General features: G+C 39.0%; 1 protein-coding gene across 1 annotated transcript; it reads right to left on the bottom strand.

Moving 5' to 3' along the window:
* Positions 1 to 9,253: 9,253 nt before the first annotated feature.
* LOC117308731 (uncharacterized) lies at positions 9,254 to 44,405 on the bottom strand. Its single transcript, XM_073794253.1, has 11 exons — positions 44,272 to 44,405; positions 44,070 to 44,194; positions 40,242 to 40,345; positions 36,862 to 37,509; positions 36,596 to 36,703; positions 26,610 to 26,733; positions 20,451 to 20,559; positions 16,230 to 16,569; positions 14,253 to 15,123; positions 13,116 to 13,203; positions 9,254 to 9,334 (listed from the first exon to the last, which is right to left on the bottom strand). Exons 1-6 carry the CDS (start codon positions 44,403 to 44,405, stop codon positions 26,620 to 26,622), a joined length of 1,233 nt encoding a protein of 410 aa, XP_073650354.1. The 3' UTR covers positions 9,254 to 9,334; positions 13,116 to 13,203; positions 14,253 to 15,123; positions 16,230 to 16,569; positions 20,451 to 20,559; positions 26,610 to 26,619.
* Between the last annotated feature and the right edge of the window lie 27,684 nt (positions 44,406 to 72,089).

A 72,089-nucleotide genomic window follows, 5' to 3' on the forward strand; every position in this document is an offset into this window, starting at 1 on the left:
AATTGCCAAGATATGGAAGCAACCTAAGTGTCCATCAACAGATGAATGGATAAAAAGATGTCACACACACACACACACACACACACACACACACACACACACACACAATGGAACACTACTCAGCCGTAAAAAAGAATGTAATTTTGCCATTCGCAGCAACATGGATGGACTTTATGCTAAGTGAAATAACTCAGAGAAAGATAAATACTGTGTGATATCACTTATATGTGGAATCTAAAAAATACAACAAAATAGTGAATATAATAAAAAAGAAGCAGATTCACAAATATAGAGAACAAACTAGTGCTTACCAATGGGGAGAGGGAAGAGGGGAGGGCAATATAGGGGTAGGGAATTAAGGGGCACAAACTGTTAGGTATAAAATAAGCTACAAGGATATATTGTACAACATAGGGAATAGAGTCAATATTTTATAATATATTATAAAACTATAATAACTATAAAGGAAGTATAACCCTTAAAATTTGTGAATCACTATATTGTACACCTGTAACATGTAATACTGTACAGCAACTATACTTCAATAAAAAAGAGGGAAAAAAACCCCAAATATAAATTTGCACTCAAAAGGAAAAAAAAAAAAAGGGGAATAAAATATTTAAGTACTCACATAACAAAACATCTGGAGGAAACAGCTCCTTGATAACCTCAAAGACCAACATTTTTTACATCTTCCTGCCCTATCATCCTTGGAATACTGGCTTTATGGTTGGAACATGATGCCTGTTGCTCTAGGTATCATTTCACCATTTAAGACAAGAAGAAGCAAGAAAGGAGTTGACATCTACATACGTGCTCAACAGACATCATAGGTATCAAACTGCTTGACAAATATTTATTGAACCATCGTGTGTGGCAATGTGTCAGGCTGTGGAATTTAATGATTAATTAAAAAAATGTATATTCCGGGCCCTTTAGCAAATCCTACAGACTCTCCTTCCTAGGGTTTCCTTTTCCATAATGCTCATGCCTGACTCTTCACAAAGGAGAATCTTTCTCCAACTCCTGCACACTCGCTGTAGTTCCTCTGCCCTGAGTCCACCTGATACATTCTGGGAGTTGCCCTATTTATTTATACTTACAATATCATATGTTTAGGATAATATTTTATCTAACGGTGTTTTGCGACAGAATTCTCTAATATAAAACCTTTTTTAAAGATATAATTTTTATTGATGGTAGCCAAGGTATTTATTCTCTCTCTTTCCCTCTTTCTCTCTTCTTCTCTCTTTTAAACCTAATACGCTATTATGTTAGGCGCTATGATACCGCCATTTTGTTTTTGTTTTTGTTTTTGCGGTACGCGGGCCTCTCACTACTGTGGCCTCTCTCGTTGCGGAGCCCAGGCTCTGGACGCGCAGGCTCAGCGGCCACGGCTCACGGGCCCAGCTGCTCCGCGGCATGTGGGATCTTCCCGGACTGGGGCACGAACCCGTGTTCCCTGCATCGGCAGGCGGACTCTCAACCACTGCGCCACCAGGGACGCCCAAGAGACCGCCATTTTTAAAGAGCATTCTCTTTGTGGTAAAGGTCTGATTTCCGTCTGAGTAGTGGGAAATGTATTGACTTTGACAACCAAGAGAGAAACTCTATTTTTAAAAATAACTTTCAATAATACTGACAATTTCTCATGATCTATCTTACAACTTTGGAAGGGACAGTTCCTTCTGTACATTTTGGGACCCAATTCTTTTTTTTTTTTTTGGCCACACCATGTGGCTTGTGGGTTCTTAGTTCCCCAACCAGGGATTGAACCTGGGCCCTTGGCAGTGAAAGCGCCAAGTCCTAACCACTGGACCACCCAGGAATTCCCTGGGAACCAATGAACCAATTCGTAAAAACTCATGGAATAACTCTTTAAATAAATGGGAAAAAAAACACAGTGTGTTAAAACTGCAATATATAAAGAAAAAAAGTACAATATAATTAACTCACAGGTTATTTAATAGCTTTGTATTACTAACTTTCATACCCCTGAAAATATGTTGGTCCTTTTCATCCTCTGATCCCTTCAGCTTCATCTGCTTTCTATATTATGGAATCTCCTCTTACCAGGTTTGTCTTTTCAGAGGAGCAGCCTGTCCTCGGCTTGCCTATATATTATACAAATAATGGAGAGGATTTTCCCTCTATGATGTTTTTCTGAGATGGTTTTCTCTTTGAAAAATGTTTTCAGTTTCAAAAACAAACTCCACAGATGTACAAAAAAAACCCCCAAAAGCCAACTAGACACAGAGTTTAGCTGCTTCAACAGAATGTGCAAAAGACAGGAAGCAGCAGCCAGATTCTCAGGCTCTGATTGTCCCAAATCACACAAGTCATCAACTGAGTAATCAGAAAAGGAAAACAAGCCATTTTTAGTTGAAAGAAGATTTGAATCCATAATATGCACTGTAAGCCCACAATGGATGGTTTATAACCAAACAGCCGATTTTTGTGACTTAATTTGAGTTTCCCGGTACAACATATCTTGAAAATTGCACAAAAATATCATACAGAATATATTATGCAAAATGCTCAAATACTGAGATGCAAGATTTTCTTGCCTCTTGGGAGCAGTCTTAACAGTCATCCGTACCAGGTGCAAACTATTCCAGGCAGAGGGTTGGGCTGGAAAGAATATATTTTTTCATCAGTTCTAGAAATCTATCTTTCTGAGGGATTAGGAGGAGAAATTTCTAGAACTGTGTAGGTGTTTCTGAGTCATTGGAAGAGGAATCTAGAATTGTTCATTTAGTTTGTGGGATCATATAAACTCAGGCTTGACTTATTGCTGTCATTTAGTGTTCCTGGTGATCAGTTTTCTTGATGTAAAATGGGGGTATGTTCAGGGCTCAGTTGTACATAATAGGAAACATTTGGGTAAACTAAGATGAATGAGATAGATTGTGAAGAAGAGCTGACTCTCTCTGGGTCTCCAGGAGAGACTCCCAGAATAACTGAGATCCACCTTCTAAAGAAAGGGCTGCCTCTGCAACTGTCAGGAAGCTGGGGAATCAGGAAGGCATTGTTGGTACACCTTGTTCCAGAATCACACTACCTTAGCTATGGACCGGTGTTAGAAGTGTTCACCAGCATTAGAGCTCCAGAGACAGACCATGCCTACTAAATCCACTCCAGCAAAACCATGTTATTGGCATCCCCACCTTTCCTTCCTTTTATTTACTAAATGAACACAACACATATTTGCTGAGTCTTATTACAACAAATGAGTAAAATATATAGTACATTAGAAGGTGACAACTGCCATGGAGAAAAATAGTGTACAGGATGGGAGTAGAGGGTATTGAGGGGGTGAAGGAAGTCTCCCTGAGAAAATGATATTTATGTGAAGATCTGAAGGAAACCAGAGGATGAGCCCTGTGAGTCCCTAGGGAAGAAGTGTCTGGGAGAGGGAACAGAAAGTACAAAGGCTCTGAGACAAGAGGTTCCCTGGAAGTTCCAAGGAACAGAAAGGAGATCCGCTTGGCTGAAGTGGAGTCAGTTAGGGGATGAGCCCTCTATCAGAGATTACACTTATTCCAAAGTACAAATTTCTTAAGAGGTTTCTTAAGTAATTTATTCCTTGGTTTGCTATATAGACCATGTATATATTTTGAACTAGGATATTCAAAGACTTGAATAGAATTTAAACTAATACATGCTTCTTGAAATGAAAGAACAGATCTATTAATACTAATATATTTGAAGCTACTGCTTTCAAATAATATTCTGTGCTATTAAAGATGTCATATCTAGTTTGGCATTGTTTCTTTATATTTTTTAGATTTTTATCATCATAAAAAATTGAAAGACACGTATCTGTCTTTGATGCAACATGTTTGTGTGAAGCGTTAGTGAGTTACATGATTGAATTCTACATTTTGGAAGATTCTTACAATAGGTTTCATCTTTATTATAGTACAACTATTACATCCAAAAGAAAATCTGTATAAGTTGTCAGATGCATCACTGAAACACATCTTAAGGATGGAGAATAATGAGCAGGCTGGCTTTGACAAATACTTCTTTTCAATGGGAGGCTAAAAGTGAACAAAATAAACTCATTTCTGTGGGAGATAGCAACTTACATTTACCTTCCTTTGACAAAATACTTCACCCTCACAAATAATTTGCATATTCTAAGAATACTGGTTTTTGTCTGAGACACAACTGATCTTATTGTAAAAACCATTGCACTGCCATTATAATCAGGTGTTACCCTAGGGATTTAGAGGAACACATGGAAGGTGGGCTGAGGAGAAAACTACACAAAAGACGTCTAAGAGACAGAAGGTGCTAGAGCACGGTTTCTCAAACTTGGCATAATTATCATTGTGCCATTTGTGGCAGCTGTCTGGTATCCAGGATATTTAGCAGCATCTCTGGCCTCTGTCTACTAGTAACATCTCCCTCCTCCTCCTTATGTGACAACCCAAAAAGTCTCCAGATTGCGGACCACTGACTTAGAATCAGAAGAGTGAAACAACTTAAAAAACTGATCTGAGCTTGAAATCTGGAAGAGACAGCTCCACCTACGGATCTGGGAACAAAAGGACTCACTGGGGCTTCCCTGGTGGCTCAGTGGTTGAGAGTCCTCCTGCCGATAAAGGGGACGCGGGTTCGTGCCCCGGTCCAGGAGGATCCCACATGCCGCGGAGCGGCTGGGCCCGTGAGTCATGGCCGCTGAGCCTGCGCATCCGGAGCCTGTGCTCCACAACGGGAGAAGCCACGGCAGTGAGAGGCCCGCATACCGCAAAAAAAAAAAAAAAAAAAAAAGGACTCACTGAACGGAGACACAAAGAATTTAAAATTAAATCTTAGAGGAAATTTTAGTATGATTTGCAACTCCAGTTAAATAATTATTGGTAATAATCATTAGTTTAACATGTGTACAAGTTTTTGTGTAGACATGTTTTTAACTCTTTTGAGTAAATACCAGGGGAGTAGGATTTCTGGATCATATGGTAGAATGTGTTTAGTTTTGTAAGAAGTTGCCAAACTGTCTTCCAAAGTGGGTGTACCATTTTCATTCCTATCAGCAATGAAAGTTCCTGTTGCTCCACATCTTAACCAGCATTTGGTGAGGTCAATGTTGTAGATTTTGGCCATTCTAATAGGCGTGTAGTGGTGTCTCACTGGTGTTTTAATTTGCATCTTCCTGATGACATATGATGTGGACCATTTTTTCATATGCTTATTTGCCATCTCTATATCTTCTTTGGTGAGGTATCTGTTAAGGTCTTTGGCTCATTTTCTAATTGAGTTTATTGTTTATTGTTGAGTTTAAAGTTCTTTGTATATTTTGGATAAAAGCCCTTTATCAGATACGTATTTAGCAAGCATTTTCTCCTAGTCTTTTTTATTTTCTTAATAATATCTTTTGCAGAGCAGAAATTTTTAATTTTAATGAAGTCCAGCTTATTGATTATTTCTTTCATGGATTGTGCTTGTTGCTTTATCTAAAAAGTCATCACCAGGACTTCCCTGGTGGTCCAGTGGTGAAGAATCTGCCTTAGAATGCAAGGGACACGGGTTCGATCCCTGATCGGGGAACTAAGATCCCACATGCCACGGGGCAACTAAGCCCGCACGCCACAACTATTGAGCTCGTGCACCTCAACTAGAACCCACGTGCCACAAACTACAGAGCCCACGCGCTCTGGAACCCGAGCGCCACAACTACAGAGCCCATGTGCTCTGGCATCTGCGCGCCACAGACAGAGAAGAGAAAACCCACATGCCACAACTAGAGAGAAGCCCGCGCACTGCAAAGAAAGATCCCACATGCCTCAATGAAGATCTGGTGTGCCACAACTAAGACCCGACGCAGCCAAAAATTTTAAAACTAACTAAATAAATAAAATAATAAATAAATCTTTAAAAAGTCATCACCAAAACTAAGGTCATTTAATTTTCTTCTATGTTATCTTCCAGGAGTTTCGTGTTTTGCATTTAAGTCTGTGATCCATTTTGAGTTAATTTCTGTGCAGAGTGTGAAGTCTAACTTTTTTTTTTTTTTTTGGCATGTGGATACAGTATCCAGTTGTTCCAGCACCATTTGTTGAATGGTGAAAATTGACAGCAGAGAGGCTTAGTAATATCCAAGATCACTAGGAAAGGGTAGAATTTATATTTATTTATTTATATATATACTTATTTATTTATTTAAAAATTTTAATTTGTTTATTCACTTGGCTGCGCCAGGTCTTAGTTGCAGCACGTGGGATCTTCGTTAACACATGCAGGATCTTCGTTGCGGCATGTGGGCTCTTAGTTGTGGCATAGGGTATCTAGTTCCCTGACCAGGGATCGAACCTGGGTCCCCTGCATTGGGAGTGTGGAGTCTTAACTGCTGGACCGTCAGGGAAGTCCCAGAAGTTATATTTAAACACTGAAAGTCTAGCTTTGAAGACCGTAGTTTTTTTTTTTTTTGGCTGTGGTGGGTCTTCATTGCTGCAGGTGGGCTTTCTCTAGTTGCGGTGAGCCAGAGCTACTCTTCATTGCAGTGCGTGGGCTTCTCATTGCGGTGGCTTCTCTCGTTGTGGAGCACGGGCTCTAGGCACACAGGCTTCAGTAGTTGTGGCTCATGGGCTCTAGAGCGCAGGCTCAGTAGTTGTGGCGCATGGGTTTAGTTGCTCCACAGCATGTGGGATCTTCCTGGACCAGGGATTGAACCTGTGTCCCCTGCACTGGCAGGCGGATTCTTAACCACTGCAGCACCAGGGAAGTCACATGTAGACTGTACTTTTAACTGCTGGGCTAATGTTGGTAATTCTTGCCAATAATTATAATAATGATATGGATAATCACTGCTATTTCTTAAGCATTTGCTACATTAAAGGCATTTTGATAGGTGGTGAGTGAAACTAGACATGGTACCATTTAGTTTCTAGAAATAAATATTATATTTCCATATATATTATTTATTATGCTATAGGTAATATTTTTTATCCCATTTCAATGATGGAGAAACTAAGACTTAGGGAGGTTTAGTATCTGCTAGTGAGTGGCAGACGCACTCTTTGAACAGAGGTCTGACTCCCTAGCCCATGGGTTCAACTGTCAGCTAATAACTTACTTAACTTTTGGAAATTTAGTTTTGCCAGTGGTCTCTGCTGCATCCTGCAGGTCCTTCCTACGAAAGGGAAATAAAACAACTCTTTGCCTGAGTCCAAAGATAGGATCAAAATCCCCATGTCTCCTTTAAATTGTTCAACCCATCCCAGATTGCATTTATTACTCTTATTTTAAATACAGGCCACAGAGACCAAGTAGTCTGCTTCATGAAATATGGAATAGCAGGAGGAGACGTTTGTTTTCTAATGGGGAAGTGGAGGATGCCAGCAATAACTTCCCATGTTTCCATTAAGATGTACTATTGGTGCTTGCATTCATAGAGTTGAATCCATAAATTTATAGAAAATTATACTCATTTTCTTCATCTCAGAAATCAGAAGTTTCCAAGTAGGAAAGCAAATTGACTTTCACGTAATTTTCTTAGCTCATTTCAGTTGAGGAGCCTTTTACTATCTGAAGTTTTCTGAGTGTAGCTCAGAGGCAAATGAATCTTTCACTTTAAATAGCATGAAACATCTGAGAGTTAGTTCTTATCTGTTAAATTAATAGTTCATGGAATTCCATGCACTGTAGAGTTTGTCCTAAATTCACGGTAGAATGAAAGTCCTTCTCTCTAATGGAAAAACTTTCACTGCTGTGCTGAGATTGGTTTTGCCCAAGATTGCATTTTGCACATTGATTTAATTAGGTGATTCTCATTCTGTTTTACTTTAAGATGATGTCTCTATGGGATGAAGTGAATGTTTTTTAACAGAGATATGATGCAGACAAGAATTAGTTATTAGCTAATATCAGAGATTGTTGATCCAGTCATTAGACTGCCAGGCTGAAGTGACCGAGATTAAGAGATACTTTTCAAGAGCACTCTTCAGATGGTAAAAATTGAACAATGTTCCACATGAGTTCTTCCCTTTATATTACAATTTCACATTTTAGAATTCAAAACAAATGGTAAATGTGAAATTCTCTATTAAAAACTTTCTATAATATATACTCTGTTAAAAATTTTCTGTGAAAAATTTATTTCACTAAAAACTTGCAAGCCCAAACACACAACTCCAACATACAAAACTGTTCCCTTTTGTTCTGAACATAGCACTGTTCTCCAGATGGGGCCCAACCTTCACAGAAGAAACCTTATTGATCCCCTCTCTCATTATAAATCTTTAATAATGATACGGAAGACCCAAACATAGTGAAAAATAAGAACTGACTGAATGTTAATTGCATTTGAAAGTAGGTTGTGTTCATATTAGTTTTTTGGACCACTTTTAACCCACACTAAGCTTACTGGCAATAAAAGCCCTTCTGATTGTAAAAAATTTATTATTATACCTGCTGCTGCTAAGTCACATCTTCCTATATTTGTGCAATTGTTTCTTACGTTTATCCTTAGTTAATTTCTTATTGGTGTATTTTTGGTTCATCTTAGTACATGGAGATATTTTTTTTAGTTTTGATTTTGTCAACAGTGTTATCTGGAAGTTTTGGGGGTATAACTTTATCCAAGTCATTAACAATAAACAATGAAGCATATAAATATTAACCAGCCAGCACCAAGGACAGAGTCAATATATAGTCAGAGCAGTTGGATTGATTCTGTTATCATGTGTATATTTACGTGGACTCAACTTTAGCATTGATGTACACTTTTCTAACAAAAGACTAACTCATACCCCAGAAGGCCAAGGGACTGATTTGTAACGGAAGATTTAACTGCTGTGACTAATGTTATCATCATATCCACCAGCTGAAATTCTTCCTATTGTCAAGATATCTGGGACTCCAACTCAATAATCAGAATGATTCTCATTCTAAGAATGATCTTGCAGAGCTAAATCAAGCTGAACTCACCTAAGAATTATTTCATCTTTTTGTATTCACCCATATAGATTATCAAGAAATCTTGATTTACCAATTGGTTGTGTATCATACGTCAATTTGGGATTTTTTTGGTTTGAATTTGTAACCTATTTTCCCCTAGTAATGATATTACCATGGTGGTTAAATTCCCAGCTATTCCAATAAAACTTGTTTGAGCTGTAATGTGGATAAAACAATGTACTTTTAGCAAAAACAGATAGAAAATGGTAGCTGTCTTAAAACTAATAATTAAACAAAATAAACACAATGAATGAAAACTTGCTCATAAAATATTCACAAAAATTCTCCTACCTTCAATTTCTCTTGTGGTAAGCTGGTCCCAGTCTGCTTTCAACAGTTTTGCTCCATCCTCACGGCATACTGGGTATACCTACGAAGTGGAATTTATTACACTGCACTGTAATTATCAACTTATTTTGCACTCTTCCTTACTAGGAGAATCTTCTGTAAACTCTGACTTGCTAATGGAGGTTTTCAGACATTAAAAAAAAAGGTTTTGGAGGATTTAATTATGAGCATGATGCAAGCAAAAAGGCCTCTAGAAGGCCAGTTCAAAGATTCACTCTTGGCAAGAACACTTATAGGAAAAGAGGATGGTTGTCTAATATTTGTTGAACTATATAAAATAATGTTTCATAACAACCACCAAGTGAGAGTCAGCTGGGAGGGTAGATGACTGGTTTCTCAGTATTAAACCCGTTAAGCCCTAAAATTGCTTATGCATTTTATCAGGAGGGCTAATTTCTTCCCAGAGGAAGGGTTGGAATAATGTAACAGAATAGGGTTCTGTACCATACCGGGTTTTGGACAATTTGTTTTTTACAGACATAATGGGGTCTTGTATATATAAACAACCCTGATTAAAAAAAAATATGTGGTTTGGTTCAGTCTTGTTAATGAACCCAAATTTAGCTCCCCATTCTTAGAGATCACAGGTATGTATTTATGAGGATATTACAGAGAGAGAATTTGCGTGTGTGTGGATGCTACACCCTTTCTATATATGGAATCAAAATCAGGAAGACTGTGCCCTCAAGCACTGTGATCATTTACCACAAAGCAGGTGTTACGGAGCATGTTGAAACAAAACAGAAAGAATGCAAGTGTTAATAGCATTACATGTCAAGCCAGTAAGGACTAGTTCAAAAATATGAAGACCTGAAAGACCTGCACCATATTAAAACTGTGGGGAAATCAATTTTGCCTTAAGAAAACAATACCACAGCAATGTATCCTGAACCACAGAAGAAGGCAATTAATAGGAAGGTTTATCCAATATGACTGGGTTTTAATTCTATGAATCTGATTTGTTTTGGAAGAAGATCTCTTTTGGAATATTTATTTATTCTTTTAAAAATATATTTAATGACATTTAAATCATTTTAACTCCCTATTTTATATGAGACCTTAATTTGTGCCAACCTACAGTTTGATTAAGTAAGATTTTTCAGGAAGGTAGACCCCAAGGTTGACAAGATATTACTATGCAGGGCCAGGATCACGCTTAATTTGTTTTTACTTAGTAGGCAGTTGGAAAGTTTTTGTTGGGTGAACTTACTGGATAAAGGATAAAATGTGTTCTGCAGGTCTGTTTGATCTATTAGGGGCTAACCAGTGTGTGCTACTGTGCCGAGTCCTTTGATGAATGAGTGAATGAATAAGTGAATGAGTAAATGAATGAATAGAATTATCTGTTGGTCACCATCTGAGAGATGAGGATTCTGAGGTCACAAAGGTGGTTGCATCACTATTACCGTATTTGTCTTATCTTTAGTTACCACTCAATACTTTTTTGCTGATTTAAATCGAGCATTCCTTATTCCTGTTTCAGGTGCCGTAACATTTTACATTTCCTGTTCTCTTTTTAATATATCATTTTAACTAAAATATTTTATTGATACTTTCTATATTACTCCCCCTTTTCTATTTTTTAATGGCTTAACTACAGCTGCTAAGAAGATCAGAGGAATATATTGATGTTAAAGCAAGGTGATGCGATTAAAGTTGTGCTTTATGATTTTTATATTTTTCTACAGCTAGACTACAATACTTTTTATATAAAAATTTGTAAAACTATCTTACACCTGAAGTTTAGCTGCTTTTCAGTTCCTAAGTTTTCTCATACCCGAAGCTAAATACCTCATCTCCAAACCCTAAGCCCACGCTTAGCTTGCAAGAGATATACTAGAATTGTAGAGCTGTAGAAGGGATTCAAACAGAATAAGACGGGACTAGATTTTATGATTCCACAACATTTATTATAGAGCCTGCATTCTTTTAAGGTTCATAACTGGCTAAATCCTAGGAAGAACAAGATAAATAAAATGCCAGTATTGTCTCCATGGAGCTTATATGTAGGCAAGTAGATATATCGTCTAAAATACATGTAGTGAGTGCTAGATGAGGGAAGTTCCTGGAGTTCTATGGAGTCAAGTGGATGGTGTGACACATTTCATCTCCCAAGAGGATCAGAGCATGCTTTCAAAAATAGGCAATTGGATCCTCTTAAACTGAGTCTTGAAGGGTTGAGAGCTGTGAGGTACACAAGGGGGGAGGGTTCAGTCCAGATTAAGGGAAAGGAACCTGTACAAACATGTAGCCAGAGTCACAGATGGCTATGGTCGTAATGTGGTCAGTTTAGACCTCATGGCTCTCGTAATTTCTGGCTTGAGTTGTTACCACTGAATGAAAGTGACTCTCTCAGAGGAAATGTCAACTGTCAAAATGTCTGAGACTCTGTGGCCCAATGGAAGAACTTAATGCTTGTGCCTCTGTTCTCAAGCCATTGGAATCCCCGTCACAAAAGATTGTGAAGTGAGGCAGACAGTAGTTTTAAATGTAGGTTCTAGAGTCAAAATGCCTGGCTTCACATTTACAGCCCACCAACTGGTACATCTTTGAACATGAGCAGATTTCCTGACTTCTCTCTGCTTCAGTTTCCTCATCTATAAAAGGAGGGGAGTAATAGTGACTACCTTATAGGGTGCTTGTGAGCACTGAAAAGTGCAGTTTAAGAAAGATCATCGTGGCTGCACTTCCAAGCCCTGTCCTCCAATAAAGTTTTTGTCAGTAATCCCATCTCTTAGTGGCTGCCAAGCTCAAGAGTTGGAAGCAAGTAGTGTCATTTACTGGACTCTTAAAACCTCACTACAAGGCTGCCGCGTGGGGTAGAAAAGATCTGATAGTTTGCTTTCCCGGTTAGACTTTTTTCTTCTTGGAAAATGACAGATGAACTGATAGGAACATTCTAATTGGCTTGATAGTTGTATTTCTTATTGCAAATTAACAGGTGACTCTTGGTTTATCAAGTCAGACAGCAAAAATGTGGCTCGTATTTTATGGAATCAGTTTGAGGATCAAATAAATTTCCTTTTGTACAGCATCTCTCTCTAAACATGATACATAAACGTATTAATTGTGAGTCTTTCTTCCACTGCCAGCATGATAAAAGGCTCTATTTTATATTTTAAACCAGAATGGGAACATTTCTACTTAAATAGAAAAGCTAAAAGCCAAAGATATTCTTCCAGGAGTTATTTTAATTACTAAGCACCTTTCAGTAGATATTTATGGTTCTTGGACTGTGGAATCAAATTTTGTCTTTCTAATAACTACTTGAGATTATGAATCCCAGTAGAAATAATTTGTTATATTAATTAAGAGACACTGTAGTGACATGTTGAATGGTAATAGGAATCAGACAGTATTATTAAGGATGAGGTGGATATATAAAATAATGCTTTTCATGACTAAAATTTATCTTGATTCACTTGCTAAAAATAACTCTTGATATATTTCATTTCTCTGATACTTTTATTATAATTCTCTATGAATATCATTTAGCCTAGGTAGGATATTTCATTAAGTATAAATTGTACTATGTCAAGGCAGGAAATAATAAAGTTATGTGTAAGCATTAACACATCTGAGAGTAAATGAAATAAAATTAATCTAACCAAGATGCCAAGCATAAAAATAAATTACATGGGTTGAAAAAAAATGTGAATGTCAAATAAAGAAGAGGAATTGCATTCTACAACTAGCAAGGTGGATGAATAGAGTTGAGATCCAGATAAAGAAAGTCTTAAACTCATAACTATTACTGGACTTAACTTCAAAACGAGCAAATTTCAATTTAGACTTTTTCTTACCCTGAGCTGCAGCAGTATGTCTCCACTTCATGATGAATACTGTCAAGAATGACAATGGAAGATGAATTAAACCATCAGGGCGCTCCTCCTAGGATAGGATGCCATGTGAGGGAAAAGAAGACAAATTCAGTCTAAAATTAATGCACATCACCAGCATCCTCAAAACACTGACTCATAATCAGGCTGAAGTAAACTGTGTGCTATATATTTTTTCAATTTTCAATTGTCAGTAAACATGGGGTTTTTCCAACAGAAAACTAATGTCTCTCCAAGCAGGCTAAGGTAGTAATAGTAAATTGTCAAAAGATACATTCAATGAAAGCAAAAAAATTACACTGGGCTATTTTTATTTAATTTTTTTCATTCAATTTTAAATTATAATTTATTTCAAATATTTTGCAAAATTTTCTAAGGGGAAGTTATTTGATTATAGAAAAACATTTAAAATAAGAGAAATCAAAAGCAGAAAAGTAGCCTGTGAAATGTTTACTACTTAGAGAAAAGCACTGTTATTCCACACCCTCTTAAACTTTTATTGTTTTTTAACTTAATTGTGCCTATATTGAATATACATTCAAAATGTATATTGTATTCTGTATTCAATATATATGTATATATGCATATTGTCATCTATATTTTTATTCACTTAGTATAACATAAGCATGCTTGCATGTTATAACACACTCTTGATAAAGATAATTCTTAACAAGTTCACAGTATTCTGACAAGTGTATACAGTCCCAAAAGATATAAAAATTTTTCTCAACTTGATACACATAAACAAATAGCTTTCCAAGGATTGTACTAATTTACACCATGATGACACCATCATATTGTGTGAGAGTGCTTATTTCACTCTTCTTTCTAACATTAGTCTATTTCTGGACTGTTTGCTCCATTTCTTAGGTCTCTTTATCAATTCCTACGCAAGTACCACAGTTTAAATAACAAAGCTTTAGAGTGTGTTTTGATATTGGACAGGCAAATGTCCCCAAAGATTCCTCCTTTTTCATCAGGTCTATAAAAAGTTTATTAGGCCTCACCCCATATTAACATTGCAATTACTTCTAAAAGCAATAAAGATAATCTTGCAATTTTGGTTGTGTCTTATTGCTTCAAGCCCTATCAATGACTTACCTTTTGTCTAGGGCAGTGGTGCTCAACTAGGGTCGATCCTGTCCCCCAGGGGAAATCTGGTAATATCTGGAGGCATTCTGGTTGTTGCAACTGGAGGGGGTGGAGTGCTGCTACTGACATCTAGTGGTTCAAGTCTAGGGATGCTGCTGAACATTCTTTACTGCAGTGCAGAGGATGACCTCCCCAAACGACAGAGAATTTCCCCCAATTTCCAAAATGTCAATAGTGTGGGGTTTCAGAAACCTTTGTAAATGGGATAAATTGAAAATCCCTTTGCTTGGCACAGCAGCCTCTCTTTCATCTAAGTTAACAGTCTTCAAACTGGGGAACATTTATTGATGGTCAGAGTCCAGATCCTCAAGCTGATCTTCTGGATAACGTGCCCAAGTTCAAAATAATACTTCTACATTAGAGGCAGGGGGAGGGGGAGGAGTGGGAAGGGGGAAGAGAGAGGCATATTTTTCTTTTTTTTTTTTTAAAGATTTAATTTTATTTATTTTTGGCTGCGTTGGGTCTTTGTTGTTGCACGCGGGCTTTCTCTAGTTGTGGCGAGCAGGGGCTACTCTTCGTTGCGGTGCGCGGGCTTCTCATTGCGATGGCTTCTCTTGTTGTGGAGCACGGGCTCTAGGTGAGCAGGCTTCAGTAGGTGTGGCACGCGGGCTCAGTAGTCGTGGCTCACAGGCTCTAGAGCGCAGGCTCAGTAGTTGTGGCATACGGGCTTAGTTGCTCCGCGGCATGTGGGATCTTCCCTAACCAGGGCTCGAACCCATGTCCCCTGCATTTGCAGACAGATTCTTATCCGCTGAGCCACCAGGGAAGTCGGAGAGGCATATTTTCCATCCATTCCAAATCATACTATGTTGCAATGCCCCTAGGGTAAAAAGAGAAAACAAACTAGGAAGCCTGCTTTAAAGATTAATCAAGATAATCAAGACAGTGCATAAACCCACATGGCTACAACCATGTGGCTTCAGCCTTTTTTTTTTAATGGAATACAGTTGTATATTTAATAAAAGCTAAACTTATCTCAATGCTTGTTTTAATTTTTTCTAGACATTTCACAGGTTTATGATTCCATTTGAACTCGAAAACTGGTTTAGTTAAAAATACCCCAATCCACTGGGCATATTTTAATTGGATTACATCGACTTTATGGATTAAATTAGGGAGTGCTGATGGCCATGCATTTGTCTTCTTTTATATCCCTTAGTAAAGTATCAGAGCTTTCTCCCCCTTTCTTACTAAGTTACTTGAATCAGATCTTTTCCCCCTTGATATTTTAAAATGATTAGTCTCTAAACATGTAGTTGACCTAATATAGAAGCCCCTCCCTGTGACTCGTGATTACCCATACGCGTTTGCCTTGTGGGCTGGTTAGGTCTCACTCATCTTTGTATTCCCAAGTACCGGGCAGGGTGCCTTGGACATTGCAGGGAGGCCACAAATGTCTACTGAATGAAGAACTAGTTACAGGATTGAGGCATTGAAAGGCAGGGTGTGTGAGTTCTAGTACCAAGTACTCCACATGGTGCCTTCTCCTTCCCCTTCTTTTTTTTTTTTAAAAAAACAAGTATATAGATTATTTCATTATTATTATGGGGACATAGATGTAGAGATTAAAGCAATTCCTGCCATCGTTTATGTTTTCTCTTACAACAGTGATAAACATTGCTTGAGCAGTTACATGCTTGGCATTATGCTAAGTGTTTTGCCCACATTTAATTAATCACATTCAATTTTTCCCAAAGCCTGTGATGGAGGTAGTATTGCTCACTTTTATAAAAAATAGATGTTAGCTCTTAGAGAAGTTTCAGGTTCACAGCAAATGGAGCAGAAGGTACAGAGACGTGCCATATACGCTTTACCCCCCGCCCCCACATACACACAGCCTTCTGCACTATCACTGTCCCCTACTAGAGGAGTACATCTGTTACAATGGATCAACCTACATTGACACATTACTATAAGCTTACACACCTTAACATTTTCATTACTAGCTTCGTGACTTTCAAGAACTGTATAATGCGTCTTGTCTTTCTAGTTATAAAAGGCAAATAATCTTTCGTTTCTGAGGATCCGCTTCTCTTAGTCCCAGGAACAGTAATGCTGCTATAGGCAAGGCTTGGTGTGAGACTTTTCTAGAATTATCCTAGGAAGCTGGTGGAAGGGCACCAGGTGGGACTGGTTGTACTTGAATACTGGGAGGGTGACAGGCAACTGGAAATACCAGGCTCCCAAAATACATTCTTGAAGTCGAATAGAAGAGTTGACTCCCATCAAAAGAGAAGAACAAACCAAAGACTGGCCTTTTCTTCCCCTAAAAGAACAAAATGAAGGAAAAAAAAAAAAGAAAAAATCATTAAATCGCTGAAGCAATGAGGGCTTTATTGAGAAAACATTTGTGATCATGTGACATTCAAAGGTGATATACTGACCAGAAATTGCATTTCTAGAAATTTGTCCTAAGTAATGAAGTAGAGTTGGGTATAAAGACATGCAAATAATACAAACATCTGTAGCATGCTCACAGTGTGCCAGCTATTCTGCTACGCAGTTAATGTACTTACTGAGATTGGTGATATAGTCCTCATTTTACGAGGGAAACTGAGGCTCAGAGCAGCAGCTTGCCCCAAGATGTGAATCTAGGGAGGCAGAGTCTAGATCAACGCAAAATCTGTCTGATGACCTTGCCTATGCCCAGTTTTTTCACAAAGAGCAGTCTTTTGGGCTCCACCTTTGTGTGTGTGTGTGTGTGTGTGTGTGTGTGTGTGTGTGTGTGTGTTTCAAAGTAATTTTGTGCCAAGCAACAATATCAGGGAAATCATGGTTTGAATATCAGTTATATTTCCCCACAACCAGTTTGAACACATTCCATCTACAATCTTCTCGGAGAGGCCAGCTCTTCGTTTTATGTATGGTCACCAGCACTTGCCTGAAAGGCTAACGTGACAACGGCAAGCAGGCAGGACTGTGAGTGTAGAGTCCAACAGGCTTCAAGGTCTGTCATGGATGGAGGGACTAGTGACCAAAGGGAACCTTGACCTGAAATACTTTACTGATGGCATTGGATTCCTGGCTGTGTCCTATTCCTACACTTCTGGCATCCAAGAGCAGTGCGTCTTCTAACTTACTCCTTATCAGTCACTTATGGGAAACATCACTCGTTAGACCAATGAAAAAAATTTTTAATGTCACTAATGCTAATTAACACACTCTCTGGTGTAGATCTCAATAAGACTACCTTAAGTACCAGATAATCTACTCTAAAAATGCTGATCTGTTTTAGGACATTTCAAGTGCTATTTAACTGTCCCTAGGATGTGGATTAGGGATAACCTGCATTAGGCCTTCATGTACAAGCCTACACACAGATGCACACACGCACACACACCCCAAAATGCTTATATTGATGCAACTTAACATAAATTATCATGCAGACCACAGAACAGCCTCAGCAAATAGGAACTACCATGATTTTCATTCCAGTGTTACTTACAATAATAAAAAATTATTTAAATGTTGACTAAGAATGGCTTGCTTCAAAAAAAAAATCCTGACACATTCTTGGATTTCTCAATGGCAGCACTTTAATATTTTGGGCTGTAGAATTCTTTGCTGTGGGAGATTGTCTTGTGCTTTGTAGGATGTTTAGCAGCACCCCAGCTTCTAACTCACTAGATGCCAGTAGTACTTCATTTCTCCCAGTTGTGCCAATCAAAAATGACATTGCAAAATGTCCACTGGGGGCAAAATTGCACTTTTAAAAACGTTTCTTTTTTTTTAATTGAGGTATAATTAACATATAACATTGTATTCATTTCGGATGTACGAAATGATTTGATATCTGTATATATTGCAAAATGATCACCACAGTAAGTCTAGTTACAGTTTTTTTCTTGTGAAGAGAACTTCTGTATATGTATATGTGTGTATATATGTATATACACACACACGTGTGCACACAATGCAATATTATTCAGTCATAAGAAAGAATGAAATTCTGCCATTTTCAACAACATGGATGGACCTAGAGGATATTATGCTACTGATACAAGTCAGACAAAGAAATATAAATAGTCTATGTCATCACTTACATGTGGAATTAAAAAAAATAAAACAGGGGGCTTCCCTGGTGGCGCAGTTGTTGAGAATCTGCCTGCCAATGCAGGGGACACGGGTTCGATCCCTGGTCTGGGAAGATCCCACATGTCGCGGAGCAACTAGGCCTGTGAGCCATGGCCGCTGAGCCTGCGCGTCTGGAGCCTGTGCTCCGCAACAAGAGAGGCCGCGATAATGAGAAGCCCGCGCACCGCGATGAAGAGCGGCCCCTGCTTGCCACAACTAGAGAACGCCCTCGCACAGAAACGAAGACCCAACACAGCAAAAATAAATAAATTAATAAACTCCTACCCCCAACATCTTCTTTAAAAAAAATAAATAAATAAAACAAATGAATGAATGTAACAAAACAGAAACAGACTCACAGATACAGAGAACAAACTAGTACTTATTAGTGGGGAGAGGGGAGAGGAGAGGGACAAGAGAGGGGTAGGGCAGTGGTCCCCAACCGTTTTGGCACCAGGGACCAGTTTCGTGGTAGACAATTTTTCCACAGGCCAGGGTGGGAGGATGGTTCAGGCGGGAATGCGAGCGGTGGGGAGCGGCAGATGACGCTTCACTCACTCACCGCTCACCTCCTGCTGTGCGGCCCAGTCCCTAACAGGCTGCAGACCGCTATTGGTCCATGGCCTAGGGGTTGGGGACCCCTGGGGTAGGGGACTAGGATGCAAACTACTACGCATAAAATAAACAAGCAACCAAGATATATTATACAGCACCGGAAAATATAGACATGATTTTGTAGTAACTTTAAATGAAGTATAATCTATAAAAATGTTGAATCACTATGTTGTACACCTGAAACTAATATACTATTGTACGTCAACTGTACTTCAATTAAAAAAAGATCTACTCTCTTAGGAACTTTCAAATACACAATATTATTACTATATTCACCATGCTGTACCTTGACTTCTTTTTTAATAACATTTTCTTCCTAATTATTTGATCACTGAAACCTGTACTGAAGAATCTTCCCCATTATTCTAGCTTAGATGAATATTTACTGCTTCAGCTTAAAGCCTTGAATCACTGAAATAAAACCTTGATGAAACTCCTTCTAGAAAAATAAGGTAGCCAGATACCTTGAAACATTTTTTGCTCACTTAGAATTAACTAGAAAACTCAAAAATCCTTGTTGAAGATCTTTTGAAAATATATCAGCCAATTTCCCTCTCCTTGGTGAAGTACATTAACAGGCAGAACAGATAAAAACAGCTTTAGTATCTTTGAAGATGGGGAGTCCCCGAGCCTGTGGAAACTCAGGTTTCTGATCGTGCATGATCAAGACACAATATGGACGTTTAGGAAAGTAAGACATTTCTGACCACTGGGAGATACTTTTATCTTGCTACTTGCCGGTTTGAGGCTTATTCAAAGTAGCAAAATCAAAATCCAAACAAGATCCATTATACATAGAATGGATAAACAACAAGGTCCTATTGTATAGCACAGGGAACTATATTGAACATCTTGGAATAAACCATAATGGGAAATAATATGAAAATGAATATATATATGTATAACTGAATCACTCTGCTGTACACCAGAAACTAACACAACATTGTAAATCAACTATACTTCAGTAAAAAATAAATAAATAAAGTGGCCAACACAGTTGGTTTCTGATTATTAATTAAAGCATTTTCTGCATACTGCTTATTTATGTTACTCTCCTGGTTTGGTAGAGAAGAGCCTTCATGACTGGCTTCTGCCTACTCTTCTGGCCTTGACGTTTCTTCACTATTCTTCTAAGTTCCCGACCCTCATTCAGTTTGCATTCGTTTTCCTCCCTCCTTGTATTTTCCTAGAACCCAGTGACCTACCATCAGAGATTTCTCACAGTGCTATTGGTGGAAACTCACCAACTTCATAAGCTGCCTCTTTCTGGAAGTAGATGGGGTTTTAATGATGAATAGGTATCACTACTGAGCAGTAAACATCACCCAAAGCTCACACTGTTTTTCATGTATTTTTCTGATAAAAAATGACCATATGATATTTGACTCTAAGCTTCAAGTTCCAACTTATGGAACATCCAGTTCTACTTTCCAGTCCCCATTCCAACAACACACTCACCAAGAAGGTATTTCTCAATAATAAACATCAAACAAATACAGCTTTCACATGTATACTAGGTCCTTGTCCAATATTCTCTTCATCCAAGTCTTCTTTCTTTGGAGTCAGTCTATAAGAAAACAAAAGTTAGGTATACAATTTTCACCAAAGGTGCTTTAAAATAGACAACCACAGATGGAAGAGCTAGACTCAATACTAGCAATTTCATTATAATACATTTGAGCAACCTTAGAATCAGTGAGGTGTTCTCAGGTTGGTTTCTGCCTCGAAAACAAACCTGTATCAGCTGCACGGAAAGTTATGTGAGGTCTGCTACATGAGAGGCTCAGACCGTCTTTGTCCATCACTTGTTCCCTTCTTTCCTATCCCCCATCCCTTCTTCCTGGCTAGGTGTGAGAAATCTGGAGCCATGCTGGTATGCGTGATGGGAATGGGAAGGTCATTTGGGGATTGAGGAAGGAGAATTAGCCCAGCATACCCAAGTGTATTGAAATGTGTATTCTATAGAAATAAAAAAAAATCAAATCAAAATGCTCCTCAAGTGTGTGTGCTAGTCCTTTGTTGGAAATTATCTTTTAAAAGATGTTAGGTTAAAATTTAACAAAGTGAATAATTGTTCAATCTATATTCAACCAGCATGCATTTACTAATGCATTTTTCTAGTAAAACAGTTTAAGCATTCAAAAACTTAAGGCAAATTACTTTACCATCCTAAGCCTCAGTTTTCCTTTCACTAAAAGGAAAATTTTCGTTTTTTTGTTAAATTACGTTTCACTAAAAGGAACATAATTGCCTGCCTCATAAGGGTTATTGTGAGATTAAATGATAGGTAATGCATGTGAAGAGTCTAGCACAGAGCCTGACACAGCAAAACTTCAATACATGGTAATGATACTGCTGAAAAAGAAGAGAAGCAGCAGCAGGAGGGAGAGTTTGAGCCTGGATGGTGGTAAAAGATCATGGTGGTACCATTAAGAAAAATTGAAAACCCAGAAAGAGGACTTGGTTGATTTAGAATAAGGATGATAAAAGCATATGATAATGATGATCTGGCGTATGAAATGGTAAAAGCAAGTTTTTAAGGTTGCATGTTAGGTGCCTAACACTGCCCTATTAGCCTTGGGAGAGGTTGTAGTGTCTTTTTGTGGACAGCAGGGGGCTCCCAGGTACTGGAAAGCAGCGAGCAAGGCTCCTACTGTTTTCTGTACTTTGCTCAGTTAACTTTCTTATTGCTGGCAAAAGCGAGCTAGCCTCGTTTGATGCCATGGTTTAAAAGTTGTGTATTACAAAAAGTTGTGTATTCACCTCCATATATCAGAACTTTTATGTTTACTTTTCCATTATACCTTCCAGTCCCTTCTCTTTTATGAAACTGCAACAGAAACAACCCATAGGAATCTTTCCTTCTTAACTCAACATATTTGTGTAAATAGCCATTTTATTATTAATCACACATGGACTTTTAAAGTAAAATTTCATTATTTTCTGAATGGAAAAAGAAAGCATTGTCATTAAGAAAAACATACTGAATGAAAGAAAAATCATTAATTACCTCATTGTGCAAAATATCAATAATGCTCACTGACACCCCACAATCATTGTACTCAAAATTATGTGTTACTCCTTCAATGTGTCTTGGCATGTTTTCTTTCAGTATTTTCTCAATAGGAGGTAATAGTAGTAGTAATAATAATAATAATTAAAGCGGAAATCAAGGCAAATAGGTGACTTTGAATTTTTTTTTAAAGTTTGTATTCCTAGAATCATAAATGTACAATTTTCTCTACTAGGTATTTGAAATCCACTCAAATCCCATGGAGATGGGGTACATGTCAGTCTTTAGCTTAACATTCATCCATCCTTCCCACAGCATTTATGGAACAGTGGGCTGGATCCCATAAATAAGACAAGGTGTTTGCATCAGAAACTCAGGGACTAAAGGAGATAACAAAGAAATAAAGTCTACCATAAAAAGCACTAAGAGTTGGAGTTATAGACACAGCAGTGGGAACACACAATGGAGAGAGGTTCTATTCCTGCCTAGGGAATTTGGGGAAGACTCACTAGAATTGCTGGCAGGGTGAGAAGGAAATTCCATGCATAGGAACTGCACATGTGAAGTCATGGAGCAGTGAAAGTGCCCGAGAAATACTCAGGAGCAGCAAATATTGTTTGTAGAAAAGTAACAAGGAACGGAGAAGTCAAATCCAAGTGAGTAAAGAGCACGTCTATAGATCTGTAATACACTTCTCCCTTCCCCGCACTGTCCTTCTTCCCACTATAGGGTAACAGAGCTTTGTGTCATTAAGTTACTAATTCTGCAATTTCTAGACATAGTATTTCTACCAGTGTATTTTTTTAGTTAGTAATTAGTTTCTTTCTTCAAAGAATCACATCTCAGAAGTCACTTTCTTTCCTCTAATTCTGATTTTTTTTTTAAAGATTTTTCCGTAATTAAAAAAGGAGTTCTTTGAAAAGTGGATATCTGTGTAATCTTTACCCTAAAATTGCAAACAAGAAGCATCCACTCCAGGTACTACTCACTTTTCATCATCTTGGTTCACACCTAGCACTTACTGTCCTGAGCAATGTGAGTGTACCTGTAGTCAAAGAAATTCATAATTCAACCAAGAAGCCAGGTATCTATGAAAACTTGTCTCTAATCATTAATTTAAAAGAGAGATGTTGTTGTTATTGTTTTATTAATGGAGTCGTTTCAGGGATGTACATTAATTCCCAGGATTATTAGTTTTTGGAAATTCCTTTGTTCTTCATTGAATGTGGATTTGAAAGGATGGAAGAAAATAAACAGTTAGTGGGGACAATCTAATGCAAAAAAGGCAAGAGTAACAAGAAAAACGTCCACACTAGCATCTGGCACTATTAATACACAGATAAATACTCCAAAATACTTCTTGAATGAATGTTGAATGAATGAAAGTTGGTGCTCTGCCCCTCACTTCCACATACATTAAACTCAGTGTGTGTTGGTGCACGTGACTTTAGATGCTAGGCTGTTTCAATATTATATAGAAACTAATATAGTCTCGATAGTCCACTTGATAGCCTTGGTGTTTTTTTTTTAGAACAACAAACTGTAACTTGAAGTACAACTTGTTTCTTCTTATCTTCATGTCCATCTAAAATATCTGGCTCTTCTCCTCTAGTATATGCATAATCTTTTCTCAAGTGTTTTTCTATTCTGTGCCTGCCAGCATTTGTTGTTTGTAGATTTTCTGATGATGCCCATTCTAACTGGTGTGAGGTGGTACCTCATTGTAGTTTTGATTTTCATTTCTCTAATAATTAGTGATGTTGAGCAGCTTTTCATGTGCTTCTTGGCCATCTGTATGTCTTCTTTGGAGAAATGTCTATTTAGATCTTCTGCCCACTTTTGGACTGGGTTGTTTGTATTTTTAATATTGAGCTGCATGAGCTGTTTATGTATTTTGGAGATTAATCCTTTGTCCATTGATTTGTTTGCAAATACTTTCTCCCATTCTGAGGGTTGTCTATTTGTCTTGTTTATAGTTTCCTTTGCTGTGCAAAAGCTTTTAAGTTTCATTAGGTCCCACTTGTTTATTTTTGTTTTTATTTCCATTACTCTAGGAGGCGGGTCAAGAAAGATCTCACTGTGATTTATATCAAAGAGTGTTCTTCCTATGTTTTCCTCTAAGAGTTTTATAGTGTCCGGTCTTACATTTAGGTCTCTAATCCATTTTGAGTTTATTTTTGTGTATGGTGTTAGGGAGTGTTCCAATTTCATTCTTTTACATGTAGGTGTCCAGTTTTCCCAGCATCACTTATTGAAGAGACTGTCTTTTCTCCATTGTATATCCTTGCCTCCTTTGTCATAGATTAGTTGATCATAGGTGCGTGGGTTTATCTCTGGGCTTTTTATCCTGTTCCATTGATCTATTTCTGTTTTTGTGCCAGTACCATATTGTCTTGATTATTGTAGCTTTGTAGTATAGTCTGAAGTCAGGGAGTCTGATTCCTCCAGCTCTGTTTTTTTCCCTCCAGATTGCTTTGGCTATTCGGGGTCCTTTGTGTCTCCATACAAATTTTTAAGATTTTTTGTTCAAGTCTGTAAAAAATGCCATTGGTAATTTGATAGAATAGTAATATTTTGAAAGATATCTTTTTCTTGTTTTCTGAGCAATAGGCCTCAGCAGTGGGCTTAAAATATTCAGTAAACCATGTTGTAAAGAGATGTGCTGTCATCCAGGCTTTCTGATTCTATTTTCAGAGTACAGCCAGAGTAGGAGCATAATTTTTTTTTATCGTTCTCTGTGCTATACAGTAGGACCTTGTTGTTTATCCATTCTCTATATAATAGCTTACATCTGCTAACCCCAACCTCTCATTCCTTCCCTTCCCCAACTCCCTCTCCCTGGGCAACCACAAGTCTATTCTCTATGTCCATGAGTCTGTTTCTGTTTTGTAGATAGGGTGATCTGTGCCGTATTTTAGATTCCACATATACCTGATATCATATGACTTTTGTCTTTCTCTTTTTGACTTACTTCACTTAGTACGATAATCTCTAGTTGCAACCATGTTGCTGCAAATGGCATTATTTTGTTCTTTTTTATGGCTACATAGTGTTCCATTGTATATATGTACCACTTCTTCTTTGTCCATTCATATGTTGATGGACATTTAGGTTGTTTCCATGTCTTGGCTATTGTGAATAGTGCTGCTGTGAACATAGGGGTGCATGTAACGTTTTGAATTAGAGTTTTGTCTGGATATATGCCCAAGAGTGAGATTTCTAGATCATATGGTAATTCTATTTTTAGCTTTCTGAGGAATCTCCATAATGGAAAAAAACAAGGTTGCTATTTCTACCACATCTGCAGGTATTTCCTCCACTGAAGTCTTGAACCCCTCAAAGTCATCCATAAAGGCTGGAATCAACTTCTTCCAAATTCCTATTAATGTTGATGTTTTGACCTCTTCCCACAAAACACAAATGTTCTTAATGGCATCTAGAGTGGTGAATCCTTTCCAGAAGGTTTTCAATTTGCTTTTCTCAGATCCATCAGAGGAATCACTATCTATGGTAGTGTTAGCTTTATGAAATGTAGCTCTTAAATAATAAGACTTGAAAGTCTAAATTACTCCTAGATCTATGGGCTGCAGAATGGATGTTATATTAGCAGACATGAGAACAACATTAATCTCATTGTTCATCTCCATCAGAGCTCTTGGGTGACCAGGTGCATTGTCAATGAGCAGTAATATTTTGAAAGCAATCTTTTTTTTTCTAAGCAGTAGTTCTCAACAGTGGGCTTAAAACATCCAGTAAACCATGTTTACTGGATGTGCTGTCATCCAGGCTTTGTTGTTCCATTTATAGAGCACAGGCAGAGTAGATTGAGCATAATTCTTAGAGGCCCTAGGATTTTTGGAATGGTAAATGAACTCCAGCTTCAACTTAAAATCACCAGCTGCATTAGTCCCTAACACAGCCTGGAGCCAAGCATTGACTTCTCCTCTCTAGTTATGAAAGTCTTAGATGACATTTACTTCCAATATAAGGCTGTGTAATTTACAATGAAAATGTGTTGTTTAGTGTAGCCTCCTTCACTAACGATCTTCGCTAGATGTTCTATATAACTTGCTGCAGCTTCTACATCAGCACTTGCTGCTTCATGTTGTACTTTTATGTGATGGAGACGGCTTCTTTCCTTATATCTGATGAGCCAACCTCTGCTAGCTTCAAACTTTTTTCTGCCGCTTCCTCACCCCTCTCAGCCTTCTTAGGATTGAAGAGAATTAGGTTCTTGCTCTGGATTAGGCTTTGGCTTAAGAGAACACTGTGGTTGTTTTGATCTTCTATCCAGACAACTAAAACTTTCTCCATGGAAGCAATAAGGCTGTTTTCCTTTCTTATCATTCTTATGTTCACTAGAGTAGCACTTTTAATTTCCTTCAAAACATATGTCCTTTTATATTTAGTGTGGAAATAAAGCTGTGATGTTCTTCTCGGACTATAAACTGACAGTCTAAAATTATACAGTGTCCTGCATATCTGCTTTTATATATTCTGTCAATAAAAAAGTTACGGTTATCTATATTTCATATATACTCATAATTCATTTAATCTAATGAGAGAGCAAATGTATTTGGACAGTTACTAGAAATCTTTTGTACCTTCCAACAACTAGATTTTTCTTGTTTGAGGCAAGTAAGCTTCAGCACATCTCTGCTCAGAAACGACACAGCAAAATTTCAATGTACCAGAACTCGTAGTCCTCTGGATGCTTTCATCTGCATTCTATTTTTAGAAAAAGGAAAGAGATCAAAAGGATAATCAGATATCAAGGCTCTCAAAAAAGTAAACACACTAGTCCTTTTGGATTTCTACATTTATTTCTCAATCGAACTACACACCCAAGATAGCCCAGCTTCCTCTCTGCTCCATGATATCTTTATTCTAGGACCCAGGGTGAAGGAACTGCCTGCCCTGGGACATCACTAGAAAACAGAAGAGGGTAGATTGTGTGATGGCGCCTATAGATTTCGCTGCGAAATCACACATGCCCCATCTGCTCGCAGTTCATTGGCTTAAGCAAGTCCTACGGCCAAGCCTGAGGTCAGCGGAGTGGAGAAATATAATCTCCCCACTGCCAAGAGGCAGAGAATATTGTGAACAATAATACAACTCACGATACACACTTAGAAGATGTGATCGACATGATTATACTTGTTCCATACGATCACTGACAATTTTAAATGGTCATCCAACCTATTGGAATGAGCACTGTCCAGCCTGGATTCACTGTTGTAGTTCAGACCTGACTCAGTTTCCCTTGCAATCCTAATACCAATTCTCCTGTATCTTTTAGATACACAGTACTATGATGCTCACTAATGCGACGCTTAGAAACATGTCTCTACAGCAAGAACCCCATCACATCCATTACGTGAGAGCAGAGATAACATTCATGAAGGGCCTACTTGGGGTAAGCCAGACCTACTTGGTTCAGAGCACTCCTGTGTGCTTTAGTTAATCTACTCAGCAACTGAGTGAGGAGGAAAAGATTATTTTCATTTTACTTGTGAACAAACTGACCCAGAGAGCTAACACAAAGTCAAATGGCCAGCAAGGAGTGAAGCTGGGATTTGAAACCAGCATTTTGACTCCAGAGTTCTGGCAAATCAAGCTAGAAAGACAATGACTACATCTTGGACATTCCACAACTAAAAAGGACTTTTTGCCAACTATTAGCCAGAAAACAGAATGACCACACTCCCCACAGACTCTCAAATGATTCAAATCACTAAGCTGTTCACTGAAAAAATTACAAATATTTATTTTAAGGCTTATAAGGAAAAATCTCCTTTCTCTGAAGCCTAGAGAAATATTTTTCTTTTTTTTTGCACAGAACACTCGGGGACATTCTGCTTGCAGTGGGAACACGTGGAACCCATTGCTTAAAAGAGTAATTGTTCAGAGTGGATGGTTGAAGAGGAAGCGAAGAAGTGGAATTAAAGCTAAGGTTCCCAAGGTACAGCTAAAGAACACATAAAAGAATTGGTATCCAGGTTTCCCAGGGAACAGTAAACAGGCAGGAAAAAAAAAAAGTAGAAATGAGTTGCAACAAAGGTAGATATTAACTGATGAATTTATGTAAAAACATTTAGAGAGACTAGGATTCTGCGTAAGGAATTTCAGACTTTCGTTTTTCTGCTGTTCTGCGTGAATTAGGAGGATGACATGTGCATTCAACCTCCTGTTTTTCAAAAGGACTGAGAGAAGGTGTCCTTGCTAAACGTAAGGGTGGAAGCAGGATGACACTTAGGCTAGGGAAGAATTGGTTTAGGTAACTGGAATAAAAGAAATACAAAGTTTTAACCTTCTTTAGCTCATTTTTAATGATTCTGCAACTGTATACTGTCTGATATGGTATAAAGGAAAGAGCATAACCCTTGGAGACATATAGATCTGGAATCAACTCCTCTCTCAGCCATTTCCTTGTCTACTATATGACCTTAAGCAAGTCTCTTGCTTTCTTTGAACTTCAGGTTCCCATATGAAAAACAGAACAAAACAAACTTAACACAGGATTTTCGTGAAGATTAAGTAAATTGTATACAATTTATATCTGTATCTATATCTATACTTTTGTCTATATCGATAAGTAATCTATATCTGCATCTATACTTGTGTCCATGTCTATATCTATATAGTATTTAAGAGGTGCTCTATGAATGTTAATTGCCTTCTGCCTTGCTGTATTAATCAATTTATTAATGAATTTAACCAGTATTTGTTAAGTGTTTGTTTCGTGCCAGCATGGAGGTGATGAAAAGGTGATGAAGACCCAGGCGCTGTCCTTAAGAAGCTAAAGAGAGAAACAGACATACAGACCACAAGATTCCAGAAATCACATGGTTTCAGAAACTTAGCTGAGACTGTTGGGTTCAGGCACTGTCAGCTGGCTGGACTGGGGGTTGATGTCATGACCTGTCATTGCATCACGTGCACTTTGAACAAATGCATTGAAGAAATATGCTACAAGGACAGGGGTTATTTTTCTTTTCATTAGCAGATACTGTGCTCTTTTCAAGCAGGCCTGATTTATCATTTTGGAGTCACTCTGGAGAATTTCATGAACTGACATGATATTCCACGTTTGTTTCAGCTGCCTGGCTGGTCTACTCAGCTCCTTCCTCCTTATCTCTCTCCCCTTCATCCTTCTCTTTGTCCTGATGCCTTCTGTTTCTTTCTCTCTCTTCTTTTCATTCATTTCACAAAGTTTTATGTACTGCCTGCTAAATGCCAGATACCATTTTAGGCACTATTTTAGGGATATAGCAGTTAACAAGAGAAAGTACCTGTTCTCATGGAGATTATATTCTATTAGCAGACAAGAGAAGATAGATGAGAAAACAAATAAATATACAGTATGACAGTTGGTGTAAGTATTAAGGAATAAAACGAAGGGCAAAAACACAGAGAATGACGGGAGTGGAGGGGTGTATATATGCTAATTTAGATCAAGGGAGGTCTATCTGATGAAGTGACATTTGAGCAGAGACTTGAACACAGTAAGGGAACTAGCCACTCATGTATCTGGGAGAAGAGAGTCCTAGGAAAAAGGAATAACAAAGCAAAGGCCCTGAAAGGAGAACAGTAAAGAGACCAGGGTGGCAAGATGGAGTAAGCAAAGGAGAGAGAGGAAGGAGATAAGATCAGAGAAATGGACGGAATGCCATTTGGGATGAATTATAAAGGACTTTGTAGGCTATGGTAGAACACTGGATTTTGTTCTAAGTAAGGTGGGAAGGATCTTGAATGAAGGAGCCTTCACTGGAGGATCTTGAATGAAGAAGTGACATGATCTGCCGCAAGGAGAATAAACTAGGGAAGAAAAAGAGGGCAATTATAGAGTATAGAGATGTGTTGGAGGCTATGACAATAGTCTAGGGGACAGGGAGTGGGAAGATTAGGATGACAGGAGTTAGATGCTCTTTGATTCTGGATATACTGCAAGGCAGAGCCTACAGGATATGCTGATGAATTGCATGTAGGGTGAAAGAGGGAGAAGAAAATTGTGAGTGATTCCAAGATTTATGGTTTGGGTGACTGACAGAATAGAATTTCCATTTATTGAATTGGGTTGGGGGTACTGAAAAAAGAATATATTAAGGGATGCAGGTAATCAATGTTTAAGAATGAGATATATTAAGTTGAACATCCAAGTAGAGATACAGTTAGAAGAGAGGTCTGGCCTAAAGATAAGATTTTGAGATGTCAGCATTTCATATAGATCATAATAAAAGCCATGGAAAAAACAAGAATATATATACATATATGTATAACCAAATCACTTTGCTGTACACTTGAAACTAACACAATATTGTAAATCAACTATACTTCAATAAAAAAGAAATAAAATACTTGCATATCATAAACCTGATAAAGGGTTAATATTGAAAATACATAAAGAACTCAAACAACTCAGTGACCGAAAATAAAGAGCCATGGAACAAGACGAAATCACTTTGCAGTGAAGGGAGATAAAGGAGCGAAGTGGTCCAAGGACACAGCCTGAGACGTTCTAAAGTCCTCAAGGATGAGAGGAATCAGTAAACAAGACTGAGAAGGCTGTTTGACAAAAAGCTTTCAGGGATCACTGTTTTTCATTGCCTGGTGTTCAGTGTTTTGAATTCTGAAGTCCTCAAGGATGAGAGGAATCAGTAAACAAGACTGAGAAGGCAGTTTGAAAAAAATTCTCTCAGGGATCACTGTCTTTCATTGCCTGATGTCCAGTGTTTTGAAGTCAGTTCAATAGTATATTTGGAGCTTCTTGGCTGTTTCAGATAGGAGGATAAATCCAGTTCATGTGACTCCATCTTTACAGGTCACAGAAGTCCTGTATTTGTATTTAAAGTATATCTCTTTTAGGAAGAATATATTTGGTTCTTGCTTTTGCTTAATCCAGTTGAACACCTCTGCCTTTTAATTGGAATATTTAGTACATTAAGGCTTAATGTAATTTTTGATATGATCTAATTTAGGCCTACCATTTACCAAATGTTTTATATTTGCTCTCTCTGTGTTTTAAGCTGTATCTCTTTTCCTGCTTCACTTTGGATTAATTTAATGTTTTTAGAAGCACATTTTAGTTTATCTGCTGGCTTTAAAAGATAGACTTTATTTTTAGAGTAGTTTTAGGGTCACAGAAAAATTAAGCTGGATGTACAGAGAGTTCCCATCACCCCCTGCCTCCCCCCAACCACATAACCTCTCCCACTATCAGCATCTTGCACCAGAGTGGTACATTTGTTATAATCGATGAACCTATATTGGCATATCACTATCACTCCAAGTCCACAGTTTACATTAGGGTTCATTTTTGGTGGTATACATTCCATGAGTTTTGACAAGTGTATAATGACATGTCTCCACCATTTCAGTAACATACAGAATAGTTTTACTGCTCTAAAAATCCTGTGCTCTGTCTATTCATCCCTCCCCAACCCCCAATCCTGGTAACCACTGATCTTTTTACTGTCACCATAGTTTTGCCTTTTCTAGAATGTCATATAATTGGAATTATACAGCACGAACCACTTTCAGATTGGCTTCTCTCAGTTAGCACTAGGCATTTAAGATTCCTCTATGTTTTTCCATGGCTTGATAGCACATTTGTTTTTAGCTGAATAATATCCAACTGTCTGGACGTACCACAGTTTGCTTCTGTATCCACCTACTAAGGGACATCTTGGCCGTTTCCAAGTTTTGGCAATTATGAAGAAATCTGCTATAAATATTTGTGTTCAGGTTTTCATGTGGACGTAAGTTTTCAACTCCTTTAGATATAATACCAAGGAGCATGCTTGTTGTATCAGAAGGTAGGGGTACGTTTAGTTTTGTAGGAAACTGCCAGTGTCCTCCAAAGTAGCTGTGCCATTTTACATTCCCACCAGCAAAGAATGAGAGTTCCTATTGCTCCACTTCCCTGTTAACATTTGGTGTTGTCAGTGTTTTAAATTTTGGCCACAGAATGGCCAAATAGACATGTAATGATACATTATTGTTTTAATTTGCATTTCCCTACTGACATGTGATGTTGAGCATCTTTTCATATGCTTATTTGTTTTTCATATATGTTGACGGTGTCTGGTGTCCAGGTCATTTGCTCACATTTTAATTGGGTTATTTTCTTACTGTTGAGTTTTAAGAGTAGTTTGTATAGTTTGGATAACCGTCCTTTGTTAGATATGTCTTCGGCAAATATTTTCTCCTAGTCTGTGGCTTGTCTTCTCATTTACTTGACAGTATATTTTGCAGAGCAGAAGTTTTCTGTTTTAATGAAGTTCAAGTTATTATTTCTTTCATGGATCATGCCTTTGGTGTTGTATCTAAAATGACATCAACGTACCCAAAGTCATGTAAATTTTCTCTTACATTATCTTCCAGGAATTATAGTTATGCATTTTGGTCTATGATCCGTTTTGAATTAATTTTTGTGAAGGGTGTCTGTGTTTAGACTCATTTTTTTTTTTTTTGCATACAGATGTCCAGTCATTCCAACACCACTTGTGTGTATGTCTTATCTCCATTGTGTTGCCTTTGCTCGTCTGTCAAAGATCAGTCATGTGGGTATATCTCTCGCCTATGGTCCATGGATCTATATGTCCATTCTTTTGCCAATACCACATTGCCTCGATTACTGTAGCTTTATATAGTAAGCCTTGTGGTCAAGTACTGTCAGTCCTCAATGCTCTTCTCCTTTAATATTATGTGGGCTATTGGGCATTTTGCCTCTCTACATAAACTTTAAAATCTGTTTGTGTATATCCACAAAAAACTTGCTGGGATTTTGATTGGCATTGCATTGAACCTATAGGTCAAGTTGGGAAGAACTGATATCTTGACAATACTGAGTCTTCCTATCTATGAACATGGAGTATCTCTCCATTTACTTAGTTAAGTTGTGAGTTCTTTCAGCAGAATTTTGTAGTTTTCCCCATATGGATATTTTGTTAGATTTATACCTAAGTGTTTTTCTCTTTTGGGTGCTAATGTAAAAGGTAATGTGTGTTTGAAATATCAAATTCCAGGGAATTCCCTGGCGGTCCAGTGGTTAGGACTCTGTGCTCTCACTGCTGAGGGCCTGGGTTCAATCCCTGGTTGGGGAACTAAGATCCCACAAGCCATGCAGTGTGGCCTCCCCCCAAAAAAACATCAAATTCCACTTGCTTATTGCTGGTTTATACGAAAGTGATTAGCTTTTGTATATTCAACTTGTATCCTGCAACTTTGATATAATTGTTTATTAGTATCAGAAGGGTGTTTTTTGTTAATTGTTTCAGATTTTCTACATAGACACTCATTCTAATGGCTTTTTAGCTATACCTCTTTGCACCATTTTTTTTTTAGTGATTGCTCTAGGCTTTAAAATATATATACCCTTAATCTTTTACAGTGTACCTAGGGTTAATACCTTACCACTTCATATAAAATGTACAGCTCCATTCATCCTCAAGATCACTTATTCTATAGTTACTATATTATATTGATACATCTAAATTCATTATAAAGCACAGAAGACAATGTTATAATTTTTTCATTAAACAGTCATGTGTTTTTTAAAAAAAATTAAGAGGACTGTAAGTCATTTATATGTATATATCTAGGTATTTACAATTTCCTATACTCTCATTCCTTCCTAAAGATTTGAGTTTCCCTCTATTACCATTTTACTTCAGCCTGAGGTGTTTCCTTTAGTATTTCTAACAGCATAGGTTGGCTGGTAACAAATTCTTCTAATTTTCTCTTATGTCATAACACGTTTATTTTGTCTTTGAAGGATATTTTTGCTGGATATAGAAATCTATGTTAATTTTTTCCTTCCTGAACCTAAAAAAATATTGTTCTAATATCTCTGGCCTTCATTTTTTTTTCTGACAGGAAGTCAGCAGTCATTTGATTCACTGTTTACATGTCTATACCATATTTTTCCTGTGGCAGATTAAAAATCTGTCTGCATATTTTTTGATACTCCTTACTTCAAAAGAAGGAGCCTAATTCCCCTCCACTTAAATGGGGTCCAGACTTAGATACTTGATTCTAATAAACAGAATGTGGTGATGCCGTGTGACTTCCAAGACTAGATCATTAAAATATGGTTCAGAACACATATAAAGAGCTTCCATCTGGCTGTCTCTCTCTCTCTCTGTCTTGTTCTGAGGTAGGCTGGCCACTACATCATGAGGGCACTCAAACAGTCCTGGTAAAGGGTCCACATGGAGAGAAACTAAGGCTTCCCACCAAACACCAGCACCAATTTGCCAGCTATGTGAATGGTCCACCTTGCAAGCAGACCCTCCAGCTCCAATCACATCCAGCTTCGGATAACATTTGACTACAATGTCATGAAAGTCCCAGATCACAATCTAAGCTGTTCCCAAACTCTTGTCCACAGAAAAGGTAAGAAATGATGTTTATTGTTGTTTTAAGCCACTAAATTTGGGGATAATCTGTTATGTAGCAATGGATAACTAATACATTTCCTAACGCAAATGTCTCTGCATATTATATTCACTCTGATTCACCAATGCTTCCATTCATTTTACTCGTATAGAAGAAAAAAAAATTGTAAAATTCAAGATGCACCATGGCTGAAAAAATTGACCTATGGAAAATAATTAATTTGTGATAAAACCAATCTATTCTAAAACACCATTTTGTCTTACTGGTTTACTTTCACAGCCTGAGCACTCTGTATAATACTTGGTATATAAATAAGATATTAAATAACTACTGCTGAATGAATGAATGAATTTGTTCTTTCAGGCTTTAAGCTTCTGGAGGGCAATAATTGTGCTTTATTCACCTTTTTATCTCCCTTACATGGGACAGTGCTTAAATGAACATGCACCGTTCACTGTTTGTTGAATTAAATCAAACTTAACTGAAATTCTTGTTGAAGAAAATGATCTGGAAACAGAAGTGAAAAATCACGGCAGAAAACTAATTTTAAATATTTCTGGACCTCCCTGGTGGTGCAGTGGTTAAGAATCCGCCTGCCAATGCAGGGGACATGGGTTCGAGCCCTGGTCCGGGAAGATCCCACATGCCGCGGAGCAACTAAGCCCGAGTGCCACAACTGCTGAGCCTGTGCTCTAGAGCCCGCGAGACACAACTACTGAGCCCATGTGCCACAACTACTGAAGCCCGCGCGCCTAGAGCTCATGCTCCGCAACAAAAGCCACCGCAATGAGAAGCCAATGCACCGCAACGAAGAGTAGCCTCCGCTCGCCTCAACTAGAGAAAGCCTGGGCGCGGCAACAAAGATCCAATGCAGCCAAAAATAAATAAATAAATTTATATACAAAAAAATATTTCTACTGCACATTGACTGGTGCTGGTTTTCAAGCCCCACCACCTATCACATATATGCATAAAAACCACAAATTAAAAAAAAATATTTATATTCAGTTAATTCCTAGTAGACCATATGGATTTTCATAATTTCCACCAATAGAACACACCTTCAAATGTTTCTAGAGAATCTTTGTGACAAATATACAGTGATAGGTATATGACTGTGCTTAGGTTGTAAACTATTGTAAGGTGGCAGAGTGAATATGGCAGATTATCGGCAGAATTGGTAACCTGCACTGCTCCTTATCCAGTTGAGCCTTAAGCCATTTCCGTAGAGTTGAATTTTATGAGCACAGGGAATGTGAACATTCAGTCACACAACTGAACAACTTCTTTTCCTCTTTGGGAGGTAGTGTGTACCCAAGGTGTGTCTCAGTGGTTCAGAGCACAAGCCAGTCTTCCTAGGTGCAAATCCCAGGCCCACCATTTACCAGTTTTGTGATCTTTGCCTTACAGCTTAACATCTGCCTTAGTTTCCTCACCTGTTAAATACAGAAACTAATAGTACCTTCCTCACAGGGTTATTGTGAAGATAAAATGGGTTAATATATGAAAAGTGCCTGATACACAGGAAACACTAATCACAATTAGCTCTTACTGCCCTCAATACCAATCAGGGACTTGGAACATTGCAGGTGACTTGTAAATCATTATTAAATGAATGATTAATTCTGGGAGTACTGTATGGACATCTCTGCCCCCTTTCTGGATGGGGGGGGGTAGGTATTTGCATTCTATGATCACACAAAAATTTTGATTGTTTATTCCTTTTTAGAAATTCTCGATTAGATCCAAAAGAGGCAGCTGATTCTGTTCACTGATAAAGGATATACAAGTAATACTGGCACCTGATTACACTGAGTTGGGAATTAGAAAATAACACACTCTGGAGTAAGAGGCATTTTTATTTTTCATTTTAACCCCTTCACAATGTGAAAGTGGCAGAAGGGTGTCAAGTATAGAAAAAAACACGGAGTTTCAGAATCGAAGTGTCTTCTGCATTGTTGGGCTTGTGGAAAGATCATTCTAAGTTTCAAACAGGGCCCAGCTTCTCCCACTTGACTGTGGGCAACGCCTGGGATTGGTACGAGGCCTAATCAGACTTTATATCCACAACACCTGTCACAGTGCCTCAGTCGGTAGAAAGCCAGAGAAAAATATTTTACAGGGCTGAAATATTAATACTCGAGGCAACCCGGGCCTCAAACTTTCCATCCGTACCTCAACTTCCACCTACCTGGATGGACCCAAGTCTTCCCTTAGAACGACATTCCAAGGAGCAAGAAAAAGGGGGCCAGTTGAAACCTCTTCTCGAAGTTATGGGAACCACTTCCTTCGTCTGTTGCTAAGGAGGGAAGAAGGACAGAGAGATGAGGCTGGGGGAAAGGAGCGCCTCTACACAGCGGAGCAATAGCCCCGTCCCACTTGGCAGTGGTCCCGCCGGTTCCATGAGTTACCCCGCCCCCAATCTCACCCGCCCTCATCTCGCACTTGGAAACAAACCTTTAGCAATACAAGCCTGGAACCCAGCGTCTCCGAGATGTCCTTGGGGGACTCCAGCCGCCGCAGAGAGGGAACTTCCCGGGGGCCCCACGGCATCCTAGTTGGCGCCGGGCTCAGGCCCTCAACCCTGCCTCCCTCACGAGGCTTTACCGGAGGCGGTGAGAGCGTGGCCGGCCCGGAGGAGGCCCCAGCCGCCAGCCCGCTGCTAGAAGACCTCAGGCGGCGACTGGCGAGTGCCTTCCAGCGGGCGGCGCCGCGCGGCGTCTCGAGGCGCTCGCGGGAGGAGGCGGCGGCGGAGGCGGCGCGGGAGGAGCGGAGCCGGGCGCGCGTCGAGAGCGCCCTGGCCGGGCTGCGCGCCGAGCTGGTGAGCCCGCTGGCGGCCGGCTCTCGGGGCCGCCTCTCCTTCGTCCTCTCCCGGGGCCCCCGGCCGCGGGCCGCGCACGCGCCCCACCGAGGGCTTGGGAGGCCGAGCGCCGCTTTTCCCAGGGAGAGGGTGAGGCCGTGCCGCGTGGGCGAGCTGGTCACCGGCCGTCGATCTTCCCCGACCGTGCCGATGCTCCTGCCTCCCAGGCAGCATCCAGGAGGGAAGCGGGGGAGGGGAGGGGTCCGGCAGGGCCCGAGGTGCTGGCTGGCTGTCGAGGGCTGAGTCTACTAGTGACACACCCGAGACCTCCGTCACCACCCCTCCCCAACTTGTTCTATATTTTTCTACCACATAGAAAGTTCCCTCTAGGGAACTCATAGTACGTGCATGTTATGGGGCTCGGAGGCGGAAGTTTCAATGAAATGAAATCACAGGATGGATGGAGCGAGTCCATCAGCAACTGTTTCTTTTATTCTGCAAGTTTTATCTTTCCCCTGGGTAAGAATTCAGAAAACAAAAAATGATAATAAGGTATTTTGTAAAATTGTAGCTTTTTAACATTAGGCAGGAGGAACTGTACGTAAATATTTTAGTTACTGTTTTGTGATTTAAACAATTTCCAAGTTAGGTACAATTTGAAAGAGACAAAATGAATAAGAGCAATTTAAGCTTTAAAACGGTGCTGCCCATGAATGTGTAGTGGAGATTTGGAAAGTTCTAGTCTTTCGCATTGAATACTAATAAAATGTTAACCACTACTTTAGAACGCATTCAACCATCAGTCAGTTGCCTGATTTAAGAACCTTAACAGTTTATCTTGTTTCTGAGTTTGAGAAGGGCAAGAAGGTAGTCAATTTAATTTTACCTGTGTTAACAATTTGAATCTGACAAGGTATGTATTAATTCTGACCCAGCCATATCGGAGAAACACATGGTTTTCTTCCGATACCTGAGCAGTGGCTGGGCGAGACCCCTCATTAGTAGAGATGGCCTGGAGGAGGGTGCTATGGATGAGGACGCCCACTGGAAGGCTGAGCCCGGGCTTAGTCACCCTGTGCTGCTGACCTGGGCTGTCACCATCCCTCCCATACCTCAGCTGACTCATTTTTTTTTTTTTTTTTTTGCGGTACGCGGGCCTCTCACTGCTGTGGCCTCTCCCATTGCGGAGCACAGGCTCCGGACGCGCAGGCTCAGCGGCCATGGCTCACGGGCCCAGCCGCTCCGCGGCACATGGGATCCTCCCGGACCGGGTCACGAACCCGCGTCCCCTGCATCAGCAGGCGGACTCCCAACCACTGCGCCACCAGGGAAGCCCTCAGCTGACTCATTTAAATCAAGTGAAGAAATTACATTCAGTAAGCTCCGAGGCACTTGAACCTTCACATTCTAACTAGTCGTTCCACTAGTAGGAGTTTTAAGCAAGTAATGCACCGGGGGTGGGGAAGAGGTGGAGAATAAAATTCCAAATAGATGAGGGTTCAAATCCCAGCATTAACATTTACAGGCTCTGCTCTCACTGTTCCTATTACTTTAGGAATGCTAATTAGCAAGTTTGGGTTTCAGCTGTAAAATGGAAATAATAAACTCATAGATCACTGTAAGTATTGTATGAGTTAATGTTATATAAAGTGCATAGAACATAGACACTACTCAGTGGCTCTTACTGTGTTTTGGTTGTGCCCCCAAAGTGACAGATACCTAGGCATGGAAGATCAAGGGTTTTTCTGGAAAGGACGCAAAGAATGTCACACATACACAGATGCTGTGTTCCTGGGATAGAGATCATGGTCAACATCTTGGCCGACCATTTCACCATTGTGTGTGGCCAGTCATGAAGCAGCAAAAGAATGTGGATCCTCAACACCATCACCACTAGAAGAAGCCGTTTTTGATAATGGGCCATTAGCCAGTTTTCTGTAGGAACTGGCACCTATCCATACATGTATGTCCACACATCATCTGTTAGGGTGGTATTTGTGTAAGGAACAATGATGAACAGGTTCAGTTCATTTAGAGGCATGTTGCTACTTATGAAATGTTATTTATGCTATTATTTGTTGTTTGAATTGGTCTTCTTAGTGGCTTGCATTGAATTCCAGGGCCTGGGAGTGAATTCCAGGGGTTCTATATACCTAAAATTGTATGCCAAATTCTGTATGCACATAAAATGCACTTCTTTCATAGCTTTCATTAGATTCTCAGTGGGATCCATGAGGAAAGAAAATTAAGGAATCACTGGTGTTTGACTTTCCTAAACAGGTGTGAGTTACACATACTTTGTTTTGCTTAGATGGTGAGCCATTATCAGTAATTCAACTGCTTGATTCTTGGCATGAAAGTATAGGATGGGTGTTCATCAGTTTCTCCATTTAGTCATTCCTTCACTCAGTCTTTTAACAAACACACAGAGAACCCACCATGTTGCGTGAGCAGGCAGTGCACCCCTAGCTGGGGATACAGTTATGAATAAGAACAAACTGTGCTCAAAATCATCAGTCTAGTGTAGGCTGTGTGCTAGGAGAGGCACATGTACAGAACACTGTGGAAGCACAGATAAGGCGAGACAGAGAAGGCTTCTAAGAAGAGTTGGCATCTGGCTGAGCTCAACAGGAAGTGGGTGGCAAGGGGCAGAGCGGGCAGAAGATGTGGCTCAGTACGACGTGTTTATTCTGGGACAGGCAAAGTTTCTGACCAGCTGCAGTGGGAGCTGGTGTGGGAAGAGGGCCAGGAAATAAAGCTGGAAGCATAGGGCAGGTTTATAGGGCGTCCGTTCCACACTGGAGAACAGAAGCTTCCTGTAGGCAAGGTGCCAGGGCTTCTTGTGCTAGTGGTTGTGTTGTTACTGTCTGTTTGCTGGATGTTCATTTACTTTATTCTTTGCAAATTCTTGCTATCAAAGAAATGGTTCCAGGTGCTGAAGAATGAAGAAAAATATGTCAGAGGAAAACTGAAAGAAATTTTATCCAGTGACTTTATTTTGCAAATTAGGAGGGGACTGCCCATATTTGCTTTTTACCAGCGGAATGTCCTGGTTCACCCTGGGGTGGTTTCTTTTGGTGAGTTGATGAGGGGTTTTCAGCAGAGAGAACAGGGTTCTCATGAACTGCATTAAACAAGACCCTAATTGAAGAAATATGCAAATAGTTGATTACTAGTTTTCAACTATAATGCAAAGATTATGTTGGACTAAGCTTTTGTCAGACTGCCTCTTAGGTACATTGCCCGAGAGATCGATCTATTTCTGAATACACGAGGACCTTCACAAACTCCCACTGGAGGGAGGGTATAAATCAGCCTTGCTGTATAACAGATTTCACTCTACAGTGAAAATTGTTAGATTCTATAAGTACACGCAAAGGGGTCGTTAAATGTTTTGCTCAACAGGGAGACCATTTAAAATCCTAAAAACTTGAAATGACAAGTAATCAAGTAAATGGGCCCAGGTCCTGAAAGTTCAGGGGGCCCTGAGCAGTTATCCTGGAGCTCAGAAAGCTCATAGAGATAAATGATTCCCTCGCAGATCACATGCCATTGCTTGGAAACAGCCTTCTATGCACAGGAATTTTTCAAATGGATGGCTCTGTGCATGAGCTTTTTTTGTTTTCATTGCAAGGCCATTTCGAAAGCTATTTGTATATCTGGATTTTACCTTATCGTAGAGAAAGTCAGTTTTATAGTCAGGCCAAACAGTCAGAACTGGAGAATAAGATGAGAAATACGTCTTTCTTGATATCTTGTTTTCCTTTCCTACAAAGTCCTTATTTTTCCTGTGCAGAGAGCAGTTTCATTTGATCCATATCTCAGGCTAATAAAAATCCTTATTTTTTTCTAACTTTTAGCTGGAAATGCATTTCCAGAATTGCCAGCTGGCCAGAACTCTGCTGGATTTAAACATGAAAATGCAGCAACTGAAAAAGTATGAACTGGAAATTGCATCAGAATTGCAAAGCTCGGAAGATAATGTCGTGAATATGGAATGAGGAAACGCACAGAAGAAGATCTGAACCCTAAAAATAACATAGACAGCTCTGAAACAATTCTGACAGTAACATTATGGATGCTTTGTGTAAGACTTTAGGGGCAATTTTTAGGCCAAAAGCTTTGATGCCATGGGGAAGTGACAGAAAACATCTACAAGAGGGGAGAGAAAATGGTATGTTGTCAAGTTTTACAGTTATATATTCATTGTTTTGGCTGGGAAATAGAAGTAAAAAGAATGTACTGAAGAATGCCTTAATGCCAATTTCCAGCGTTCTGTCTTGTGCCATCTTAACTTTCTGATGTTATCTGAACTTTCAGAATCTGTGTTTGCTTTTGTTCTACTTGATTATTCTTGGTTTATCTGCCCAGTTAGCTGTTCAGTAGCCTTTCCTTCCCGTCCTGTCCCCTTTTTGGAGAATTACTCCTGCCTAGATTCCAACCATACCCTTCAGGTAGAGTCTACCATTAAGGGTGTCTCACCTCATTGGATATAGTCACGCAGATCGAGGCAGTTTGATCAACTTGTCCTCAGGAGTTTTTGAACTTGAGCTAAGGGAGCAGATGAGTATTAGAAGCTGATGGGAGAAGCTGTGGAACAGAGGGCCTTGGAAGCTGCTGGTGGCCACCATGTGAGAGAACGGAATCTCTAATATAGGAGGTCGAAACAGCACCACTGAGAGCCCAAAAGGGGAGGGAGAGAGCTGCTCTTCCTTGTCTCAGGTGCAACTTCTTAAATCCCCAGCCCTTGCTGTCATTTGGGTACATGAAAATCCTCCAATAGCCTCCTAATACCATCTCCTTTTGCCTAAGTCAATTGAGTTGGAGTTTTATGACTTGTACACAAATGGTTCCCAACTAACACAATTCCTTTGTTAAGCTTTTAGGAGTTAAAATGGTTCATGTTGAATTAGAATATCTACCTCTACCTTAATAGTGGTTCCTTCTTAATGTAAAAAATAAAGTTCATAAAAAAATAGTTGCAGGTCTCAGCGATATTCATAATGGTCATTGTCTGTAAAAATAAATATTAATTTATAAAATGTAAGTCATTTGCATATTTAACAATAAAAATTCGTTCTGGAAGACAAAGGAGAACAGAATGGACATGGTCTTTCTCTTAAATACAAGTTGTTTTATGTGTGTGAGGGTTTGAGGATTATCTGAACAAGTTTAGTTTGTCCTTAACTTTTTTTGATCACTCTAAGTGAATTATTTCAGCTCTTTGGTACTTAATTTCTTCCCTCTGTACAACTGAGGTATTACTACTATGTTCAACTTACAGGACATTGTCAGTGAGCTGTCAGCGATATCCTGATATCTAACCCCTGGATTTCTTGAGAAGTTCTGCATATAAGCCCTTGGCTTATAAACATACAGACTGGTTTCTTAACTTATACTTGTAAAAGAGATTTCCTATAAGTGTCTTCCTCAAAGTTATAGAAATTCTGAGGAAAGAGGCAGTGGAATTCCTGTGATCTGTTCTTCGAAAAAGAGTCTACTCAAATGTTGGAGCAGTCATTCTAAAGTACATTTTACAATTTATTATTTACAAATTCTTGTGATTTTGTGTTTAGCAAATACTCAGGATGATTCATTTTATAAGCTCAATTCCTTACAGAATACAGAGTGGCTGACATTGGTTAGCATTCATGTGAATAATTCAATTCTACTAAAAATGTGCTCTCTTGGGAATCAAAAGAAAGAAACAAAAAGAGAACTTCTGAAAATGGATGCATTATTTTTCCCTTTTTTCAGACAGAAAAAAGTCCACCATTTATCGTAAAGTTTTTGTCACCAGTTTTTTGTCCTATCTTTCAGCGATAAACTTTGGATCACTGTATCTTTTAGGAGTGACAAATGGAGAAACAGAATAAGAAAGTCTTTGTTTGGAAGCCCTCATCGGTGGAGGTAGCCTGTGATATCAGCTGTCGATAGAGAGATACAGTGAGAACTTGATACTTGGGACACTATTGCTATTAAATGTTTTTTGCTTTGTTTCCCCTCATAAAGTGAATTCTGCTCTCATACCATATCCCTCATCTTTTTTTTTTTAAGTAGAAGCCAGACTGTGTTTTTTTTTTTTTTTTTTTTTTGCTACTGCAATCAGCTGTTTTTTTTAGCTTGCTGGATCCTGGTCCTGTCTGCTGCACACGGAAAGACAACAGGGACTCCCTTCTAAGGGATGTGGGGATGCACTTCCAATGGCTACACTTCTTCACTTTCCAGAGTGTTTAAATAAGCTAGAGCAACAGTGTGACATTTTAAAGAACTACGAGGTGGAAGGGACCAAACTACTGCCAGCTGGAGGGGAAAATGAGAAAATAATTATAACCTAAATTATGCAACAGGAAAGCAGTAACTGGATAAGTCGAAGAAAGTAAAATGTTCACCTCAGTAGTGGATAGAGAGGACCAAAGAAGAGAAAATGACAAAAACAGTTTAGCGAGGAAAATATGGCACTTAGGTTTTTCAAATGACGATTCCTCACAGCTTTAATTATGGGGGGGCTAACCACGTTATCAGGGAATGGGCTTTCACTCTACGGTACTTGGTTAGCATCTACCACTGAAGAGGCGCCAAATTAATTATGACAATTAGGAGCTTTGCATAGGTTGTTAGGCTTCACATCCCTTTACAGGTGGCCTGGATGAATCCACGTCTTGTTTGGCTTGCGAAACTACTGCTGCTGTAACAGGTGATTCTGGAGCGCCCAGCCGGGGGACGGATCACAGTCTGATGTGGGTAAACCCGTGATGGCTGGGCCTACACCAGTGGGATTGGATGCACAAGAATCCCATCTCCCCTGGTCCCTTCCCAGGCAGGGTACGGGGCCCCACTCCAGCCATCAATCCTGTTTATTTACCACTGTCATCACTGCCGGAGTCCCTCCCGGCCGTGAGTCTGGCACGAGGCCCTCCGGTGCCAGCTGCTTCCTCGCTTGCATTTTTGCTGCTGCCATCACTGCCGCTGCCTCTTCTGCCTCTTTGGCTGTATTATTAATGAGGGTTATGGACGGATTAGAAATATGGGGAGGTTTCGGGTCGAACCTCTGCCACTCTGCCTACCTCTGGGTCTGGCAGCCTCTTGTTTCACCTGGACCAAGGGGGCCACGCACCATCAGCGCTTCTGGGTCCTGCCTCCAATAAATGCTGGGGCTTACGAGGCTCCACTTCTTCCTTAGGAACCACAGTGCCGCCATCCTTCTCTTCTGGGACCAGTGAAGGGGGGGGCCCTTGGAATGTAATGATAAACCAGCAATGACATGAGCCACCTCTCCTGTGCCCCGTGTTGGGCCAAGAATGCCACGTGTATTAGCTTATTTAATCCCATGATGATTCGTATGCACGTAGAACATGGTTTTGAGGTCATCTGGCCTTCGTATTTAGTTCTGGCTTGGCCACTTGCCAGCCTTATAACCTAAAGCAAATTGCTTCAATCTCTTTAGATCTGTCTAAAGAAGCTAGTCAAAATGGTACCCGTCTTATTGAAATCTTGAGGAGCCCAAGCTGAAGAACCTCGAAGCAGGTTTGGGAGACAGAGTTCATGGTGAAGGCTCTTCTACTTTCTGTGTTTCTTTTACATCTTCAGTTCTATGTGATCTCACTACCCTTTTGGACTCAGACCTTTCCTGTGCCTGCTTCTTCCTTCATCACGTCTTTATGTCTCTCTAACATTCTGCTACCTGCTCTCTGTTGTGATGTTGACTCTTCCGCTGGTTGATAAACTGATTTACTCAACTTGAGAGGAGGCACTAGGGAGATATGAAATGGCCAATAACTGGTACTTACCAACCGCTGAATCTGCCTGGCACACAGTGCCATGTGCGTTTAAAACTCGATCATCCCAGCAACACTGTGAGGTTGGAACTATTGCTTTTTCCATTTTATCAAGGAGGAAATGATCATCAGAGGGGCCATGCAAGTGGAGCTGTCAAGATTCTTGTCCAGAGCTGAGTGTAGTCGGGCTTTTGAGACGCTCCCAAGGTAATCAGGGAGACCCAGACATAAGTGAATAAATTTGATATTATAACAGAAAGTGTTAACAGAAGCCTATATGAAGCACTAGGGATGCTTTCTACAAGGGTCAGACAAAGAAGGCTTCCTTGAGGACCTGACCCCAGGTTCTTTCTGTTTCACCTGGAAAAAAGCCCTCATTTTGTGCCTCACATTCTCCATAGACAAGTTGGGTGATCTGGAACATGTTATTCCACTCTATTTGGGCCTCATTTCACTCATTTGAAAATGAGAGAGAGAGTGGAGCGGCCTCTAAAACATTCCTCTAACTTGGAAACTCTATTCTCCGCCAATCCTGCCTGCTTGTAACTGGACTCTCCATCACTCACCTCTGACTTGCCCAGATGTCCTGACACCTGTGATGGCGCAGGGGGCCGCTGACTGTTTATCCCTGGCCCTTGGCCGTGAGTTGTACTCTCCTGGTCCCAGCCCTGGCCCCGACCATGGCCCTGGCTGTTGATGCAGCCTTGATGATGATGAAAAGCAATTCTTGTCACTCCTGGATGCCTCTCTGCTCTTCTTACCCACACCGTGACTGCAGCCAGGGGAAAATGTCACATTTGCACTTCACAAGGAGATAAGCATGGCTCAGACCTTTCATGTGTTAGACTTTTGGAAGCAGCCTGGCCGATCGCCTGCCGAGGCGGTCGCTGCAGGCTGCGAGCAGTGTAATGTGTCGTTAGCAGTGCAGCCTCCGGAGTCTGGCGATGGCGTTGGAATCCTGGCTCCTTCACTGCCTCACTATGTTATTATCGCTGAAGTTCAGTTTGCTTCTGTGTAAAGTAATATTATAATAATCACACCTACCCACCCCAGGGACTTGCCGTGAGGATCTAATGGATTAATGTATGTTAAGTGTTTAGAATGCTCTCAAGTAGTGTTTAATATTCTGACAGCCCCCCTAACAAACATTTTGCTCATCCTTCTTGTCTGCTGGAAGCACCCAATTCCAGGAGAGATTGAGAATGACAGCTTCACTTTTCTCAGCCCTTCTGGGAGCTCAGAATGGCCATAGAATCCAGTTTTGTCCACTAAGACATAAGGGAAGTTTGCTGGGGTTTTTCTGAGAAACATTTTCTTTTCCTACAAAAGGAGAAAGAGGAGGTAAGCTCTCTTCTTTCTTGCTTAGGAACACTGTCACGTGAGGTGGTAAAGCTTGCACCTGCTGCAGACACCCTGTGACCAAGGTAGGAGATACACGGACACTTTGAGGATGGGAAGACAGAGAGGTGAAGAGAAGTAATGTCGCTGATGGCAACACTGAGCTCGTGAGCCAACCCTGAGACTGCCTACCTATGGCTAGTCTTGTTCTCTAAGGAACAACAGTAATAAAACTCAATTGTTTAAGCCACTTTTATTTAAGTATTTAGTTCCATGCACCCAACGAAGCATCACTAACTCACACGCTTGAACCCCGACAACCTCCTGGGATGAAGGTTCAGGATGATGCATTGTCTGATTGTAACTGTGGATATTAGAAACGATAGGCAAAGGACTCCAGAAAGATCATTTTGTCACTTAGGACCCATCTAACGCAATAGGAGACCAATCAAAGCATATTGGAGGGAAATGTATCTGAGAGAAAGCCCCTGTTGAACCCTGTGGAGACTCTGGAATTCTGCAGTAAAGGTTCTGAGTATTAAAAACATTTCCAGGGCTTCCCTGGTGGCGCAGTGATTGAGAGTCCGCCTGCTGATGCAGGGGACGCGGGTTCGTGCCCCGGTCCGGGAAGATCCCACGTGCCGCGGAGCGGCTGGGCCCGTGAGCCATGGCTGCTGAGCCTGCGCGTCCGGAGCCTGTGCTCCGCAATGGGAGAGGCCACAACAGTGAGAGACCCGCGTACCGCAAAAAAAAAAAAAACCCCAAACAAAAAAACATTTCCACATGATCACACTTGTTAAGAGAAAGACAACACGTCCAAAATGGAGTCACTTATGCTAAGCCCCACACCACCAAACTGAGATTTAACTTGATTACAGTTTTGGCTCTCCCAGAAATGGAATTTTAAACCAGTCAACCAGTAATCACGTGATCAGCACTCGTCAGGTAATCTGCCTGATAGACCCCTGCCATCCCCTAAAAGAAAGTGACAGTGCAATAACCCACCCACTTTTTTTGGGCCTAGTATAGCTTCCTTGTGCCTACTTCCTTCTGGCTATAAAAGTCTTCCATTTTGTACACCACCTCAGAACCCTTTTCTATCTGCAAGGTTGGATGCTGCCTGCTTTGAATCGATTTTTGCTCAAACAAACTTAACACTTTTAATATACCTTGGTTTATCTTTTAACACACTCCATCAAGGATATCCAAATGCCTATGGAACCTGCTACGTATCTGATTCTGTCACAGAAGCCATTTTATTTTTCAGCAACTGAAAGAAATCGGGATGAAATAATTTCCTAAAGTGTTTCAGGAGTGAACTGGCAGTAAAATACAATGACGTGTTCATCAGCTTTTAAATTTTTGTATCAGGGACGTTTAGGGAACTGTCAAAAAACAGCCTAAAATCAAGGCTGTACAAAAAATTGCTTCTGAATTGGTATGAAGGATGCTTGTCTCTCTAAACTTCTACAGGATTCAGTTAGGAATTGTCAAGCAAAGAAATTTCTCAAGATTCCTAGGTGAGACTGTCAGGTTACTGAGAGCACGACCAATGTCCTCTCAGTCTACTATGACTCGATGGTCTACTGTTTACCCCCAGCCCTACAGCTTACCCAGTGCTTTACAGTTTACAATATACCAGGTGCTGTCATAGGCAATAGCTCACTAAACCCACAGTAACCCTCTGGGGTAGGTGATGCTTATGGCTGTTGAAATTTGAGGGGCAGCAAGAAATCTTGCCTGCCTGACTTTGGGAATATCACCCTCATCCTGCTTCCCCAAAACATCACTCTCCCTAAGTGGCTGGTGTTTCCTCCAGGAGGAAGTGCAGTTTAGGAAGTCAGAAAACCCAGCTGTGGGTGTCAGCTCTGAGCTGAACTTGCTGTGTGATATCTGGTGAGTCTCTGGGCTTCAATTTTCTCATTTATAAAGTGAGGGACTGAACTCAAAACGATCTTTAAGACTCTTTGGGTTAAGCATTATTGTCTCCAACTAATGCTTTTGGAATCACCCTTTGAAACAATGCTGTCATCACTTCTTTAGTATGAATTATTTTAGGTTGTGATATGAAAACACTGACCTTTAGAGCAGTGGTCCCCAACATTTTTGGCACCAGGGACTGATTTCGTGGAAGACAATTTTTCCACGGATGGGGGTGGGGGTGGGGTGATGGTTCAGGCAGTAATGCCAGCGATGCGGAGCGGTGGGGAGTGGCAGATGAAGCTTCGCTTGCTCCCCTGTCACTCACCTCCTGCTGTGCGGCCCAGTTCCTAACAGGCCGTGGACCCGTACCGGTCTGCGGCCTGGAGGTTGGGGACCCCTGCTTTAGACTGTCTAGAGTGAATAATTAAACAACGGAAGGGAATGGAAAAAGAAAAAAAATACTAAATTTAAATACTTTGTACCTCATAATTTTGCCTTAAGTTCAATTAGCAGCGTGAATCTAACAGTCCAAACATTCTTTGTTTCTCTCTTTCTCCCTCTCTCTGCCCCCTCTCCCCACACTTCCTCCTTCCCTTTTTTTCTTCCCTTTTTTATTCAGCTTTATTGTTGTGCCTCCTGGGTGTCAGGCACTATTCTAGGAATGTGTTGAGCATCAACTTTGAAATGAACATCTTGCAATGAACATGAAAGATGGGGTTCTAGTTCTCACGGTGTTTATGCCCTGGATGGGAGGAGGGGCAGATAAGTCAATAAGATACTCTAGTATAATGTGATCAATGCTGTAGTGGGGGGAAATTCAGAGTGCTAAGGGGGCAAACGGGAGGCACACAAACGACAAAATCAACATCCATTCATGATAAAAACTCTCATCAAAGGGGGTATAGAGGGAACATATCTCAACATAATAAAGGCCATTTATGACAAACCCACAGCTTACATCATACTCAATGGTGAAAAGCTGAAAGATTTTTCTCTAAAATCAGGAAAAAGACAAGAATGCCCACTCTTGCCACTTCTATTTAACACAGTATTGGAAGTCCTAGACACAGCAATCAGATAAGAAAAAGAAATGAAAGCCATCCAAGTTGGAAGGGAACAAGTAAAACTGTCACTATTTGCAGCTGATGTGATACTATATCAAGAAAGCCCCCTAAACTCTCCACCAAAAAACTGTCAAAACTAATATATGAATTCAGTAGAGTTGCAGGATACAGGATTAATGTGCAGAAATCTGTTGCTTTTCTATGCACTAATAATGAACTATCATAAAGAGAAGCAAGTAATAAATCCCATTTAATATCACATCAAAAAGAATAAAATATCTAGGAATAAAATTAACCAAGGAGGTGAAAGTCCTATACTCTGAAAACAATAAAACACTCATGAAGGAAACTGAAGATGATACAAAGAAATGGAAAGATATCTCATGTTCATGGATTGGAAGAATTAATATTGTTAAAATGTCCATACTACCCAAAGCAATCTACAGATTAAATGCAATCCTTATCAAAATACCTATGACTTTTTCACATAAATAGAACAAACAACTCTAAAATTTATATGGAACCACAAAAGACCCTGAATAGCCAAAGCAATCTTGAGAAAGAAAACAAAGCTGGAGGTATCATGTCCCGACTTCAGACTATACTACAAAGCTATAGTAATCAAATCAGTATGGCACTGGCAAAAAACAGACACACAGGTCAATGGAACAGAAATAAACTCACACACTTATGGTCAATTAACCTATGACAAAGGAGGCAAGAATACACAATGGAGAAAAGATATTCTTCTCTATAAGTGGTGCTGGGAAAACTGGACAGTTATATGTAAAAGAGTGAAATTTGAACATTTTCTCAAACTGAATACAAAAAGAAACTCAAAATGGTTATTAAAGGCCTAAACGTAAGACCAGAAACAATAACACAGGCAGAAAACTCTTTGACATAAATTGTAGCAGTATTTTTTTGGATCTGTCTCCCAAGGCAAAGGAAACAAAAGCAAAAATAAACAAATGCGGCTTAATTAAACTTAAAACCGTTTGCACTGCAAAGGACACCATCAACAAAATGAAACGGCAGCCTACTGAATGAGAGAAAATATTTGCAATAATGGGTTAATATTCGAAATATATAATTAGCTATACAACTCAATATCAAAAAAATAAACAACTTGATTAAAAAACGGGCAGAAGACCTGAAGAGACAGTTTTCCAAGAAGATACACAGATAGCCAACAGGCACATGAAAAGATGGCATACTGCTAACCATCAGAGAAATGAAAATCAAAACCACAATGATATAACACCTCACACATGTCAGAATGGCTATCATCGAAAAGACCAGAAATAGGAACTGTGGGTGAAGATGTGGAGAAAAAGGGACCCTCCTACGCTTTTGGTGGGAATGTAAATTGGTGTAGCCACTATGGAAAACAATATGGAGGCATACATAGTGGCAGTCTCATTTTCCATTCCTACCAGTAATACAGTAATTCAGTTTCATCATGCCCTCACCAATTTGGGTATTGTCACTATTTTTTATTTTAGCCATTCTGATAGGTATGTAGTGATATCTCACTGCAGTTCTAATTTGCATTTCCCTTGTGGCTAGTGATGTTGAACATCTTCCATGCATTTATTTTCATGTGTATGTTCTTCAGAGAAATGTATGTTCATATCTTTGCCCATTTTCTAATTGGATTATTTGCTTTCTTCTTAAAAAAAAAAACCTGTTGAGCTTGGAGGGCTGTTTATATGTTCTACATACAATCTTTGTCCTATATGTAATTTGCAAATGTTTTCTCCAAGTCTACTGCTAATCTTTTCATCTTCATTGGGTCTTTTACAGAGGAAGTTTTTAATCTTGATATAAACCAATTTATCATTTTTTTCTTTTGTGAATCTTACTCTTAGTGTCATCTCTAAAAACTCTTCACCCAGACTTGGACAATACTTTTTAATTTTTCCTTCTTGGTATTAAAATTTAAAAATAAATGTAGGTGATCAAATATGCTTATCTTTTCATTTATGGTTTGTGTGTTCCACTGGAAGGCCTCTCTACCCCAAAATTATAAAATTATTTGCATGTATTATTCTAGACACAAGTCTATTCTTACTAACTTGTCATTTTTTTAACATCTTTATTGGAGTATAATTGCTTTACAATGGTTTGTTAGTTTCTGCTTTATAACAAAGTGAATCAGTTATACATATACATATATCCCCATATCCCCTCCTTCTTGCGTCTCCCTCCCACCCTCCCTATCCCACCCCTCTAGGTGGTCAAAAAGCACCGAGTTGATCTCCCTGTGCTATGTGGCTGCTTCCCACTAGCTATCTATTTTACATTTGGTAGTGTATATATGTCCATGCCACTCTCTCACTTTGTCACAGCTTACCCTTCCCCCCCACCATATCCTCAAATCCATCTCTAGTAGGTCTGTGTCTTTATTCCTGTCTTGCCCCTAGGTTCTTCATGACCTTTTTAATTTTTTTTCTTAGATTTGATATATATATGTGTTAGCATACGGTATTTGTTTTTCTCTTTCTGACTTACTTCACTCTGTATGACAGACTCTAGGTCCATCCTCCTCAGTACAAATGACTCAATTTTGTTTCTTTTTATGGCTGAGTAATATTCCATTGTATATATGTGCCACATCTTCTTTATCCATTCATCTGTCGATGGACACTTAGGTTGCTTCCATGTCCTGGCTATTGTAAATAGTGCTGCAATGAACATTGTGGTACATGACTCTTTTTGAATTATGGTTTTCTCAGGGTATATGCCCAGTAGTGGGATTGCTGGGTCGTATGGTAGTTCTATTTTTAGTTTTTTAAGGACCCTCCATACTGTTCTCCATAGTGGCTGTATTGATTTACATCCCCACCAACAGTGCAAGAGGGTTCCCTTTTCTCCACACCCTCTCCAGCATTATTGTTTGTAGATTTTTTGATGATGGCCATTCTGACTGGTGTGAGATGATACCTCATTGTAGTTTTGATTTGCATTTCTCTAATGATTAATGATGTTGAGCATTCTTCCATGTGTCTGTTGGTAATCTGTATATCTTCTTTGGAGAAATGTCTATTTAGGTCTTCTGCCCATTTTTGGATTGGGCTGTTTGTTTTCTTTGATATTGAGCTATGTGAGCTGCTTGTAAATTTGGCATAGAGGGAACTTTTCTCAACAAAATAAAGGTCATATATGACAAACCCACAGCCAACATCATCCTCAATGGTGAAAAACTGAAACCATTTCCACTAAGATGAGAAAAAAGACAAGGTTGCCCACTCTCACCACCATTATTCAACATAGTTTTGGAAGTCTTACCACAGCAATCAGAGAAGAAAAAGGAATCCAAATAGGAAAAGAAGAAGTAAAGCTGTCACTGTTTGCAGATGACATGATACTATACATAGAGAATCCTAAAGATGCTACCAGAAAACTACTAGAGCTAATCAATGAATTTGGTAAAGTAGCAGGATACAAAATTAATGCACAGAAATCTCTAGCATTCCTATACACTAATGATGAAAAATCTGAAAGTGAAATTAAGAAAACACTCCCATTTACCACTGCAACAAAAAGAATAAACTATCTAGGAATAAACCTACCTAAGGAGACAAAAGACCTGTATACAGAAAATTATAAGACACTGAAGAAACAAATTAAAGATGATTCAAATAGATGGAGAGATATACCATGTTCTTGGATTGGAAGAATCAACATTGTGAAAATGACTCTACTACCCAAAGCAATCTACAGATTCAATGCAATCCCTATCAAACTACCAATGGCATTTTTCACAGAACTAGAACAAAAAATTTCACAATTTGTATGGAAATGCAAAAGACCCCGAATAGCAAAAGCAGTCTTGAGAAAGAAAAATGGAGCTGGAGGAATCAGGCTCCCTGACTTCAGACTATACTACAAAGCTACAGTAATCAAGATAGTATGGTACTGGCACAAAAACAGAAGTATAGATCAATGGAACAGGATAGAAAGCCCAGAGATAAACCCATGCACATATGGTCACCTTATCTTTGATAAAGGAGGCAAGAATATACAGTGGAGAAAAGACAGCCTCTTCAATAAATGGTGCTGGGAAAACTGGACAGCTACATGTAAAACAATGAAATTAGAACACTCCCTAACACCATACACAAAAATAAACTCAAAATGGATTAAAGACCTAAATGTAAGGCCAGACACTATCAAACTCTTAGAGGAAAACATAGGCAGAACACTCTATGACATAAATCACAGCAAGATCCTTTTTGACCCACCTCATAGAGAAATGGAAATAAAAACAAACAAGTGGGACCTAATGAAACTTAAAAGCTTTTGCACAGCAAAGGAAACCATAAACAAGATGAAAAGACAACTCTCAGAATGGGAGAAAATATTTGCAAATGAAGCAACTGACAAAGGATTAATCTCCAAAATTTACTAACTTGTTTTTAAATTATAGAAATAACACATATACATTAAAAAGTTCAAAATGTAGAAAGGTAAACTTTGAAGAAAAAGTTGCCTTTACTTCTGCCTGTTTTATTTCCTGAGGTAGACACTGTCAATTATTTCTTGTGTATCTTTCTAGAATTTCTCTCAGCACACACAATCACACACACACACACACACATACACACACTTACACACACAACTTTTTTTTTTAAACCAAAGGGGATCATAATGTATGTATTATTTTGTGACAATGTTTCCCACTTGATATATCTCTCTATAGCAGTACATAAAGATCATTCTCATTATTTTTAACAGCTGCAGGGACAAACCATAGTTTATAGAACTTTTCTCCTAATAATAAACAATAAGGTTACTTACAGGAGTTTTATTTGCTATGTGAAATAATGCTGTAATAAATTTTCCTGTACATATTATTGTACAGGTAATTATAAAAACTACATTCCTGGATATGGGGTTCTTAAATTACAGAGTATGTGCTTTTATAGTTTTGATACTATTGGCAAATTGTCCTTTAAAAATGGAGCATCAGAATATACTCTTGCTAACAATATATGGAAATGCCAGTTTCCCAATATCCTCACCTACTCTGGAATTACAACAATTTTTAATTCTCTGACTATTTGAGAAGTAAGAAATGCTCTCGTTTTTCTGAATTCTATTTATTTATTCTCAATTTTTTTGGCTGCATCAGGTCTTAGTTGTGGCACCCAGGATCTTTCACTGAGTTAGGCGGGCTTCTCTCTAGTCGTGGCACGTAAGCTCAATAGATGTGGCACGTGGGCCTAGTTACCCCATGGTCAGTGGGATCTTAGTTCCCTGACTGGGGATCGAACCCTGTCCCCTGCATTGGAAGGCGAATTCTTTACCACTGGACCACCAGGGAAGTCCCTTTTTTTTCCCTGAATTCTAAATACATTTAAGAGACGGTGAGTTTGTGTGTGTGTGTGTGTGTGTGTGTGTGTGTGTGTGTGTGTGTGTGTGTCTCAGTATAAGATTGTTAAGAAACACAGCTTTACATTTCACCCTGTAAAATTCAAATTCTTTGGAATATGTGCTGACTAAGGTTTTATAAAATAAAAGAAAGGATGTGCTTCTAAAGCCAACTGAGGTGAATTTTACGCTCTATAGAGTCAGCAACTTTCTACTTTGCTGTGCTAATGGAGAGGATGGGATTCATCAGAGGTGTCATTACTAGGAAATATCCCACCCACCACATAACTTTAGAAGTCTTGACTATCACCCAGTAGTTTTCAAGTGAGGGAAGATTTGTCTGTAAACAGAGAAATATCTAATAAATAGTTTCATCTTAGCTTTTTTTTATGGTTTAGTCATCCATTCATCCATCCACTCATTTATTTATTTAACTATTTATTTACCACCTAATTGGCATTGGCCTAGGGCGCTGGAGATATAAGGATTGTGTCCATTGACCCACAGTCTGATGTGTGGGTGGAGAGAGAACAGGGTAAACAGGTCTACACAGATGTCCACTAAGAGCCTCCAAAGACTCCTGCACAGGGAGTCAGGCGAAGACAGAGCAGGATATGCTTAAATCCCATAGTGATCAGCAGACGAGTAGATAGAAAGGGCAATCCTACCTATTGGAGATTTTGGAAGCTGGATGGAAAACTTAACTAAAATTCAAATTAAGACCCTGATCAAAACACTTAATTTCCATTGATGATCTGCAGGAGGAATCAATAACGAAGTCAGAAGATAGACCTAAAAACAAACACAATTACTAGCTCATCTGGCAATACCCCAGCCAAGAAATCTGCATGACAAACAATGACCACCTTCTTGGCTATCAGCAAATAAGTGCAAGCCTAGGGGAAGGGCAGGGCAGGCACACAGGGGGGTTCATAAATAAATAGATGGTATAAAGTGTATTTTTACTACAACTTATAAGGATGGTCTTTCCAAATGAGTATTTTCTATTTTCAAAAAACTGGTTATGATAAAGAAAAAATGTAGACCTGAGAAAAATCAAAGTGTTTTACTTGATATTCCTCTTACCACCTTTCATTTTCTAAGGAGAGAACATAAATAAAGCGATATGTCACGCAGTCTTTTACAGGTCTGTATTATCACTGTTTAGTCTTTATATATTAAAACACATCTCTAAGTAAAGGACACAGTATTATACCCCACTGACATTGACATAGGAGAAAAATTCATTTTTAGGGTGAGAAATAGGATAAGTATTGCCTAAGTCTGAGAATCCAATTTCTATTCATGTCATGGAATAGAACTTCTTCTATAGAGTATTTTTCTGAAAGGCTTTTTAATATGAGGAGATGGATCTGTTAAGAACAGATGATTTTAATAAACATTTTCTAGACTGGACTTAGGGAAGTTGAACTCCACACCCTTGAAGTCTCTGTACTCCTCTTTCAAGTCTTGAATTCCAGCATGAATTTCCATCAGCTGTTTAATTAGCATCTGATCCAGGCACCTAATCACCATCTGCCAAAAAGAAAATATCTATTGCCTGTGAGCTAGGTGAAGTCTGATCTAATACTTTTATTTACTTATTTTTAATTTTTTATTTTTTGGTGGATGATCTCTTTCTCTTCACTCTTCAACTGAGATATCTGCATTTGGTACTTTACTAGTTGGGATAGAGGTCCATGTTTTCAGACTTATACCCCAGGATGACATGCCTCACCAGTGGGATTTCCTGGTCCCACATCTTACCCAACCAGGTCCCTGCTCTGCTCACTCTTCCTCTGACAAACTCATCTATGTACATGTGATAAAGGGTGATCTTGATGGGCAACAGATTGAAGGGGCAATCTGGAGGCAATATCGTAATGCAGAGGAGTTTAGTGTAAGCTTCACTTTGAATGTTGTTACACTGTACTACACAGTCAGCTGACATGGTTAAATGCTATGAAGCTCAAGTCTTCATTCTTCCTTCCACATACTGCCCTGTCTTCCAGGCCCATCTTGCATGGGTAGCGCCGTTCCCTCTCACCACATCCAGCCTCTTGCAGTATGCAACACGAATTCTCTTGCTTTAGGGCCTTGCTCCCAGTTCTTCTCTCTTTGGGAGCAGTGCTTTGGCCCCATACATATAGTTACCTCCCATTCATCTTCTAAAACTTGGCTGAAGAGTCACTGCTCTAGGAAATGTGCTAGAATTTTTGCCTTTCTAATCCATGAAGTCCTTTTTAGACGATGTTCCTCTGTGTTTCCTTAGCATCTTATGCATGCTTCTTTCAGAACACTTGTCAAAGACCATGTCTGTAATTTTGTTCATCCAGCACAAAGAAAGCTGGAATTAAAAGTAATCATTCATATTATTTGTAGTTGTTATTGTTATAGTACTATAATCCCCAGCCTCTAATGAAGCCACTGGTATATGCTTGGAAGTTGATAAATATTTGTAGAACGACTGGATTAACTCAGGCTTGCGTTAGGAACTATACTTTCCTTCTCTGTAGCTTCTTCTAGATTATCGCGGAGAAAAGTGATCCCCATCTTCCTAATGCCTGTAATACTTTCTCCCATTCATACAGACTTTTCACTCTGTGCCCCGATTTATGCAAAGTCTCCATATATAACATATAAACTCCTTGAGGGCAGTAATGCTATTCTATGAAACTATGGCCCCTACAGAACCTAACACAAGTCACTGAATGAAGTAGATATTCAAAAAAATATTTTTTCCCCCTAAGGCATAAAGCTTTACTAGAGATAGAGTGTCGTGTCATAATGACAAAAGGTACATTTCGTATGACAGAAATAATTTTAAATTTTCATGCAAATTTTGACACCGCCTCAGAATGTTTAAGCAAAAGTTAGCAGAAAAAATAGATAAATGCAATATCATACAGTGATAGTTTAACAAATCTTTCTATATTCGATAGACCAAGAATATAAAAAGTCAGCAAGAATATAGAAGGGATTTAATTACATAATTAAAAAATTAGCAAGCATAATTAAGATCTAAGATATATATGTAGTAGAACAATGCACCCCCAACCGGAGAATACACTCTTTTTTTTTAACATCTTTATTGGAGTATAATTGTTTTACAATGTTGTGTTAGTTTCTGCTTTATAACAAAGTGAATCAGCTATACATATACATATATCCCCATATCTCCTGACTCTTGCGTCTCCCTCCCACCCTCCCTATCCCACCCCTCTAGGTGGTCACAAAGCACCGAGCTGATCTCCCTGTGCTGTGCGGCTGCTTCCCACTAGCTATCTATTTTACATTTGGTAGTGTATATACGTCCATGCCACTCTCTCACTTCGTCGCAACTTACCCTTCCCCCTCCCCGTGTCCTCAAGTACATTCTCTATGTCTGCGTCTTTATTCCTGTCCTGCCCCTGGTTCTTCAGAACCATTCAAAAAATAATTTTGAATGCATAAAAAATAGATAATAAGCAGGATCACATTTGTTGATTTCTGAAAATTATAGCATATTTTTGCTGAATTAAACGTGGAGGAGGGGATGAATAGAGATATTCTGGTAACTCTGAATGTGCTGCGCAATTACAGCTCCTCAAGAAAGACCATTGGGTAATGCTAAAATGTTTGCTGAAGCACAATGGTAAATTTTTTGACAGTGTTCTTTAGTGCTAGAAACAAAATAAGAAATGATGTTAGGCTTCTATTTACAGATCTATTGCCAGCACAACTGATAATGAAAGAACTCCAAAGCTATACTGGATAAAATTAGAAAAGATTACTTGATTGATTAGTGATGTCTGCCATGAGGATGAGGAGTGCATGCCCATATATTTACCATCTCAGGACTGTGCCATCTACCCTGTCATTCAATTGGATACTAGCAAGGATCGAAAACTAATTTCCAATTCCTGAGGTTGAAACCATGGTATTTAAGTTTTTATTCTGTTGGGTTCTGTCATAAGATATACTATATAGTAGTTTGGGTGTTATAAAACACTAAGTAAAAGATTTTGGATTTGTTTTTATTTGCCCTTTCATGTTTGTTCCTAAAATCTAGGTTTTGGAAACACTTGTTGCCCCTGTAAGGAGGTGGAACCTAATATCTACCATTCCCCTTGAGTTTGGCTTCCAAAGAATAGTGTATGGAAAGGGGGGAAAAAAAAAAGATATATATATAAATATATATATATATATATATATATATATATATATATATATATATAATTCTACAGTGGAGGAAACTGGCAAACACTCCCTAACCAAGTAATCAAGGTGAACATCCCCAATGATAAACCATGTTGATACCATGTACTCTCTCTTATGATGATAAGGGCACTTGACCTCTGTGGTATTACTCCCCAAATCTTGTAACTCCAAGTTGAATTACGAAAAAGCACCAGCCAACCCCAAATTAAGAAGCATTGCACAAAATATCTGACCAGTACTTCCCCAAACTGTCAAAATCATGCAAAAACAAGGAAAGACTGAGAAACTGTCAGAGCCAAGGGCTGTCTAAGCTGATATGATGTCTAGATGCAATGTGGTATCCTAGAACAGAAAAAGAACGTTAGTGGAAAACCACTGAAATCAAGTAAGTCTGAAGTTTAGTTAATAGCAATGTACCAGTGTTGTTTTCTTGGTTTTGACAAATGTTATCATGATAATGGAAGATGTTAATATTAGGGGAAACTAAGTGAGTGGTACACAGGAAGTCCTTATTATCTTTGCAGCTTTTTTGTACATCTCTAATTATTCTAAAATGAAGAGTTTATTTAACCAACCAACTACACAAAATGTGTTAGTGAGGTATGTGTATTCTTGTTTGGGGTGTGTGTGTCTATGTTTGTGGGTGTGTGTACTAAAACCTTGTTCAAATAACATACGTGAAACCTAGGCTTCAGAATACGATTTTACCTGGGGAGAATTTTGCCAGGGAAATGTTATTGGTAACTTATTTAGTTATTATATTTACCATTTTATTTTTAAGTTACCCTCACTTTACAGTAATGACACTTTTTCTTCCTCCTTTTCCCTTTATAAATGAAGTAATAGAAGAATAGTCAGCATTTCCCTTATTTTTTCTTGTACTTCCTCTACTTTCAAATACTAATTCTGCTATCTTCTAACAAAAATTTCTCCTTTTGGGGGAGTAGAAGGACGAGCCCTCACTCCTTGCGAGAGCACCAGAATCTAACAGCTAACTGCTGAACAATCATTGACAGGAAGACACTGGAACTCACCAGAAAAGATATCCCACCTCCAAAGACAAAGGAGAAGCCACAATGAGACGGTAGGAGGGGCACAATCACAATAAAATCAAATCCCATAACTGCTGGATGGGTGACTCACAAACTGGAGAACACTTATACCACAGAAGTCCACCCACTGGAGTGAAGGTTCTGAGCCTCACGTCAGGCTTCCTAACCTGGGGGTCTGGCAATGGGAGGAGGAATTCCTAGAGAATCAGACTTTGAAGGCTAGTGGGATTCGATTGCAGGACTTTGACAGGACTGGGGAAACATCTTGGAGGGCACACACAAAGTAGTGCGTGCTTCGGAACCCAGGGGAAGGAGCATTCACCCCATAGGAGACTGAACCAGAACTATCTGCTAGTGTTGGAGGGTCTCCTGCAGAGGCAGGGGGTGGCTGTGTCTCACTGTGAGGACAAGGACACTGGAAGCAGAAGTTCTAGGAAGTACTCCTTGGCGTGAGCCCTCCCAGAGTCTGCCATTAGCCCCACCAAAGAGCCTGGGTAGGCTCCAGTGTTGGGTCGCCTCAGGCCAAATAACCAACAAGGAGGGAACCCAGCCCCACCCATCAGCAGACAAGTCGATTAAAGTTCTACTGAGCTCTGCCCACCAGAGCAAAACCCAGCTCTACCCACCACCAGTCCCTCCCATCAGGAAACTTGCACAAGCCTCTTAGATAGCCTCATCCACCGGAGGGCAAACAGCAGAAGCAAGAAGAACTACAATCCTGCAGCCTGAGGAATTAAAACCACATTCACAGAAACACAGATGAGATGAAAAGGCAGAGGGCTAAGTACCAGATAAAGGAACAAGATAAAACCCCAGAAAAACAACTAAATGAAGTGGAGATAAGCAACCTTCCAGAAAAAGAATTCAGAATAATGATAGTGAAGATGATCCAGGACCTCGGAAAAAGAATGAGGGAAAGATCAAGAAGATGCAAGAAATGTTTAACAAAGACCTAGAAAAATTAAAGAACAAACAAACAGAGATGAATACAATAACTGAAATGAAAAATACACTAGAAGGAATCCATAGCAGAATAACTGAGGCAGAAGAACGGATAACAGAATGGTGGAATTCACTGCTGTGGAACAGAAAAAAGAAAAAAGAATGAAAAAAAATGAAGACAACCTAAGAGACCTCTGGGACAACATTAAACGCAACAACATTCACTTTATAGGGGTCTCAGAAGGAGAAGAGAGAGAGAGAAAGGACCCGAGAAAATATTTGAAGAGCTTATAGTCGAAAACTTCCCTAAAATGGGAAAGGAAATAGCCACCCAAGTCCAGGAAGTGCAGCAAGTCCCATACAGGATAAACCCAAGGAGAAACACACCGAGACACACAGTAATCAAATTGGCAAAAATTAAAGACAGAGAAAAATTATTGAAAGCAGCAAGGGAAAAACGACAAATAACATACAAGGGAATTCCCATAAAGTTAACAGCTGATTTCTTGGCACAAACTCTACAAGCCAGACGGGAGTGGCATGACATATTCAAAGTGATGAAAGGGAAGAACGCTACAACCAAGATTACTCTACCCAGCAAGGATCTCATTCAGATTCGATGGAGAAATCAAAAGCTTTACAGACAAGCAAAAGCTAAGAGAATTCAGCACCACCACACCAGCTCTACAACAAATGCTAAAGGAACGTCTCTAAGTGAGAAACACAAGAGAAGAAAAGGACCTACAAAAACAAACACAAAACAATTGAGAAAATGGTAATAGGAACATACATATTGATAATTATCTTAAACGTGAATGGATTAAATGCTCCAACCAAAAGCACAGGCTCACTGAATGGATACAAAAACAAGAGCCATATATATGCTGTTTACAAGAGACCCACTTCAGACCTAGGGACACATATGGGCTGAAAGTGAGGGGATGGAAAAAGATATTCCATGCAAATGGAAATCAAAAGAAAGCTGAAGTAGCAATACTCATATCAGATAAAATAGACTTTAAAATAAAGAATGTTACAAGAGACAAGGAAGGACACTACATAATGATCAAGGGATCAATCCAAGAAGAAGATATAACAATTATAAATATATATGCACCCAACATAGGAGCACCTCAATACATAAGGCAACTGCTAACAGCTATAAAAGAGGAAATCGACAGTAACACAATAATAGTGGGGGACTTTAGCACCTCACTTACACCAATGGACAGATCATCCAAACAGAAAATTAATAAGGAAACATAAGCTTTAAATGACACAATGGACCAGATAGATTTAACTGATATTATAGGACATTCCATCCAAAAACAGCAGATTACACTTTCTTTTCAAGTGCACATGGAACATTCTCCAGGATAGATCATATCTTAGGTCACAAATCAAGCCTCAGTAAATTAAAAAAAATTGAAATCATATACAGCATCTTTTCTGACCACAATGCTATGAGATCAGAAATCAATTACAGAGAAAAAACCATAAAAAACACAAACACATGGAGGCTAAACAATACGTTACTAAATAACCAAGAGATCACTGAAGAAATCGAAGAGGAAATCAAAAAATACCCAGAGACAAATGACAATGAAAACACGATGGTCCAAAACCTATGGGATGCAGCAAAAGCAGTTCTAAGAGGGAAGTTTATAGCAATACAAGCCTACCTCAAGAAACAAGAAAAACCTCAAATAAACAACCTCACCTTACACCTAAAGCAATTACAGAAAGAAGAACAAGAGAAACCCCAAAGTTAGCAGAAGGAAAGAAATCATAAAGATCAGAGCAGAAATCAATGAAAAAGAATGAAGCAAACAATAGCAAAGATCAATAAAACTAAAAGCTGGTTCTCTGAGAAGATAAACAAAATTGATAAACCATTAGCCAGACTCATCAAGAAAAAGAGGGAGAGGACTCAAATCAATAAAATTAGAAATGAAAAAGAAGTTACAACAGACACCGCAGAAATACAAAGCATCCTGAGAGTCTACTACAAGCAACTCTAAGCCAATAAAATGGACAACCTGGAAGAAATGGACAAATTCTTAGAAAGGTATAACCTTCCAAGACTGAACCAGGAAGAAATAGAAAATATGAACTGACAAATAACAAGTAATGAAATTGAAACTGTGATTTAAAATCTTCCAACAGACAAAGTCCAGGACCAGATGGCTTCACAGGTGAATTCTATCAAATATTTAGAAAAGAGCTAACACCCATCCTTCTCAAACTCTTCCAAAAAATTGTAGAGGAAGGAACACTCCCAACCTCATTCTATGAGGCCACCATCACCCTGATACCAAAACCAGACAGATACTACAAAAAAAGAAAATTACAGACCAATGTCACTGATGAATATAGATGCAAAAATTCTCAACAAAATACTAGCAAACAGAATCCAGCAACACAGTAAAAGGATCATACACCATGATCAAGTGGGATTTATCCCAAGGATGCAAGGATTCTTCAATATATGCAAATCAATCAATGTTACACCATATAAACAAATTGAAGAAGAAAAACCATATGATCATCTCGAGAGATGCAGAAAAATCTTTTGACAAAATTCAACACCCATTTTTGATCCACCTCCTAGAGTAATGGAAATAAAAACAAAAATAAACAAATGGGACCTAATGAAACTTAAAAGCTTTTGCACAGCAAAGGAAACTTCAAACAAGATGAAAAGACAACCCTCAGAATGGGAGAAAATATTTGCAAACGAATCAATGGACAAAGGATTAATGTCCAAGATACATAAACAGCTCATGCAGCTTAATATTAAAAAAACAAACAACCCTATCCAAAAATGAGCAGAAGACCTAAATAGACATTTCTCCAAAGAAGACATACAGATGGCCAAGAAGCACATGAAAAGCTGCTCAACATCACTAGTTATTAGAGAAATGCAAATCAAAACTACAATGAGGGGCTCCTCTGGTGGCGCAGTGGTTGAGAGTCCGCCTGCTGATGCAGGGGACACGGGTTCATGCCCTGGTCCGGGAAGATCCCACATGCCGCAGAACGGCTGGGCCCGTGAGCCATGGCCACTGAGCCTGCACGTCCGGATCCTGTGCTCTGCAACGGGAGTGGCCACAACATTGAGAGGCCCGCGTACCACAAAAAAAAAAAAAAAAACAACTACAATGAGGTATCACCTCACACCATTTAGAACAGGCATCATCAGGAAATCTACAAACAACAAATGCTGGAGAGGGTGTGGAGAAAAGAGAACCCTCTTGCACTGTTGGTGGGAATGTAAATTGATACAGTCACTGCGGAGAACAGAATGGAGATTCCTTAAAAAACTAAAAATAGAATTACCGTATGACCCAGCAATCCCACTACTGGGCATATATCCTGAGAAAACCATAATTCAAAAACACATGCACCCCAATGTTCACTGCAGCACTATTTACAATAGCCAGGACATGGAAGCAATCTAAATGCCCATCGACAGACGAATGGATAAAGATGTAGTACATATATACAATGGAATATTACTCAGCCATATAAAGGAACGAAACTGGGTCATTTGTAGAGACGTGGATGGATTTAGAGACCGTCATACAGAGTGAAGTAAGTCAGAAAGAGAAAAACAAATATCGTATATTAACGCATATATGTGGAACCTAGAAAAATGGTACAGATGAATTGGTTTGCAGGGCAGAAATTGAGACACAAAAGTAGAGAACAAAGGTATGGACACCAAGGGGGGAAAGTGGCGGGAGGTGGTGGTGTGGTGGTGGTGGGATGAATTGGGAGATTGGGATAGACATATATACACTCATATGTATAAAATGGGTAACTAATGAGAACCTGCTGTATAAAAAAATAAATAAAATTCAAAAAAAATTTTCTCCTTCTTGGATATTTACCTGCATTTATATGTTTTTCTGAACTGCTTTACTTTCTATTTTCTTCCAATTTACTTGCAAAATTCAGACACACTTTTATCATTCATGGCATCAGATGTGAATCTTAATCTTTAAACAAAATAAAATATTTGGCGGGACAACAGATACGTAATTTCAGCCCTTTTATCCTTTATTTTCCTCCTGATATTAGTTGGTACAGATTCATAATATTGGAATTTAAATTACTTTCCCCGACTAGAAAATATATTCCCTCTGACTTGTAGCCTGAGAAATCATGCAAGGGTCTGCTGCTGATGTGGAAAAAGAAGAACACCAGGGCCACATTTGATGATGCTTATCAAAGTCTATTTCATTCCACAGTAAGCGTCCTGTGGCCCTTAGGACTGGCAGTGCAGGGTCTACAGCCTAGAATAACATCCTGCTCTTCAACAGCTGTAAAATCAATTCAAAATGTATGGTTCTGGCAAGTACTTCTGGCTTTTAATATGTTAGTTAATAACTAAGAATATTTCACTGGGGAGACTTATTTGACTAAAATGCATTGAAATTACTTGCATCAGTGAACTATATTATAGGTAAACTTGGTATAAATTATGTAGGAGGGGATTCAAAAATAACAAGATGACAAAGATTAGAAAAACCAGTCATGCCATCTCTTCCCTAGATTTGATTTAAGTTTATTTTAACTTCCAGGCCAGAACTAGAAAATGGTTCTGGTAGACAGTCAAAATGAAAATGCAAGCGAGGGATTTTTGCATTGACAGTAACTTGTCTCAGACTAACTCTTCTGCTGAGAATGACTATACTGTAAGTTGAGTTAAAGCACAAAACAAAGGAAAGAGCAGGTGTTTGAAAGTATTAGAAATCAACTCAGATGACCAGAAGAAATATGGGGCCATGATTCAATAGGGAATGAACATACATTATAAGCCCTAAGTTTATCATGGTCTTATCCTCATAAGAGCATTTGCTTATACTTAATATGAGCTTTAGAAGCTAAGAAAAAGTGGTGTCCTAGAACTTGTGGCAGTCTCATGGGTAGGGAAGACAGAAATTGGAGAAGAAGCCTACCAAGGCAGTCACAAAAAATGTGAGCCCCAAAATATGTATGCAGTCTCCTCATGAGGCATCTACTAGTTATCAAAGGATGCGTGCACGGGGCAAGATGCTCAGAAACTAAGAGAGAGGAAGCTAAGAGGCTAATACCTAAGGAGAAGAGACATATCTTATCTGGTATTGGACTCACCCTATTGTTATAAATGCACATGAGAGGTGGATAAAATATGTAAAATAACTATTTGCAGCCATTGGAGAGCAACCAACATAGGGCTTTAATCCTTGAGAGAAGGAAAGCATAAGAGGTAATCCCCATATTCCAGATGCTTTCTCCCTGACAGTAGTTTCCAATTTACAGAGGAAGAACATGGAGCCTGAATAGAGAATTGTGGTCTTGCTAAGTAAAAAAAGACAGAGATTGAAATTTTAGACTGCCAAGGTGACTGTGATTTGGGAACATGGTTCCAGAGTAAAGGCAGCCAAGTTGTTGGGGGGAAGCTCCCCAAATCTGAGTAAATAAACCCCTTGTATCTTTGGGTTGATGCTAAACTACAGGCACAGGGTACAACTCTGAGACGCTTAGCCAAGAATACTTGTTGTGAGGCTGACAGCCAAGCAAAGACTTTCAGAAGCTGTAGAGTGCTATGGAGACAGAGTTTAGAGTCAAAACCGAGACAGAGTGGAGAGACCTTAGGAGTACCTTGGAACTTCAGTTTAGATAGCAGGAAGGTCAAATTTTAGAGTAAGGACAATGCCCTAAGAGTATGGGCAAAACTAAAACCTAAGACCCACACTGATGAAGCCTAAAACTAAGCTTGATAAGATCTAGATGATTTGCTTGTCATTTAACTGTCTACCCCCAAAAAACTTAATACTCTTGAGAGGAAGAGAACATAATTCAAAGTATCTACAATGTCTAAAAGATTAGTGGCATGCAAAAAAGCATGAAAAGTGATCAATAATCAAGAGAAAAGACAGAACTAGAACCAGAAATAATCCAGATGTTGTAGTTAGCATTTGAACATATCAAATGACTATAAATATTATGTTAAAAATAGAAGAAAAGATGGAAAATGCATGACAATATGGAGACTGTAAGCAAATAATCAGAATCTATAAAAAAAGGAATCAAACTGACATTCTAGAACTGCAAAACATGATATCTGAAATTGAGAACTCATTGAATGAATTTAAAAGCAGAATGTGCAGCAACATGGATGGACTCAGGGATTATCATATTAAGTGAAGCAAGTCAGAAAGAGAAAGACAAAATACCATATGATATCACTTATATGTGGAATCTAAAACATGCACAAATGAACTTATCTACAAAACAGAAACAGACTCACAGACGTAAAGAAGAGACTTGTGGTTGCCAAGGCAGAGGGGGGATAGAGGAGGGATGGATTGGGAGTTTGGGATTAGCAGATGAAAACTATTATATAGAGAATGAATAAACAACAAGGTCCCACTGTATAGCACAAGGAACTAAATTCAACATCTTGTGATAAACTGTAACGGAAAAGAATATGAAAGATAATGTATATATATGTATAATTGAATCACTTTGCTGTACAGCAGAACTTAACACAAAACTGTAAATCAACTATACTTCAACAAAATAAAATGTTTAAAAAAGCGGAATGGACAGAACTTAAAGACATGTTAACAGATAATGCCCAATTTAAAAGACAGTATATAAAAAAAGAATAAAACATAAAATTAATGAGAATATAATCAAAAAGTTTGCATAACTGTACTAATATCCCCAAAAGAGGAGAGAGAGAAAATAGAACAGAAACAATACTTGAAGAAATAATGACCAAGAATTTCCCAAATCTGATAAAAAGACTATGCCATTAATTTAAGAAGTGGAGTGAATACCAAGCAGAACAAATACAAAAAAAACCACACCTGACAAACTATAGTCAAGATGATAAATTCCAAAAACAAAGAGAAGATATTAAAAACAGCCAGAGAGAAAAAAAATAGATTACAAATAATAGCTAAATTCCTAATGAAAATAACAGAAGACAGAAAACAATCAAATAACATTTGTAAAGTACTGGAAAAATCACCTACAATGCCATACGTGGGAAAATATTTCTGAAAAAATGAAAGCAAAATAAACATATTTTTAGACAAAGTGAAACTGAAAACCTCATTAGCAGCAGACTCGCACTGCAAGAAACATTATGAGAATTCTTCGTGCTGAAGGAAAATGATCCCAGATGAAAGCACGAAAGTGCAGAAAGGAATAAAGTATATCATAAAAGGTACAATGTGAGTATAAATGGATGCTGACTGTTTAAAACAATAAAGTCTTCTGCAACGCATAACATCAATAAAAGTAAAACGTGTGACAATAGCACAAAGGACATGAGAACAGAAAAATGGAGATAGTCTCTACATTTCTTGTGTTGTTTGGGCAGTGGTAAAGGTAACAATTTAAAGTATATTAGAATAGAATAAGAAAGTATACTGTAATTTTAGTGTTACAACTATAATAATGCTACTAGAAGGTATAATAAAATAGCTAATAGATGAGACAATAGAATACGTAAAAGACTTGATTAATACACAGAAAGCAGAAAGGAGAACTAAAGGAACAAAGAATGGATGGAACAGAGAAAAAAATAACAAGATGATAGACATAAATTCAACTATATCAGTAACTACATTAAATGTATATGGACTAAGACACACCAATTAAGAGACAAAAATTGTCAGATCTGAGTAACAAAAAGAAAGAAAAAGACAAACTACATGTAATGTACAAGAACCACATGTAAAATCAAAACATAGATTGTGTTTAAAAGCATGGACAAACATATACTACACTAAGCAGAAGAAAGGTATTAGGTCTACATTTGTATCACTCCAAGTAGACTTTAAGGCAGAGAAATGTAAGAAATAATAAAAGATATTTGATAATAATAGAGGGTTGACACTCAACAGGAAGATGTAAGAATGTTACATGTGAATGCATCTAATAACACAGCTTCAAAACACATGAAGTTAAAAATTAACCAAATGAAAAAGAGTTTTAACTAAATAATGATGCAAACTCAATATATAAAAACTAGTAGTATGTAGCTAAAGCAGTGATGAAGAGAAATGAATAGCTTTAGATGTACATAGTATAAAAGAAGAAACATAAAACCAATAATCTATTATCCAACTTGGGAAATTAGGAAATAATAAACTAAATGCAAATAAGTATAGACTATAACAAAAATAAGAGCAGAAATCAATGTACTAGAAAAAAGGCACACAACTGAGAATATCAATAAAGTAAAAATTTAATCAGAAAATCTTATTAAATTAATAATTGAGACTGATAAGAAAAAACTAATTAGAATAGCAGAAATAAGAAGGGACATTAGTAGAGAACCTACAGATAATACCAAGATAAGAGGATATTGTGTAAAATGTAATACCAATACATTTGAAATTTAGAGTTAATGGAAAAATCTCTTGAAAACACAATGTGCCAAAACTGATAGAAGAAACAGAAAATCTTAACAGTCCCACATCTGTTAAATAAATGGAATCTGTAATTAAAAATCTTCCTCAAACAAAAAAGGAAAACATCCTCCAGGCCCAGATAGCTTCACTAGTGAATTCTTCAGAACTTTTAAAGAAGAAATAAAACTAACCTTACAGAAATTATTCAAGAGAACATAAAACAGAGGGAATATAGAGCAGCTAAACCTCTCATATACTGCTTGTGGGAGTGTAAATTGATGCAATTGCTTTGGAAAACTATTTTGCACTATCTACCAAGTCAGAACTATGCAGCCCCCATTACCATTTTATAGGGATGCTTGACCTAAGCAAATGTTGCAAAGTGACAGATGCTTACTTTGTTTGACTTACACAGTATACATTAAAAAAAAAAATGGGAAGTGGAAACCCATCAAGATGATGTAGTCAACTGATGCTTTGATGTGCCCAAACATATAGCAATGAGAGATAAAATGTAAAAATAGAAAGCTTAGCAGGCGTAGCTGGGTTCAAAAACAATGCAAACATCTTTAAGAACTAGAAAAGGAACAGACACACGAACAGGTGGTAGGGCTAGTGTAAAGATGCACTGTGCCCTCAACTGGCAGTGATGGCCAGGAATTTTGTTTCTTCAGGGAACTGAGGGTCTTCTACATGAGAGAAGACGTCCCTCCAACACCATTTTTATAAAGCGGGAAAAAATACTGTAGATTACCGTCTGAGTCAAGGTACTTAGAAACAGCCTTGTGACTGGGAGCTGAATGAGACCATCCAATGGCTTGGTAACTGTGTCTTTGTTCTCCTCCATGTAATCATAGGGTCTGTGACTTGCAGTGTGTTGAATAGACACCCCCCAACCCTGCAAAAATCCAGAACCTCAGAATGTGACCTTATTTGGAAATAAGGTCTTTGCAGATGTAATTAGTTAAGAATCTGGACACTAAATCATCCTGCATTTAGGGTGGTCCCTAAACCCAATGTCCGAGATGTCCTTATAAAATGAGCAGGACACATAGAGACAAACTGGGGAGAAGGCCACATGAAGACAGAGGCAGACATTGGAGTGATGCAGCTACTGCAAGCCAAGGAATGCCAGTAGCCACCAGAAGCTGGAAAGAGGCAAGGAAGGATTCTTCCCTAAACTCTTCAGAAGGAGCACGGATTTGCTGACACCATGATTCTAGGCGTTTGGCCTCCAGAACTACGAGAGTGTAAATTTCTGTTGTTTGAGGGCATCAAGCTTGTGATAATTTATTATGGCAGGCTTAGGAAACAAATATATACCCCAAACCTCCAAACCTTAAAAGACCTGGTTCTGGACTGTGGGCTGGGTGTTGGGGGCATATTGAGGCAAATGTAGAGGAAGTCACGTGGGGGGCATGTGGAGAGATGCGCACAGGAAGCAAGGGCAGGGGGTACAGACGGAAGGTGAGTGAGAGCGTGTTCACAGGCAGATGTCAGAGAACCGAAGCCCAAACCCAAACCCAAACCCAAAAGGCTTCCATTCAAAATGCGCCTGCAAGCCCTAATTCATACACACATGAAGAAAACTAGCTTTAAGAAAAACAGCAACAGAATCAACTATGGAGACATCCGTGTACTCCAGATGCAATGAATTCTAGAGCTGCGTCTGACAAAGACATTACTTATTTATCTTATTAACATATGAGGTTTTCCACATTTACACCATAAATTCTGGGATAGTTTATATTGATCTAGACTTTAATATAATTATGTTTAGGATGCTTAAAGAGACAAACTAAGGTTTCATAGCCACGCAAAGGAAAAGAAATGATGAAACAAGCTTCCATTTAAAGCGGCTTGAACATGTTGCTGTATTTTAAGCGTCTGCCTCAGACCCAAGGAGTGTTAGCTTTACTCTTGTGTTACAGATAGCACTTGGCATTTCTTGAACTTAGCACTAGCCTTAGAGACAGGAGTGGGGCCGATGAGGTGGGGTGGGTAGCGTGAGGGAAACTGGCACAAATTAATTACCCTGATCCAGGGGTCTGGTCCTGGGCTCTGGCACCTATTCATATTTTGTGTAAAGATCTGTAGCCAGCCCATGCTTACAGTGGGCCCTGACCCCTGACAGTCCAGGTCAGGCTTATAGAAATTCTGACCAGGTTTGTTATAAGGACCAAAGGAGCTAATGCAGGCCCTATGCCTTTGTCAACCCTGAAGAACTACAGAAGTATATACATTGTAAACTTAAAGTGAAGAGCAAGTATTTCATCTCCTTCAATGCACTTGGCTTTGTGCCTGGATCTAGGCATTTGGTGACCCGAAAAATGAAACTGATTGTGATGTAGTATATTAATCCAAATTCTTTGGCTATATCTATGTGACACTCTCATGTTAAAATAGAAAATGGAAAAATGGAATAAAAAGTTACCATATTTTGGAAAGTAAAAAAGCCTAGTGGTTATTATGAAAAGTGGATGTTGGCTGGGTAGTCTATGCCAGGAATTGTTCTAAATGGTCTAAAAAGTAGAGTGGACTTTGGAGTCTGATGGCCTGGATTCAAATACTGACCCCTCACACAGTGTCTGTGTGAACTTTGGATAAGTTATTTAACCTCTCTAGGCTTCATTTACTTCATATAAAATGGAGATGATAATGGATACATTGTAAGAATTATATGTGATAATATATAGTGTTTAGTCTCTACCTTTCAATTATATGAGCTAATACATTTCCTTTCCTGTTTGTTCTGAGAGGATTTTTCTCTTAATTGTAATTGAAAGCATCCCGAT

The sequence above is a fragment of the Tursiops truncatus genome, chromosome 17 (genome assembly GCF_011762595.2).
Source record: "Tursiops truncatus isolate mTurTru1 chromosome 17, mTurTru1.mat.Y, whole genome shotgun sequence".
Taxonomy (NCBI): Eukaryota; Metazoa; Chordata; class Mammalia; order Artiodactyla; family Delphinidae; genus Tursiops; species Tursiops truncatus.

Excerpts from the sequence above, each read along its gene's own strand:
- LOC117308731 (XM_073794253.1), bottom strand. The coding sequence starts at position 44,405 with ATGGCGGCACTGTGGTTCCTAAGGAAGAAGTGGAGCCTCGTAAGCCCC. Across the intron at positions 44,195-44,271 it reads AGAGGCTGCCAGACCCAGAG|CCAAAGAGGCAGAAGAGGCA; the intron begins GTAGGCAGAGTG and ends TTAATAATACAG. Across the intron at positions 36,704-36,861 it reads CCAGGCTTGTATTGCTAAAG|CAACAGACGAAGGAAGTGGT; the intron begins GTTTGTTTCCAA and ends TTCCCTCCTTAG.